Source organism: Ruditapes philippinarum, unplaced genomic scaffold (assembly GCF_026571515.1).
Source record: "Ruditapes philippinarum isolate M1 unplaced genomic scaffold, ASM2657151v2 ctg6434_1_1_1_1, whole genome shotgun sequence".
In the NCBI taxonomy this organism is placed as follows: Eukaryota; Metazoa; Mollusca; class Bivalvia; order Venerida; family Veneridae; genus Ruditapes; species Ruditapes philippinarum.
In genome coordinates this window covers 54,188-126,276 of record NW_026853080.1, presented here as the reverse complement: position 1 = coordinate 126,276, position 72,089 = coordinate 54,188, and the positions used below count along the sequence as shown (strand labels likewise).

Genomic DNA, 72,089 nt, shown 5'->3' with positions numbered 1-72,089 from the left:
TTGTTTGCAATGATATTGACATTTTCATTGGGAACAATTATCAATTTATTGACTATTTATAACAAAACACGACTTTTATCAAGAAATATTGTACTTGCATTTCTTCGTAATATGGAACAGGAAATAATACGTTATTATTTCAACATTCATCTGATTTGAAAGTAAGTTTAATATATGGTTGTCATACATTCGGAGAATGACATGCTTATGTCGTTTAGGTATAACAGCGATTTGTATTCGAATATCTATTTCCCAAACAACTATAAATTTACTTGTTTCGTTTTTGTTATTAAACTACATTATTAAAATAACGTAATTTATTACATTAGATAAACAAATGATCCACGCCGTATGACCACATCTAAATACTGCATAAGCCATTTATAGTGGACGTAGACAGTGACTTGCATCTACACACTCAATCAAACCGAGCCTAAAACATTTTCAATTTTGTCGTTTTGGGCGTTTTTTTAGGAAATTCCCTTTTCTCTGCTTAATATAAACTTAACGCTAAGACATGCCGGAAAATATATGTAATGGATTTACTACGGAATTTATACTTATTTGGGGTTTTCCAGCTATTCTGATAGTACGAACAAATTCCAAGACATATTAGACTATTGTGAACAGTAATGACTGTGGAGCTATAACATTTAGATTATGATATTTCATGGGGATTAGCTTGGAAAGTAAACCTCAAACAAAAACAAAATTATTATTTAATTGTTCAGTTATATGCTAACAATTTTACGGGACATAAAGTACACTTATACGTATTTCCATTGTTAAAATGCAATATTACCGACAACATCTGAAAAGGGATTATTTTCATTTGAAAGAAATATTGTCTGAAGTATAATCAATTAATGTCTCAAAAGCAACATGTCTCAGATTTTTCTGACATACAATTATTGCATTAGATTATTTTTACGAACATTTCCAAATGAAATAATAATCACTATGTCTTTTGCGACTGTAAAATGTTCAAATTTGTCTCGTAAAGATTTTATTAAAGATTGTACAATGTAAAAGTGATATCATACATGCTTCAATAATACGTTTTTAGAAGTTGTTTTACAGTTAACATCATGCATTTGCTTTGTCATTTAATAATTCTAGCACCGTGTCGTCTTTAAATGTGTTTATATTCTAAATTTCCTCTTGTTTCTCATAATTTCTGCGCTATTTGCAGAAAAAGTTAAATACAACGTTGTTAGTTGCGTCAAAAATGCATATTGACGTTATTTCCATACGCTTGTTAATGCAAATACTTTTAATTTCAGAACGTTCATTTGCGAATCACTTAGCACATTTGAGATACTTTTAAGAACGAAATCGATTAACCGAAATGTAATGCAATAGTACAATAAGATTAAAAAATCGAAATGAAATTTCAGCTCAACAGAATATTAACATTAAATCTTAAGAATTACATTTCGCAACACTATCCTTTAATCTTGATTATATTCAAATTATTTTATTATATTCAAATTATTTTACTATATTTAAATTTTATCCTTTCTATTGATTCATTTCATTTAATTCCCTTTGATCTTGTATAAATGTTTGATTGAAGTTGCTTACTCATAGATTGTGTATTTGAAATCAGATACCTGTTTTAAAAATATATCGTCTAGTGAAAGAAAAACGTCATCAAAGACACATTTACAAAACCGCTTTTTAAACAAGAGCATTTCACATTGCAAGTATCATTTCAATGAAATGTGTCAGAAAGACGAGAATAAAAGCTGATATTAGATATAGAATTATTGACTTATGTAGATAAGTTTTCATCCTTTGATGGTCGGCCAAATAATGAAGATGAACTTTTTACCAGGGTAATCTATATTGATCAAAAGGCTTTTTTTCCTGTTAAATTTAATAAAGACTATTTTTCTCCCAAAGAGGATGGCATTGTATCAATACTTGGAATGTAATCCACAGTTTTGATGAAAGGTCAACTTCTGTGTGAGAGACAAAAATAAAGCATTTTTAGGAAGTTAAATCATTAAAGATGTCAATCAATTCCCCTAGATAGTTAAAACTTAAATCAACCCAAATTATTTTCCAAGAATTTCTTGCTCTATCATTCACAGAATGGTATTTAAAAGTACAATTACAAGTCGGTGAAGCATTCTTTTTAATGTCGTGTTTGAAATTGATTCATTTAAACCTTACTCATTTGCGGAAATCACATGTAAATTTCATTGCTCAATGCAATTTAGGAAATTGATAGTATGGTATAAAACCTGCACAAATAAGTCATTTCGAAAGAATGCACCTAAGGTATGTAATGTATCCGTGCTTCAAATTATTTTAATCAGCATGAAACAAATAATATTTCATTCCGATAATCGAAACAAAAAAATAATATTGCATTCCGATAATCGAAACAAAACAATTACAATCATACAACAATAAACAGAAGAAGACATTGAAAGTGACAGACTGTAAACAACAATAAATATTATTAGTTTTCGTAAAATTCGGTTTCATTTGTTTTTTAAATAATAGTGATTGGGTCTTATAAAGGGTTCATTAGACAAAAAGATTTTATTTGCAAAAGACCCCTTCATAACTTTATTTTCTTGCATATTTTCATCTCAAGATAATTATTATGTTTAATCTATTGGACTGGCACATGTTCTTATGTGTAAAAATATCTATACAACGTTTAAGTCGACAAATGCTGGTACGTAGATTTAACCCGTTTCAAAAAAAAATGGAAGAGTGTCTGCTTTGCTAATTCATTATTCAAAATCTATAGTTTATTGCGGAACAATATGAAATTACGCTTACGTCACTTAAATTTCATTTACACATTCTGTACCCAATTATGGCTGTAGCTTGTTTAAACTCCCTATCCTATAGACAATTAATATTATTGAACACGTAGTTAAAGTTCATTTACAAATAATTACCTTCTTGTGTACATACTTAACTTTTTCTGACTGAAAAAAAAGCTTACTGCTTAAAGGGACTCCACTGAGGTCTAAAAGCCTTAAACATAACATTTGAATTTCTGACAGAAATGAGTAAGGGCACTTTAAACAGAAATATATGCAAGTATAGTTAAAAAATATACTTTAAAATAAATTGAAAATCGTATTTACATGCTTTTCTTAGCCCGATTTGAGTGAAATGTGTTTAAACGCTTTTTATTTTGAGTCATTTTTTTTTTACAATTTGAATGATTATTCTGGAAAAACGAAGTGCGCGAACGATCTGAAATTTTGCACAAAGATTAATGGTCTTAACCTACATTAAATGGTATTAAATTTATCTGGAAAATATATTTTCAGTCCTATCATGTCAAAAAACCTCAGTTAAGTCCCTTTAACCGACCATACAAAACAAGATAAACCTGGAAAAATCCTTACTACATTTACAAGGGTGTTTATATTCTATATCTTGTAATGTTTCTCTAAATGTCTATGTTGCTTTTTAGTTGCTCGTTTTTTTCACCTCGTGCAAGTTCGTTAACTTTATGCCTTTTTTCTTTCATATTTTCCTTTAAAAACCTTTGTAAAAATATTTACAAAAGATGTCGTTCGTTATGTCGTGAATCCATATTAAAATTATTTTCAATCGTTTGTTGGTTGAAAAGCTAAACGGTAATCTGGTAATGTATCAAACAGTTAACATATTTTTGATATTTTTATGGACGAAATGGCAACCCGGATTGTAATACAGGTATATTATTACGGTTAAATCAAAACGATATGCCGGCTTATTCACATTAAATTGGATCTATCCATTTATCTTCAAGTTGATTATATTAAAATTTACATTTTGTCTATATTATAATTGATTAATTGTATTTAATTCCCGTTGATCTTTGTTGAATAAGTGTTTGATGAAAGCTACTTATTCGTAGATGGTTTGTTTATCATTAAGACCTGTTAAGATTTATCGTCTAGTGAACCTAGAATGTCATCAAAGACACAGTTACAAAACTGCTTTTTAAACAAGAGAATATCTCATTACAGGTATCGTGTCAGAAAGAAGAATCAATCAAATATAGAATTGTTGATTAATGTAGATATCAGTCCCAGTCCTTTGATGATTGGCCAAATAAGGAAAACGAACCACTTTCAAGAGTGATCTTTATTGATTAAAACATGTAAAAGTTTCTCTTTTTCCCTGTTTAATTAAAATAAAGACATTTTTTCTTTCTAACAAATACGATGGCATCGTATCGATACTTGGAATGTAATCCTTAGTTTTGATGAAAGGTCAACTTCTCTGTGTGTGAGACAAAAATAAAAAATTGTTAGGAAGTTAAATCGTTAAAGTTGTCAATCAATTCCCCTTGAAAGTTAAAACTCAAATCAACCCAAATTATTTTCTAAGAAGTCTAGCTTGTTCATTCATAGAATGTTAATTAAAAGAAAATAACAAGACAGTGACATATTCTTTTAAATATCGGGTTTTAAATTGTTTCATTTAAACGTTATTTATTTTCGGACGTTAAATTTACATGCATTATTTAATGCATGTTTTGACATTGATAATATGGTCGTTAATCTCCACAAATAGGTCATTTTGAAAGTATGCAAATGCAGGTAAGTAACAGAAGAATTTACACGAAAAGAGATCCTTTCAAATGGATTTTACATATTAGTTTTGTATTTGATTATTTGAATTTTGTCCGGGTCATAACTCTAAAACTATAAGAGGTATCATCATGAAACTTTGTAGGTAGACGGATCTCATTGAGTAGGTTTGAAGTGCACAAGAACCGTAACTCTGCCTTGCATAATTTTTGAATAATTTCCCTTTGTTTATTTTTACACTTTATATAATTTCCTTTTGAAATTTGTCCGGGACATAACTCTCAAACTATAAGAGGTATCGTCATGAAACTTTGTAGGTAGATAGATCTCATTGAGTAGGTTTGCAGTGCACAAGAACCGTAACTCTGTCTTGCCTAATTTTGGAGTTATTGCCCTTTGTTCATTTTGACACTTTGAACTTTGTCCGGGACATTACTCTAAAATTATAAGAGATATCAACATGAAACTTTGTAGATAGATAGGTATCATTATGTTAAAGTGCAATGCTAAAGAATCTTAACTCCACCTTGCCTTATTTTGAAGTTATTGCCCTTTGTTTATTTTTACATTTTTTACTTTTGTCCGGGACATAACTCTGAAACAATAAGAGATATCATCAGGAAACTTTATAGATAGATAAATCTCATTGAATAGAATAAAAAAACATAACTCCGCTTTGCCTAATTTTGGAGTTTTTACCCTTTGTTCATTTTTTTATACTTTCCTGTGACCAAAACCTTCTCGGGGAGCATCACCCGGTTCAGCCGGTTCTTGTTCTATATTTGATCATTATCTGGAGATTACGTTTGAACAATTAACAAGCCTACGACATATTTATTTCTGTTTGAGATTTGCTCCTTTTACTGAACATGTGGTATCATATAAAAAATCTTGATAAAAGAGCACAGTCTAAGCTCAGTAAATCTTTATTCCGATGTTACAAGTAAAGTGAAAAACTTTTAATCTATTTATATCCTCTTTGAAAGTAGTTCTTTAAAGTAGTTCTTTGAAAGCGGTTATTTGAAAGTAGTTCCTTAACATTGTTAGATAATGAATCAAAGGTATTTATTTTATCTTAATTAAAACACGTCACCTGATATTATTTGACTTGAATGCATTTTCTTTTTACTTATTTAAGGTGTTCCTTATTCAATTAACGCCAAAATATGCAAAATATGTGAACATTTGTTTTTGTTTGCTTAAATCACTAAAGTTTGTTTTGAAACGCGCAAAAGCAATAATTTCTTTCGGAGAAGGTAAAAGAATATAAAATGCACTAATTAAGGTTTTGTATGATGAATGGAAAAGTATATTATTAATTTGTATATTATTAAGTTCTATAAATTATTATAAATCTATATGCTTCCGTTGTATTAATAAAGGTTTCCATTGCATTGAGTATTGATAAAGGGTTACCCATTGGTGCTTTTATGTGTTACGTAGATATATAAGTATGCAGATATATAATTATAAATTCCATTTCACTTTTGAAATCGAGTGAAACTGATGCAAAACAAAATACCATATGAAGCACAAATAGATTTAATTTTATAAATTATCAGTTACGATCATCAGACAGTATATTTACCAGTGGCGCCTTAAGATTCCTATATGCCAGATATTTTCTTATCTAATCGAGGAAAATATTTGATATCTAGACATGATCTTGGCGTATCTTTTTAATAATAGTAAGTAAAAAAGAATTTCTATACAACATATATGCGAAGATTACAATTGTTTTAGATAAGTGAGTAGGTGCACACTATTGCACCGGTCACTCAGCTCACAAGTAAACTGGTTGAGTGACCATTTAATTTGGTCCGATCAAAAAGCCAGTAATTCAGGCTGGGAAGTCCAGACTTTTTTCTTTATAATATATTGCATTTTCGCATTGGTGCATGAATAATAAATTAAAGCAAGTTCAAGTGGCATTTAAGCCACAATCAACAGCAAATGTATGGAACAACCTTCAGCAATTACGAACACAAGATAGAAAAAAGAATATTGCAAGGATGCTTTTAAGTCTCCAAAATGAAAATAATTGAATAAAAAAAGAACTTTACTACAAATGCATCAAGTGCCAATGTGAGTTTATGTTTAATTTTGAAAGCACAATGGTGGATGTTATTTATCTATTTACTTTTCTACAAATGGTAGTTTGAGGCTTGTGCTTAGGCACAATTTAAATATTATTAAAGCATAGGAGCCCTTTCATAAACAAACTATATAATGTTTGCAAGTCCAAACCACTGCCAATGGCTCACGTTTCGTTTGACTAATTATCTGAAAGCTAAACTGGCAGTTACAACATATTTTCAAGCTTACTATGCCAGAAATTCCAACTAGAGAAGCGACTGAATCAATTCCATTTTCAAGTAAGATGTAAAATATGATATAACCGTTTCAATAGACAGTATCCATGCCAACTGTTCAAACGCATTGTAAGATTCATATATCCATTTTCAATCGAAATTAGTTCTGATCAATCTTTGTAATGGCTTCTTACTTAATACATTATAATTATATCAATGTGTCAATATTATTCCGACTTTTATCACATTGCTGTGGTTTTATTGTAGAAAACGCACATTTACATTTTAAAGGTTTCTTAAGAATTATAGTTTTTAACTAGTTCAAATTGATAACAAATATTAAACACGCTAGCCATACGTTGTAAACAAAATGTTTCCCAAAATATTACTTTTTTTGGTTTTTCGTCTTCTGTACCTATCGTGACAGACTTGTATAATTTTAAGAAAATGGATCTTAGTTATTGTATTGTTTAAACTATTAGATATTTCACTACATAACATTATAAGTGACCTTTCAGATACATTTTTCAAAAGTACACACACATGTCAGATTAAGTAGGTCTTCATTTCCAAAGTCATTGCACTATAACGAAGAAAAGTTACACATTTATTTGTTGTTTTACTACAGAATAATCGGATCGTTGCTTTAATTTCCAAGTCTCCATTTTTTTACTAATATTATTTTTAAATTAAATATCTGGAAAAAGTTTGATCCGTCGGAAGCATTAAAATCAGCAAAATTACATAAATGTCAAATCAATCTTAAAATATATGCATTTTAGTATGACGTTGTCTGTATGCACGCACTTATCATGACAAACATGTATTTATACTTGGTATAATAATAATAACAATAATAATAATAATAATAATAATAATAATAATAATAATAATGATGATGGTGATAATAATAATAGCATAATCAAAATCAACTCTAGTATACCCAAGTCAATTGTAAATTCAGGTTTTGTTATTACATAGATTTTTCCACTATTTTCCAAGAAATATATCTAAAAGTTAATGATTTGTCATTTTTCTTTAACAAATCTGAAACATGTACGCTATATAATAAAGAACGTTGTCTTTTGTTATTACCTAGTGCAAAATGATATAAAAATAATATGAACCACCTTGCAGATTTGGTGTGTCGAAAAAGCAAATTAAATTCCATAACAGAAATGAGAAATTAAACAAAATAAACTCAGGTGCATAAATCATATTATTCTTATTACTTTAAATTTCTTCATGAAGTATTCTGAGAGTTATTACTAATAACCTGATAAATAATTGAATAATTTGTTTTTAAGTGCGAAAGAATCTCATCAATATCATAGTCGCAAATTATACGGTGTTACGTAATAAATGCTGCAGTTTTAAGGCCACCAAGAGTTGTCTGTGATTGCATATTTCCGAATAACAAATGTTAAGTCAAATCATATTTTATGTAGGAAACTGCTATGAATAATACCTCTTTTCTAAAAAAAAAGCAAATAAATACGAGTATTTCTACTTATATTATAACACTTTTATTCTATAACACAGGAATTATCCTCTTCCATTCTGTTATGTCGCTTACCAATCGTGATTCAGACGCATAATTTATGTTATCATGTGTCATACAATTATTGAAACAACGCAACAATTACTCATCAACAGAGGAGGACATAGAAAATGATAAAATCTGACCAAGAAATCTGACTGATCAGAGACATATATATCATTGTCTGCGGACATTATTGGCACCATTAACACACTTTCTTAACTTTCTTTTTATCAGTACGAAAAATAAGATACTATGATTCCTTTTTTATTTTAGCTCTCTAACCCTGACGTTTTCATTTTAAGGTTTTTTAAAAAACAAAAATACACATGATAATTGCAACAGTGACTTTCTGAAAATGAGTTTTGAAAGGTCTATTTTCGTTTTTGTTATCTAATGGTGTCGTAACAACGAAACTTCTCCGGATGTTTTCGATATAAACTATTCATCATGAAAAGTATCTGATTCATAAGATACAACAACACCAATGCACTATTTAAGACATTTTTTCTCAAGACACTGACAGATTAGTCTTCTTTGCTTGACTCATATTTCAATATAACTTTAAAAAAAACAACCGTATAATAAAACAGTACACATCATCAAATGTCTCTATTTAGTGACAAAACTATAAGTGGAAAATATTGAATAAGCTGGGTGTTCACTTAAGATTTGAGACAGACTAGGAAGAAACAACAATAAAACAGGCATGTCCGTTTGCAGCTTTGTACAAACCTCTGAGTGTATTGCTTCGAAGAACAAATACGCAGTGCATATATATCAGTATTTGAACTGAAAAAACGCTTGACAATAATCTCACGTTTCCTTTTGACAATCAGGGTTCTCATATTATGCCAACATGTACAATATTGCTGCATATTCTAATGTGTGAAATTCAATTAAGTGTGAACTGTCGGACAAAATGGGATGGTAATTATTTTTGCCAGATAATAAAAGTTGCATAATGTATAGGCCTTCTTACACGTTAAGTCAAGAGTAAATATATTTATGCAGTGGCTATTATATCTCGGAAAGTCATGCATAAAGCAAAGAAGTCGGTCTATTGTTGGATGGAATTTATTAAGACTTAGCACACAATACTTTAAGATATTATACTGAACATTTGTATGTTTAACGACTTTTCTTGAGATAATATATTTTGAAATGCTAGTAGAAAAATTAACCCGTTTCAAGAGCTTAAAAAACGAGGTATTATTACCAATTTCTGTCTGTTTTGAAAATCATAGCAGTACGTTTAATACTATAGTCAGAATAGTTCGTGGTTTTATTCGTCACTAATCGGTTTTACATTTTTATAACGCAATAATAGGACGGAAAATGTATTATCATATTAACAAGCGGATTCGTTGAACATGTTGAATTTATATCCTCCGACGAGTGCTGGTTATTACTAACACAATAACTGGAAACATAATGCTTTTTATATATTTATCATGGCATAAACAGTTGTTTCTTTATACATGTTAAAAATAAATGGCAGTAACAGAGGCCATAACTCTGTGTAAGATAGTATTATCTGGACATACCAATGAGATGAATGTTGCCTTTTTGTATTGATGGTTCCCATAAAGTTTTGGTGAAGTCAGTTCAGCATTTGCATAGAAATATATAGCAATATTGCTAATGTATGCATATTACATAACTACTCAAGGGTCATACCTCTGTGTTGAAAGGGTCGGACCGAAACAAGGTGACGATATGCGCATGTTATCTTGGTATTGATGGTTCCCATAAAGTTTTATTGAATTCCAGCCAGTAGTTGCAGAGAAGTAGAACCGATTATTCATTTATATGCATACTGCATAACTAATCAAGGGCCATAACTCTGTGTTGAAGGGGCTGACCGGAGCAAGGCGAGGATATTCGCATCTCCTCTTGGTATTTATGGTTCCCATAAAATTTCGTTAAATTCAGCCAGTAGTTGCAGAGAACAAGCGCAGAATCGCAATTCGGATAGACGGATGGACAGACGGATGGCCATCTCCAAATTAATATCCCCTTCCCGAATTCATCGACGAATATCAGTTCACAGAATCCTCGCAACAATTTTAATAAGGCGGTTAGGGATTATTTCGTTCTTATAAAGCATTAAGTGATAACTGTTCTTAATGCCATTTTTATATAAACTTTTCTGATCACGTACCTAATAATTTCTGGAAATAATCTTATCCACAACCTAAAAAAAGTTTCTTTTTCAAAATAGAAAACATTGTGACAAATGGTTGAGGTTCTCAACAAATGAATAATTAAAATTTTAAATGTATAACCAATTGAACAAAAACCAATTCAACCAGGATTTCGAACCATTTTGAAACATCATATTATTACACTTAGTTTTAGATTTAACTCATGTCATTACCAGAAATATTACCAAGCGGTTATCTATAGTAGCATGTGAAGGACAAAACAATGATAACAACAAAGCTTCTACATTCTTAGAAAATGCTTACCATACATTGCATTAAACAGATGCAGTTCGCAAATCCTATGGGTGTCATTACCATCGAACTATATAAGATAATTATATTATATAAACGTTGCTCTAATTTTCGCAAATAGTACACATGTATATAATATCGAACATAACATAGTCATCAACTATAAACAGTTCATGTCTAAAACTATTTTCTAATGAAATGTGTTGATAAAACTTTTAGAAAGTAGAATTATTGATTCCATATTTCTTCGGGCGAGTTTCGAAATAATTCTTATAATATTTTTCCAATGAATGCATAATAAAGTTCTGGAAGAAGGTTGCTGGTTCGAACCAGAGAGGCCATTGTACATTGCAAATCAGTCTCATACAAGAAGAAAATACAACAATTTTTGTCATAACATGTTTATTTTTTTTTTGGCAAATAATTTCCATCATGACTTTGTATAAAACAAATTTAAGAACTTTATATATACACATCATATTTGTTCCGACAACGGTCGCAATAGATGAACGTTTTGTTTAATTTCAGCTGAGAGGAGCGGTTAAATATGAAATATTGCAAAATTAACACAAAATATATGCACCGACAACGTTTACACGTGATATGTATGTCCGATTTTTCACACAAAACTTTTCGGTGTTCTTTGGATCATATCATAGTGATGCAAGAGGACCGACAACGGTTGCATCAAGCAATTGACTAATGTCTATTCGATTAGCAATTGACTATAATTTAAGTACTCCGTCACCCGGCATATAACATTTGTCCCAGTAATGACGAAGTGTTGGGTGATAGTTGATTCCTGAAATGTAAAACAAAGCACAGCAGAAAAAAGGGTTGCGGGTGGTGGGAAATTTTAAAATCTGAAACAAAGTGATCCCTCGGAAGCATTAATCACAACAAAATTACAAGAGAATTGCAGACTCGGTTTTATTGAGTCTTTACATGAGGGATACTGAATAAGTGCAACATCACTCACGCCCCCTAGCACCGGCATGAGCGGTACTCAATTGTCAACACTTAATAGTGCTGGTATCAATGATCCCGAAGGCAAGAAAAATATAACAACACTGATGTGAAGTACGGGGCAACTTTTTACAGCTGCCACACAGCACTTGACACCTGCTGCTGTGAAGTATAAAAATCTGGAAACAAAGTGATCCCTCGAAAGCATTTTTCACAACAAAATTACAAGAGAATTGCAGACTCGGTTTGATTGAGGCTGTACATGAGAGATACTGAATAAGTGCAACAATCATCACGCCCCCTAGCACCGGCAATGAACCTTATTTAAGATTTTTACCAAAAAAAATAAAATATGATCAGCAGCAACCTTTCTTTTAGGGTTCCAAAACGAAAAGGAAGCAGCGGGCTCGCGCAGCTCCTTATATAGTGTATATATAGCTCTCAGACTAAGCATGCGTATTTATACGAAGTTCTACAGATCAATAGATTAAAAAATGGGTCATTCATGAAAAATAAAAGATTTCAATCTTGAATGATTAAACTTTGATTGAATGTCTCTGTTATTTAATACAAAGAAAAATGAACATACCGGAATAGAATGTTCCAGAAAAAATTCAAGTAATTCAGTAGGGCTATGGTTTCGTTTATAGGCAATTCGCTCTTGAAATTCATGAAATATACAGTTTTCTAAATAGGTCTTTTTTTCAATGTTTAAACAATAATTTTTACTAACTACAGATAGCATTGTACAATTTAGATCATTTTTGGAACAAAAATGGCAAATGTAAATTATTGATTTTTCCAGTTTTCCAGTTTTGAAAATTATTACAGAATCGTTTAACAGAAATTAAAGGCATTAGTTTGCTTATTTTTAACCACATTGATAAATATTACACAAAGATCTTCCTGGGACTATCAGCATTACCTACCAATGGATACTTAGTAAGTTTTAATATGACAATTAATTACGTTTATTGCTTCACTATCATAACAACAACATCACCTGTACATTTTAAATGTAACTTTGAAATGTATTCAATACCTGACTATGATCAACTTTAAAGGACAACAGTTGCCGTTTTTAGAAAATAGCATTTGCAATCTAGCTGTTCAAATATTTGTGGAGATGTTAAGCAATTAATACGTATAAAGTATTGCTTCAAGAGCGCTCATAATGCTTATCTAAAGCTTCTAGATGACTTTATCATTACAAATATAGTAACAATATCGTTACTTTTTATAATAATTATAATATTGGTCATACAAGACAATAAATTACTTGCATATTTATCTGACGTCGTCATTTAATCTATTCCTCATATTATATTGAAAATGATAGATAAATAATAAATACCTTGTATTTAAACAAAAGCAAGTTAAAACTCATTCATAAATGTCTTTGTTAAAATAACAGACAACAGTATTAATAATAAAGGCTTTTGTACAAATAACAGACATCAGTTACATACGTATAATTACAATCCATATACATGTACAAGTAATATGCATAATCATACTAAAATACTATACAATATATTACACACACTTAATAAACAATAAACCTTATCTTACAATAAACGTTAAAAACAAACAATATATATAAACTACCAAACATTTTACGTATACTCACAAACAATTAACTTATAAATACAAATAATATAGGTAAACTAACGACAGTATTCACAGCTAAGTGAAACAAACAATATACATATACTAACAAACAACAGACCTCAATAGTTAATAATATATGTATGCTAACAAACAATATACGTATGCTTACAGCCAATATACATATACTAACAAAAATGTGTATTCTTTAGAAAATAGTAACAAACAATACTCGTACGTACGAGTTTGTGCAATTTACGTATACTGACAATATACGTTCATGTTTGAACTGCAGGCAGCATCGCTTTATCATATTTCAAGAAGTCTCCTTATCGGATGTTATTTTAGAAAAGTTAAAACGATAAACTAAGAAGTAGATAAGGGTTATTTTTATAAAGCTAGTAAAATTATCAAAACTTATGACCAGGCTGAATAACTAAACGCGGTAGGCGGTTCAAATGTAACCACATCATGTTGAGCCGCTTGACTGCTACCAACTTTGGTCAGATCCCCACTTGTGAAAAACAAAGTTTTTTATATGAATATAAGGAATATTAACTATATTTACGGAAAATCTTGTTAAAATATTTTCATTTGTTGAGTAAAAGCTCCTTAATTTTCATATACCATAAAAACATAAAACAAAGAAAATATTTCTCTCAAACTGAAATGAAATCGTAATAATACCAGGAATGTAATCCAGGGATTCGACGAATATGTCAATTTCATTCTGTGTGATTCAAGAATATAGTATTGTTAGAAAGTTAAATCGTTCAAGCTGTCATTCATTTCCATTAGAATGCCTTAAAATAAAATCAATCTGACTTATTTCATAAAAAATATAAGAGTAAATCTACAAGACGGTGACCTACTTTTATCAGCGGGAAATCTTTTCATCAAATATTGAACAATAATGTTTGGATTTTAAATTGTCACTTAGATGGTCAGGAAGAATAGATCCTGTAGAGGCATTTACAAAAATAAAGAGTATATACTCTATTAATATGATTACGGAAAATAGTCCACGAAGTACTAGTTTTGACAATTTGACAATTATAGTAGCTATAGAGCCAATGAATGACTTAAAATGGATACTTTAATATATACAATGTATTTAGTTATGATTTATCTAGAATATTTCAATTTATACAGCATATAATTGAAGTATTATTATTTTAACTACTTCACATAATTTTACACATTGTCATTGGTATTTACATTTATTACAGGATGAATATCTTATGGATAAATAATAAACGTGGTCCCGGAAAAAAATTGCCGTTTCTCTTTATCCTTAATATTATTGCCATCCTTTATTTCATTGTATGATTATTGTGAAATCAACTTGTTTGATGGAGTTTTAACATTAGAATTTCGTCCGTTCTATTTTACAACAAACTACACAAAGTTTGTGAAATATGGCTAAGCTTGGTCTAGATGCAGATAACTTAAAAAAGGAGAAAACACAACAACAACTACCCCCTCCCCATAAAAAAGAAAAGACACAAACAAACACACAGAATGAAATAAAAACCAGTATTGATACCGTTCTTTACATAAAGAAATTGTATCAACAATAATATATGGATAAACAAGCATATACTGTGATTCTTACAGATTTTCGAATCGTTGATTGCTGATTCTTACATTTTAAATTTCTACTTCTGACATGCATCTGCCACTGTTATTGCGAACATTAGTTATAGTTATTATTATCAGTTATATCCGTCTGTTTAAAAGTCTGAAATAAAAGATTCGGTATTATTGCTTTAATATCTATGTTTTATCATTATTTGGGAGCTGCACAAGTTACAGCAGTCTTCGTGAAGGGCGATTCCTCGAGAGCAATAACTCCAGTAAGAAGGTCAAAATTGCAGACTTCGATTGCAGCTTTGGTTATGTCTGTTTGTAGTTTGTTACTAGACTTCCTGATTGTAATCGTGCTGTAAAATATAATATAACTGTTTACATCATAATTATCTGTACAGAACGTTGGAAATCTTTGAATAATTTGACACAAAAGAAGGCATTGAAAATGAGCGTCCTGAAAACAACAATTGAAAACGAATAGACACATAAATTATCTGTTTACAGAAATTAATTGCAAACCTTAAACATTTTAATCATATACAGTAACACAAAGTAATTGTTAACGAACGATGTTTAGCCTTTTTGTACTTTTATGAATAAAGGGTGTGTCATGTATCAGTTAAATTGCAAAATATATTTACCTCTATTTAATTAAGTTTCAAGCGATACTTTTATCTTATGATACTAAGTAATGTCATACAAAACCGATTTCCGAAACCAAAAAACAATTTCCTGCTGAAAGATAATCCTAGAACACCTCACTTTTCTGTAACGAACTTTTTTAAGTGAATCGGTCTATAATGGGCATTTTTAACATATATTTTTTACATATATTTCAAATATTCATAGATCAAATAGAAATGCATAATTTGGATATTCAAACAATTTTTTTCTTAAAAGAAAAATATTGATCTTGTTCGAAGTACTTTAGTATTAATATTTATATAATGAATAATAATATTTTGTTTCACAACTCTACAATCACCTATATATAAATATGTAAATATCTGATCATGTATTACGAATATCATCCATAAATAATTATTCCTGGTTTGTTTTCACATATAATTTTAAAATTTATCCTTTCAACATAATTTTAATAGAATTGCATACATTCCGTTATGGAACAATTGACTGCTCATGCATATTCATCATAGCTTAATATTCTTCAAAATCAATAACATCCTGCAGCTGTCGATTTTCTTATAATAATAATAATAATAATAATAATAATAATAATAATAATAATAATAATAATAATAATAATAATGTAATAATGTTGTAGATTTCTTTTTGCTTAACTTTAGAGCGATTATATTGTGATCATACAATATGCTTACGTTTAAAATATAATTAAGAGTCATCAGCACAAAACTGAATTATTAAAAAAAAATGCGTCTCATAATCGTAAAAATCAAGTTTGGATATACATTTAGTTTAATCGTGGAAAGGTGTGTTTTTTTTTGTATATTGAACCTTCGAAATGATTATAAAACACTATTATATCAATTATTTATAAGGATAACAAACTAATTACAAGATCACAAATTAAGAGGCGAGCAGTGGAGTCACGACATGAGGTGTCAGCAACACTACGCATTTTGTCCAGAAAAAATGTTTGCAGATGATATTATCTTAAAACATAGTTTTTAAAACAGATACAATAGTCAAAACAATGGGAACCTTAAAGAGCGTTACAATAGTCAAAACAATGGGAACCTTAAAGAGCGTACAAAACGGCAGAATTAAAACTGTTGCAAGCTTGGTTTATTTGAGCACTGACCCTGGACAGTAATGTATAAATTGAAATACAGTCCAATGCCTCTTACATCGACTTATTCATAATAAGAATTTAAAATTTATTATTAAAATGTCGAAATTGAAAAAAAAACAATGTAAAATAGACAAAAAATCTTGAAAAAGTGATGCCTCGTGAGCATTAAAAACAGCAATGAAAATTGCAGACTCGGTTTGATTGAGTCTGTACATGTGAGATAATGAAAAAGTGCATCATCTCTCACGTCACCAAGCACCGGCTTAAGCGGTACTCAATTCTCAACACTTAAAAGTGCTGGACTCAATGATCCCGAAGGACCAGAAAATATAACAACGCTGAAGTGAAGAACGGGGCTATTTTTTATGACTTCCACATCTTAAAACACTTTTGTATTTTAATTGGCAAACTTAACAGTTTCTAATAAAAGAACATTTGGACATTGCTGCTATAACAAGTTAGTCAAAGGATAGAAAAAAATCGGAATCCTTAAATAATGCACCAAAACGCCAAATTTAAAAATGTTACAGACTCGGTATGCACAACCAACGGACATAATAGATATTCACGTTTGTATGTTTTGTTTCCTATTAGAACCAATTGCAATTTTAGAATGTTTATCCAATATCCGATTATAACATTAATATACAAAAACAGTTTAATAATATGTTGAAGTCTCTTACAAAGTCTGAACTGGATTTGCCTTATAGACTTATGATTTCAATATTTGTCTTCCTCAAAAAAGGATTTTAATGATACTTTTCGTTTATTGAAATAAAAAATAAAGTATTTTAAGATAGACCACTGTCTTGCTATCTAAATTTAACTTTGTTTGAATGGAAAGGAAAGGAGGATTTTCAAATAATTTGGACCGATCTAATTTTAAATTTCTAGTGGAACTGCTTGACAGTTTCAACGGGTTAAGTTCCTAACGATGCTCTCTTTGCTCTATTTCTGTATCACATTAGGAGTGATTGACATTCTTGTCTTATCCGCAGATTAAATTCCTTGGTATCTATACAATACATCGCATTTTGTAGAAAAAATGTTTTTATTTTTAGTTACATGACAAAATAAAACCTTTAATTTGATCTAATACAGATCCTTCTTGCAAGTCCTTCATCAATTATTCATAGATGCGAACTAAAATGTACAATCAAATATTAATAATCTATATGAGGCCACAATTCTATATTTGGGTTTTGCTTTGTTTTCTTTCGTTGTGATACTTTTCTCTTATATATCTTCCATTTCCTTGTTTAAAATAGATGTTTGCCGCCCAAGAACAATTTTGTTATTACATAACAAAAATTATCTTTGGTTATACATCTTCATCCCACTCATATTGCGCAACATTAATACAACGGTAAGGTAAATATTCACGAATTCATGTTGTATGTTTTCCGACAAGTGGGTTCTAATAATTTTTATATGTTGTTTGCTCCACGTTATATTTTAATGCTAATATTGGAAGATTACAAATCATTTTTTAAAGATGAATACTGGTACAGGTATTTGTATTTCATTAACATTAAGAATACAAAGATCAATTTTACAACAGGTGGGATAATAACTTTATTAAATAGAGCTCATTCTTATTTGCAATTTATTTAATTAAAGAAAAAACACCTTTTAAAACATAATTGTACAAAAAGGCTAAACATCATTCGTTAACTATGAATTACTTTTACTGAACCTGATTAAAGGTAAATGTCTTTTCCATTAATGGTTGTATACATATAGTTATTGTATTGTTTTCAGAGATTGTCATTGTGAATGTATTTTTTGTGTCGAATTATCAAAGATGTTCTATGTTCCGTATAGATAATTATGATGTCAACAGTTATATTATAATGTACATCGCAGTTACAATCAGGTAGTCTAGCATCAATTACCGTTTACAAACAACAATCTTCATGTGCACACAATATTGTACATTAACACTGCCAACCCCTTTACTTTAAGCTCGATTTTGAAAAGAAACTTTTGCCACTTACGCTTACAACTTTTGAGTTTGCTCTCTGATCTCTAGATTTAAAGGAGATTCTTATATCTTATTTTTAATACTTATATCTCTCACAAACAGACTTAACCAAACATGCAAATCAAAGTTTTCAACCTTGACCTTCTTACTTTTGCAGTCATTGCTCTAAAGTTATTAACATAACTCGTACATCTGTCATGTGATGAAGCATAGCTGTTATGGTAATAAAGTGGAAGCTATAACAGTTTTACAGGCGGATACTAATGTTAGCAAAAACAAATGAACATACATTTCGAATATAGAAATTGAAAATGTCGAATAAATGATTCTAAATATGTAAGTATCTCCGTATATTCTAATATTATTGTTGATACAATTTGCATTATGTAAGGTGCAGTTTGATTTGTTTTTCTCATATTTTATTTCATTCTGTGTGTGTGTGTGTTGGTGTGCGTGTATTTGTGTGTGCGTGTGTGTGTGTGTGTGTGTGTGTGTGTGTGTGTGCGTGTGTGTGTGTGCGTGTTGGTCAGTGAGTGAGTGAGTGAGATGGTGAGTGTGTTTGTGTGTGTGTTGGTGCGTGCGTGTGTGCGTATGTGTGTGCTAACAGTTTCATCAGTTGCTTTTATGTATTCATTTGAGATTTAAATCATTAAATTCAAATAAAAACCATACTAAATATCGCAACAAGAACAAAGTAGTCATAATGTGAACTGTTATTTAATTTTAAACTGTAAGTCATCAAATACTTTAGAAGTAGCAAAATAAAATGAAATGTATCTTACTATTATTGAGTGACTGTAAAACAGCATGTGCTATTGGAATGCTTTGCATTATACCAATAAAATATATGTTAATTTTTTTTTAACCTTTGTCATCTATTTCTGATAATAAATGAACATTTTGTTTTATTTAAACTACATTTTTTTAAATGTAGATTACAAAGTAGAAATACATTCTTATGTACGCAAAGCATCGACCTCTTACCCCTTCTTGCCATTTATACTGGATTCAATAAAACTATGGAGTACATGTGCATCAGTAATTTGCACAAAGACATTTTACAGAGTAAATATAGATTCGCCATTTAATCTCGGAGAAATATTTTGTCCCATATTTAACCAGTATATCGAAAACTTTCATTGAATAAACATTACTACATTTTAGTTTAGATGATAAACAAAGAGGAATCAAAGGGATAAGAAAGGTCCAAAAATGGGCATCTACTATTCCAAAACACCTGTCCCTTGTTATGTAAATATATTTAACGCCAATGCCATACATGAACTTTATAGTTAGGACAACCGCATAGCAGAAGGGGTCTGAAAATCAATTTGAAAACAAGAAGGCCATGATAGCCCTAGATCGATCACTCAAAAAATGTGACCACTAGAGTGTTAACAAGGATTATCCATATTTGAGCAGTGTGACCTAGTGTTTGACCCTAGGTGACCCATATTCGATCTTGACCTAGAAATCATCAAAAGAAACGTTCAGAACAATCCAGGGTATTAAGATTAAAACAGTAGCCACTAGAGTGTTAACAAGATTTTCTATTTTTAGCTCCTGTGACCTAGTTTTTTTCATCCGAGATGACCCATAGTTGAACTATCCGAGGTATTATCTAGACAAGCATCCTGACCAAGATTGATTATGATTGAGTCAAAAATGTAACCACTACAGTGTTAACAAGGTTTTACTATTTTTAGCTCCTGTGACCTAGTTTTTCATCCGAAATTTTAAATAGGAAAATCTTCTTATTTCTCTAGTGGCAACTGTAATGAACCAAGTATCCAGGAAATTGGTCTTGTTTTGATGATTTTAGGTCTAATTCGAATATGGGTCACCTGGGTAAAAACTAGGTCACACTGCTCAAATTTTTGTGACCTAGTTTTTCATGCAAGATGACCCAAGTTCGAACTTGACCTAGAAATCATTAAAGCAAACTTTTAGACCAATTTACAGGATATTTTGGACTAGAGTGTCAACAAGAATTTTCTATTTTTAGCTCCTGTGACCTAGTTTTTCATCCGAGATGACCCATGTTCAAACTCATCCGAGCAATGACCTACACAAGCATCCTGACCAAGTTTGATGATATGTGAGTCAAAAATGTGACCAGTAGAATGTTAACGAGGTTTTTCATACTTTTGCAGTGTGGCCTAGTTTTTGACCCCAGGTGACCCATATTCTAACTTGACCTATAAATCATATAAGCAAACTTTCAGACCACTTTACAGGTTATTTGGATCAAAACAGTAGCCTATAGAGTGTAAAAAAGATTTGTCTACTTAAGCTCCTGTGACCTAGTTTTTCAGCCAAGATGACCCATGTTCGAACTAATTCAAGCAATTACCTAGACAAGCATCTTGACTCAGTTTGATGACAATTGAGTAAAAAATGTTACCACTAGAGCGTTAATAAGTTTTTTTATTTTTAGCTCCTGCGACCCATTTTTTCATCCGAGATGACTCTTGTTCAAACTCATTTGAGCTATCTCCTAGTCAAGCATCCTGACCAATTTTAATGATGATTGAGTTAAAAATGTGACCGCAAGAGTGTTAACAATGGTTTTCTTTTTTAGCTCTTTTGGCCTTGTTTTTCGTCCGAGATGACCCATGTTCGAATTCATTTGAGCTATTACCTAGGGAAGCATTCTGAGCAAATTTGATGACAATTGAGGCAAAATTGTGATCACTTGAGTGTTAACAAAGTTTTTCTATTTTAACTCCCGTGACCTAGTTTTTCATCCGAGATGACCCATGTTCGAACTCATTCGAGCTATCAACTAGATGAGCATCCTGACAAAGTTTGATGATGATTGAAGCAAAAGTGTGACCGCTTGAGTGTTAACCAACAAGTGTGGAGGGATGACGGACGACAGACGACGGACATTCAACGATCCTAAAGGCTCACCATGAGCTAGCTCAGGCGAGCTTAAAAAAAGTTTAATCTTTAAGCCGCATGCCTTCAGATTCATGCTAATTTTCTAATATTTCAAAACATTTAGATTATATCAAAGTAAAAAAAAGACAGGTGAACAAAAACACATTGCAAGCGGCACTTTTATTCACGTAAATTACAAAGTAAAGGTCAATAGCCCTTACTGTGCTAGTCACGCAGAAATATGGTGCTATGTAAATACTGCAACATCAGTCTTTAATAGCATATAGCAAGTAAATCATTCCTTGAATTTAGAATAATGTTACTTTTCTTAAAATCATTGTACATTTTTCTAGAAAATGATTTTCTTGAAATTTATCGTTTCATATGGAGGCATGCTAGCCTGGAGTTGCCCCCCCCCCCTTACACTATGTTATCCGTAGTAAACTAAGGCAAGGGACCAGACTACAGGCACGCAGCATCATTTCCGGTACATATGAACTCGTGTATTTATTTTGAAACGAGTTACTAACTGTATGGACATTCAAATATTTGACACAGTTATATTTATAAAGTGCAACAATGTAGGTTTTAACAATACCCGATGTAATATGATATATGCTAAAAAATGACTAATTTTAATGTATTCTTAATATAAATAAGTCTTTCTACACTATGCTCTTAGATTTACAAATCCTAACTAATACTTCTTTTATTTTAAGATTTCCTTTAAGGCTTTCAAAGCTAAGAGGAGATCGCACAATCAATATATTAGTACATTGTATTTTTACAAAATCTTGTTTCTCCACACAAAAACCAATTTTACGATAACGTAAATATGTCAGCTTATTTCAAAGAGCTCCAAAATACACCTCAATCTGCCAAGGCCCTACCATGTTCTACATCTATTATTTGAACATTTTTGTCTACAGCAGAAACAAAGCAATACATAATGGAGGCCTAATATGACTTTAAAAAATTGCAATGATGCATGCCGTTGAGCAGTCGTCGGCGGATTATTATGATATGAAGAGGCGGAATCTATACGTTTACATTTAAAGTGGTATAATATGTCATGTTGATGATCCAATGCGATAAGATTGTGTCGATATATAACGGTTACAGATAACCAATATTCATCAAAGATATTTTGTAGGTCGATCCTTAACTATTAACATAATGGTATTGTTTAAACCTTCGCGTTCATGGAATCCATGAAAGGAAACATGTGCAAACTTATTGCAGCTGTCCCATAATACTTTAAGAAATAAGAACCTATGTCAAAGACAATCAACCTGTCATAAGTACAAGGTCCAGCAAGGAATGCTTAATATCTAACATTTTTGGTATACCATATAAACATGACGGACAATGCAAGTAAGTAAAAATACACATTAGATATTACATTTACTTATAACGATATTAACACTATTAATTAATTAATTCATTTGTTATAAAGACATATTAACATATTAAAAAAAAATAAATGTTACGTTAGTTGCGTACATTGGTGGGATACTTTTATTGAGCTATGGGAAATAATGCGCCGTATAGAGGCTGTATATGTACCGGTATAATTCCGCGCCATCACTTATTTCACGGTAATGACATATTTATACGTGACCAGTGTACAAATTGCTCAGAATTGACATATTTTATTCATACACCTATGTAACAAAGTTTTTGTGCAAAAAAATTTAAATCTCTAGATTTGTACGTAAAACAGAAAAATATTTTACAAATTTCTACAAAAAGCAATGATAGTCCATTAAATTGGTAGACGTATATCATTAGAAATTGATTACATTTATTATCGAAAATAATCATAATGATAATTTAATCGCTATACACTTGCATGATTTCCATACACAAGTTCTGAGATCATCCTTTCACTTACATTGAAAAATACGAAAGTGACTTATCAAATATAAAATATACTGTTTAAATTGAAATTTGTACTATTAATGCACTAGGCAGACGTATATTATCAGAAATTGATAATATTTATTTTCAAAAATAATCATTATGATGATTAATTTGCCCTTTATTTGCATAATTTCTATACACAAGTACAGAGATCTTCCTTTCGCTCGTATTAAGAATTATGAAAATGACATATGAAATATTAAATATAATGTTTAAGTTGAATTTGTTTCACTAGTATTGCTCTTAGTAGACGTATATTTTCTGAAAATAAGATCTGCCTTTCGCTCACATTGAAAAATACGAAAGTGACTTATAAAATATTAAATATATCGTTTGATTTAAATTTATATTAACATAACAGTTTTTAGACGTAATGTTTCAGAATTGATAATATTTGTTTAAAAAAAACAATAAGATGATTTAATCGCCATTTATTTGCATAATTTCTATACACAACTACAGAGATATTCCTTTCGCTTATATTGGAAAATACGAAAGTGACTTATAAAATATTGAATTTACCGTTTAATTTGAATCTTTAATAATAAAACAGTTTGAAGACGCATAGTTTCAGAAATGAATACAATATATTTAAAAAAAGCATTATGATGATTTAATATCAATGCATTTCGGAATCCATTATTTCTATATCGAACAGTATAGCTTATTGTCCTTTATCTCGTGATCCACGTGGGACACGATAAAAACCAATACATACCTGTATAGGGTAATTCAATACCTACACAGCTTTGAATAAATGTACATGTTAGACTAAGTGTAAGACAATTTAGATACACGCAGTCATTGTCCACTGTAGTAAAAATGGTTGGTAGAAGCGTCGACAAAAAAGATGAAATACGGGCTTACATCAAAGCTCGCTCAAAACTAGTTTGCTCTTTGAAGTAGTTGATGAATGAACTCAATAATGCTTATGGGCCTTCTTGTGTGTCTTATGAAACAGTTAGGCAATGGAAAAAGAAATTTGAGTCTGGTGTAGAGTGCATCAAAAATGCACCAAAATCAGGTAGGCCAAAATCTGCATCTCGTAACGAAATCGTTTCCAAAATAAAGGATATTATTGAAGGAGATGCCAGATTTACAGTTCATGATATTGCACGAAAGGTAGGCACGCACGATTCACTTATTTTGAAGAAGCATTTGAAAGTCAGAAATATTTCTGCTAGATGGGTGCCACATCTGTTGACCGATGAGCAAAAGTGGCAACGGGTTAAGGTGGCCAAAAACCTGCTTCAAATGTTTTCAAAATATGACCAAAAAACAGTTTGCCAATGTCTTTACAGATGATGAAACTTTTGTCCATTATTTTGAGCACGCCAGAAAAGTTAGCAACACAATCTTGGCCACTAAACACAACAAACGCCCAATAATGATTTCCAAACGATCTTTGAGTGCAAGGTTTTGTATGCAATTGTCTTCTCTTGTGAAGGTGTCGCAATAAAAGTGCAAAAGGGCAAAAGTATCACTATTAAGTACTTCAAAGACGTAGTACTTAAGAAACTAAAAAAGTTTGATAAGAAACGACGTCCTGCCACAGGATATCCGTCTGCTACATTACAATGCCCCCCTCTCATATCTCCGCAATAGTTTCGGCGTTTTTGAAAAAAGAAAAAGTAACCGTTTTGCCTCACCCCCGTATTCTCCAGACCTTGCCCCATGTGATTTCTTTTTGTTTCCAAAATTGAAATCCTTCCCTGCTGGGCTGAAATACACGTCCCGACAGGCACTTATCTGTCATTTATCAGTTCCTTATTAATGTGCCCGAATCATGACGCCTTCAAGAAGTGGATATATCGGCTGAAACTTTGCATTTCTAGCCACGGGGAGTACTTCGAGGGCATGAAATGAACACTTCTGAGCTAACTTGAAATTTGAAGTCTCCAGATAGAAATAAGCAATACATTTCGAACATCCCTCGTACCAGTTCAGAGATCTTACTTTTGTTCACTTTCGTATTTTCAATGCGAGGGAGAGGAAGCGAAAGTGATTTTAAAAGCATTAAATATAACGTTTAAATTGAATTTTATATTAATATTGCAGTTTCTAGACGTATATTATCAAAACTCATTTTTTAATCAATGCGATTTTATCTTCTTTTATTTGCATATACTTTAGTACACAATACACAAGCTCAGACATCTATCTTCCTTTCGCTCAATGTGAGCCTGACGAAAGTGACTTATAGAATATCAAATACAGCGTTGAAATAGAATTTTATGATAATAATATTGCAATTTGTAGACATATATAATAAGCTATAATAAGTATCATTTTAAAAACTTAATGTTTAAGATGATAATTGAAATAAGTTATGTGAACTATAATTGGCAAAAGTATGAATTAAATATACAACGCACGTTAGAGCTCCGATTTAAAGCTCTTAATGTCTAACAGTCATCATCTTTTTCGAGCAGTTTTTAATTTACGATTAGCGGTGGTTACCTAACTTTTAATATTCTGTTTATAAAATAATATGATATATACGTGTGTGTATTATTCATTGTAAAAACACTAGAAACCGTACAGTTTACGTGTAATAAAATATGTTCTGTTCTGTTATGTTTATATATTACATTATAATTGTACTGTTTGATTCGAATCTAAGAGTAAGAGGTCTTGAATATGTTTCTCATTGATTTAATGTGTCTTCAAATTCTTAAACCGAAGAGTCGAGATATGGTCATGTGAATAATTGTATATTTATTTTAAAATGTATGTTAACGAATGAGACAAAAATAAAGTATGAATATATAATGCTTAATTGTTTACATGGAAACACGTCTTGTCATATGATTTTCGCACCCACTTAAATTGACAGTTATCACAACGCTTTAATCCCGCTAAAGTACTATTGTAATCCAATCATCAGTTAATGTATATATTATGTAACTTATGACACATGCTCGTTGTTTATTGGGTGACCAAATTGAATTAACTTTTCTTTTGCACCACCATATAAAACTAGATATCTTGCGCAGATTAAGCGACATTTATTATGTTCAACCAAGTGTAGATGGGCAATGTACATGTTAATTTGAAAATAACGTTTTACTTGCCATCATTGAATTCATTTTGAGGACATTAACAGAATAATGAATGAAAAATTCAAAACAAAGAAATGAAAAGTTTGCCTGTGTCTCCGTGCAAACATAATTAACATTAATTATTTATTATAAAAACTTTAATATCATGAATATTGACTAAATATTTATTATAAAAACAATAATATCATGAATATTGACATTCACTTTCGTCCGATTAAGTCATTTTCGTACTGTTAAGTGTGGGCAAAAGTAAGATATCTGAACAGGTATATAGAAATTATGACAATACATGGATGTTAATTTTTCATAATGATTATTTATTAAAATATATTTTATTCATTTCTGAAAACATGCGTCTTTTAACGCTATATTTGTTATTTTTGAAGTCACTTTCGTATTTTTCAATGTGACCGAAAAGATGATCTCTGAGCATGTGTATAGAAATTATGCAAATCATCTTAATAATTATTTTTGTAAATGAACATTTTCAATTTCTAATGAAATATACGTCCACGGATTGCAATTTTAGTAAAAACATCAATTTAAATGGTATGTTTAATGTTTTATAAGTCACTTTCGTAATTTTCAATGGGAGCGAAAGGAAGATATCTGTACTTGTGTATAGAAATAATGCAAATAAATGGCGATTAAATCATCAAAATGATTTTTTTTTTGAAAATAAATATTATCAATATCTGATAATATACGCCTTCTTAGTGCATTAATGGTACAAATTTCAATTTTAACAGTATATTTAATATTTGATAAGTCATTTTCGTATTTTTCAATGTTAGTGAAAGAAAGATCTCAGAATTTGTGTATAGAAATAATGCAAATAAATAGCGATTAAATCATCATAATGATAATTTCGGATAATTAATATAATCAGTTTATATTAATATACGTCTACAACCTGCAATTTTATTGTGAAAGTATATTAAAACTCTATAATTCATATTTTAAAAGTCATTTTCCTCACTTTCGTCAAAAAAGTCACTTTCGTATTTTAGGCAAACAGTTTTTAATATATATATATATATATACCACAAATGTATATATTTATTATGGGGTTTTATGTTATTAGTCAATATGTTTTCACCTATGGTAAAATCAAATATATAGTTTATATATATAAATTAGTACCCCTTAGTTCTGTTGTATGGAAATGTTCATTATAGGCCTATATAGTGGCGTATATAAAACTGACTGCATGAAATAATGCCACTCAACTCGGTCTTATATATGGGCCCCGTAAGTGAAGATATGTTGTGAATATATATATATATATATATATATATATATATATAGGTTTGTGAAAAATATTTGCATCTACAAAATACCTTTTCAAAAACACTGGATCCAAAGAAGGATACAAGAACGTGGAAAAAAAAAACAATAAATTTGGAGAAATAAACGTTCATACAGTGCTAAAGTATAGATACCATGTACTTTCGGCGTATTATGCCTTCATCAGGGGTGTATTACATGTATATGTGCACACAATCGAGCACAAAATCTCAATACGTGTGTACTGTATAGTATCAAAAATTGAACTCCAAATTTATATATATATATATATATATATATATATATATATATTATATATATATATATATAATATTATATATATATATATATATATATATATATATATATATATATAATATATATATATAAGTATATCTACACTATGCTCTCAGATTTACAAATCCTCATTTATACTACATTTATTTTAAGAATTGCCTTTAAGTCTTTCAAAGCTGACAGGAGATCGCACCATTAATATACATGTATTAGTACATTGTATTTATACAGTATCTTGTCTCCACACAAAAACCAATTTAACGATTACGTGAAAATGTCAGCTTATTTCAAAGAGCACCAAAATACACCCCTCCTTTCCGCCCAGGACCTACCATGTTCTACATCTATTATTTAAACATTTTTTTTCTACAGAAGAAAACAGAGCAATACATTTTGGAGGCCTAATATGACTTTAAAAATGCAAAGACGCATGCTGTTAAACAGCTCCAGCGAGTAATTATAATTTGACGGGGAGGAATCTTTTGAATACGTTTACATTTCATGTGGTATATAATATGTCATGTTTATCCAATGCGATAAGAGTCTATCGATTTATATCGGTTTAAGAAAACAAATAGTCAAAAAAGATATTGTGTAGGTCGATACTTAACAATGAACATTATGGTGTTGTTTAAATCAAATTCAGATTCAAATTGAAAGGGAACATGTACGAACTTATTTCGGCCGTCCCATAATACTTTAAGAAATAAGAACCTATGTCAAAGACAATCACCCTGTCATAAATACAAGGCCCAGCAAGGAATGCTTAATATATAACATTTTTGATATACCTTATAAAGATGATGGCAATGCAAGTAAGTTGAAATACACATTAGATATTACATTTACTTATAACGATATTTACACTATTAATTAATTCATTCATTTTATTATAAAGACATATTAAAAGACTGTTGAATGTTATGTTAGTTGCATTCATTGGTGGGATACTTTTATTGAACTATGGGAATTAATGCGCCGTATGGAGGCCGTAAAAGTTCACATTAAGTAATTTTATAATAGATGATATACATGTACCGGTATTAGGTGTTTTTCGGCGATTTTGTTTTCTATCTAAGGAATGGGGGAAAACAGTAGAAATATTTAGAGGAGTATCAGGAAGTTAGCACTTACAACAAGATCGAAATTCTGTTTTTAGTGAATTTCCAGCTAGCTTTGAACATTGAAGATCAAGATTCAAAGTAAACCAAATCTGAATTTCGAGTCAGGGATGTATGTTAGGCTAACTCAAAGATCGGAATTCAAAAGTAGCAAAAGCCGAATATAGAGCTGGAGTTGAATTTCGAGCTTGGTCGAAGCTAGATTGTCTAAAAACGGCTGAAATTCTCATTCATCTGAAAAACAGAGTTGTGTAAAATACCTAAACTTTTATATTACTTGTGCATAATTTTTTATAACTAAATTTTCTTTACCTATAAAGAGCATGATAAAAATTTCAAATAATTAACATTTTCTTTTCACATTTTGCTTTCAAACTGTGAGCTTTGCTCATTGTGTTAGTTTATCAAATTTCAGTCAGATTCTTTAATGATAAGCCAAAATATTTGAAGAAAATCAAACTTGTACTAAGATATTAAGAAAAATAAACATTTCCAAGGACCAAGTGATAGTTTACATGTTATGTGTTTTACAGTATTTACATGTACCACCATCCTTTTACTGCGTTACTGACACAGTAATGGCTATCTTTGCAGTTTTTGAACTCTTTTTGGCAATTTTCGTAGATTTTAAGTGCCGTTTGCAATGTCTAAATTAATATGTTTGTTCGCTTCACAATACTTTATTTTTAAATACATGAAAACACATGAAATTTTTCATGAACTTGGAGGCGTGCTGCTTTAAGACAGTATAAATATTGTAGGTAAAGTGGCGAAGGGGCTCTCCGTTTCCAATCTCACATAAGTTCAGATGATTTTATGATTAACATACCTGCGTTTCTATGATTTTTATATTTATATTAAAAGTTTTCTGAAATTTCGTCTACTACTCGACATTATTTTATTTCTGTTACATGTCTACCTTTTTCGTTGTTTTCCTTTCTTGTGTTTTTTCCTCCTTTTTTTAGATTATAGGTTACACACGATAATTAAAGAACCCAGCCAATAAACACTTGGCGGATGTTCAACCGCATGCCAATTTGCTATATTTAAAAAAAAAACCTTATAACGGTTGACTATTAATGTGTTCTTAACTCCATTATGTCATTGTTCATAAAATAATTTTTCGAAATTCTATACCTTTACGGTAAACATGATATCAAGATAAGTTTGGAAGATAATAAACTTAGTAAAACTTAACTGACACAGTGAGATATCTTAGAGAGCAAATCGAACTGGTCGAGACATGGTCTTTTTGTCCGAAATCTTTGCCGCATTACGTGCGCTGAAAAGCACAGGCTGTAACAGATTGTAAGAAATAAACAACGAAAATGAAAGTAGAACATAAGTTTTAATAACTTACGATAATGAACAAGTTTTTGTCAACCACTTTATTCCCGACATGATTGCATAACGAATCACTGTCTATAAGCGCCCCCTTATTTGTTTTTCATAAAAAGAAATAAAGAAAGAAAGAAAATAAAAAATGCGTATATGTCTAATGTAAATATATATATTTTATTTTTGTGTGAAGCTAGTTTTAACCTCTTTTTTAGAGAGTGATAAATTAAGTTATTAGTAGAATTTTTACCAAAAGGAATTGATTTAAAACTTCGCAAACTAACATTTTAGGGCATAATAAGAGGTCACTGTCAAAGGTCCATAATTCGAATATGGATTTTCATAATGTTGTTACTTAAAGGATCATCTGCATCACACATGCTCTTGTTTTGCTATCAAGCGGACTGTGTAATAACTAGGGAACACATACATGAAGCTAGAATACAACGCTCTTTTGTAAAAAAACATGAGCCTCGAAAATAAACATTGTTTTTCTTTTTGTGTTGATCTAATATCTTCAAAGCATATTAGTTGCTTAAGTAGCATTAATGAGAAATAAATTGCAATATATGTAGCAAAAGATAACCAAAAAAGTATTTTGATTTACACACTATAATACCAATGTTCTGTAACAAGCAAAAGAAGCAAAAACATGACGCGGATGCATGGCCAATTAGTAACGGTTTGGACATATAATATAAAATATTTTGAAAAATAAAGATAATTGCATTTTAATGATACAGTGAGTTAAACGAAAGAGAAAATGTTTTACTAGAGTCAGAGTCCCTGTATTTTAATACGTATTAATAAACAAAAGTATCCTATCTCCTAGGGTCAAATTTAATTTGGCGAATTTCTTACTATAACTATCAACTAACCTTGACCTTTGGAATCAAGTTTTCATTTATTAATCTAATTCTTCCATAACTTAGATTTATATTTCAGACAGAGGTAAAGTGTCCGGTTGTTGAGTGTTGTCGGCCCTAGGGCTGTAAATGTAAAACAGAAAAAGCTATACACTTGTAAATTCTTCCATCCAGATAAAGGAAATTGCACAAAATTGTAATCAGCCTTTAGAGAGTCCATTCCTGATTCAAAAGCATTCAGCAGCAAATTTTCAAATCAGAATCGGAAATAACCAAAGTTTACCGAATGAAGCTTCACATTGATGTTTTAAATGTGATGAATGCTATCAATGTGTTTGACTATATCTTTGTTACATGTATTTAGTATCTTTTTTATTACAGTTTATCCTTCACAACCAGCTTACGTTGAGCACAACAAAGGAGGTTCGAGTGCTCAACCAGGGTTCGGCCAGACAACGACAGTGGTAAGAACATATAAAACAATTTTAGTTGATGATTTTTTTTTCTTCTCTCCAATCCAAAACAGAATGGGAATGAATTGCCAAATATGTAGCTGAATTAAAGTACATGAGAAATTTGCGCAGTAAGCTTCAATAAATAAAACATTGAACAAAATGATTTTTTATATAAGATGTATGCAATATACTTTTTGTTTTGCGTATTTGAGTTTTCTTTTCCTTGAATATCATGTTATATATTGTTTGTGAGCTTGAAGTAGCTTAAAGTAATCTATTCGAAACATTGACCTTTGACCTACTTGCACGAGATTAAGAAAAATAGTCAGCACGTATTCGTGGATGTTATGGCAGTGATAATTCCGGGATCACAAAGATCTATTAGTGTCACTGTTTTTTTTAAATATATAATGGAAAACAAACATGTAGGGTTGTGTAATTCTTTGACGTGAAAATGGCTTTAAGAAGATCGAGATATGGTTATATGGTAACCATAATTCCGGTTGTTCAAAAATAATGAGATGGTAGGAAGCAAGGCGATTAATTTAAAAGATGCTTAGTTAAAAACGCGGAAAAACACTTAGATCATGATTTTCATTTATACAGATATTTTTTTTTAATTTTAGGTTATGACACAGCCAGGATATGCTGGCCAAGTGGTAGCAATGCCAAGACCTCCGGATTACATATGTGGTTCAATCTTTGCCTGTCTCTGTTGTTTTTGGCCGACAGGATTGCTTGCTATATTCTATGCATACCGGGTGAGTAAAGATACATAAAGTTATCCATTATTATCATTATCATAAAAATCTTCATTATTAACATCATCAACATGTAAATGGAACATTACTTTGTTAAATATCAGAGTTTTTTCTCTAAAACAAGCACACTTGTCCATCTCTGATCTTGTGATATATGTATCTTATATAATTTTCTAAACGTTCTTACAATGAGTATTTCTACTGGAAGGATATTACGTAATTGCGCACCTGCAAAATGCTCCCAATCGGACTATTTTCGTTGTAACCATCCCGTCGACTCGACAGTAAAATATGTTTTTATTCTAGAAAATCGTAAGAATATCAAAACATAATGTATTGCAACAAAGATTGACATAAGTCCTTGATATAATTTCAAAAAATGTTTGAGGTTTTACTGCCTAGCCCTGAAAACGGGATAATCTTTCGTTTATTATCTAATTGCAGGCCAGGAAATTGGCAGCTGAAGGAGATATGGTTGGTGCCACAAGTATGGCTAACTATGCCAGAAACCTGATGATCACAAGCATTGTAATTGGTGTTATTTGGGTCGTCTTCGTTATTGTCTTCAGACTGACTGTATAAGCAGATTACTAATTTACAATAGCTATTAAGTGAACAGGATCTAATTCCAAAAGTAGCTTTAGAATACTTGTAATCTCCCCTACTCCAGTCTAATGAAAATCAAAGAAGTAAACAAACTAACAAACTAAACGCTTTTGAAATACAATATATGACGCTTGAAATGGCAAAGTCTTCCGAACCTTTACGAATCAATGTTTATCGGAAGATTTTATTCACAAATTGACATTTACAATGCAAACTTACTTTATTAGACATTTCAGAAAATATCATTTCCAGGCATGACTCTTATTTATGTGCGTAGATCTATGCATTTAGAAAGTTATAATCTAAAGCTTTTGTGATATAAAAAAAATCATTGTTTTATTATAAATGTTATATATATTTGAGTCAAATATGTGGTATACAATTTGGCTACATTGATATAAGATTATGTGTGTTTTTGTTTATATGTCCGTATTCTATAGAACAGACTGTATGATTCATGTTGACGAACTTATTTTAAGGTAGACCACTGCTAATGGGCACTACATTGTAAAAGGAACTATAAAATTGCCACCATTGGACAGTTACAAGTATATGCCTTAAATGTCACCTGTTTGCAAAATTCAAATTAAATTTAACCGTGTGGTTTATGAGTTATGGACAATTTTCTGAACTAAAACTTTGTTATTAGAAAATGAGGTATTTCCAAATAATCTATAATATCATCAGTATTATGAAAAATGTTTTCCTATTCCTCGTTGTTAAGAAACAAATAACTCGTGTCACAAATTACACAATTTGGCATAAGTTAGCAAATAACTACCTACAATAACTAAATAATTAATATTAAGCACTTTTTTAAAATAAGGGATCTAAGAGATACATAATTAAATTTATAAAAAAAAGAAAGAAAAAAAGTTGCCCTTCCTGGGGTTGAACCCATGCCCCTTATTTTCAATGCACTAGCCTATTTGAATACTCTTCATAGTTTAGGTAATGCATTAGCAGTGGTCTACCTTAACAAATGCATTCGTTGAATTATCAAAAGACGTTATGCTGTTAGCAGATATGTTGACGTGAGATTAAGTGTGTGTGTGTGTGCGCGCGCTGGTATGTGCGTGTGTGCGCGCTGGTATGTGCGTGTTCGTGTTCGTGTGTGTGTGGGCACGCGCGCTTGTATGTGCGTGTGCGTGTCTATGTATAATAAAATATAACGTATTTATGCATGTTCTCTTGTGTTTTGAGAAAATGATGTACATATAAATTATTTTATTAGTTGCTTTTATGTAGTCATTTGAGATTTAAACCATTAAATTCAATTAAATACCATACTTAATATCGCGACAAGAACAAAGTAGTCATAAGGTGGAATGTTATTCAATTTTAAACTGTACGTCATCCAATACTTAAAATAAGCAAATTAAATGAATGTATCGTGCCATATTGAGTAATTGTAAAACAGCATTTGCAATTGGAATGCTTTACATAATACAAAGAAAATATATGTTAAAATGTGTTAACCATTGTCATCTATTTTCTGATAATAAATGAACATTTTGTTTTATTTTATCTACATTTTTCAAATATAGATTACAAAGCAGAGATACATTTTCATGTTCGCAAAGAATCGACACCTAACCCCTCCTTGTCATTAATACCGGATTCCATAAAACTGTGAATTATGTGTAGAACAGTAATTTGCACAAACTATTTTACTGAGTAAATATTGATTCGCCATTTAATCTGGGACAAATATTTTTTATCCCAAATTTAACAAGTTAATCAAAAATTTCTGTTGAAAACATTATTACATTTTAGTTTAGATGATAAACAAAGGGGAATCAAATGAGGAATAAGAAATGTTCTTAAAAGAGCATCTTACATTCAGAAACACCCGTCCCTTGTTATGTCAACAGATTTAATGCAAATGCCATACATGTACTTTACAGTTAAGACAACCGCATAGTAGAAGGGGTCTGAAAAAGTATATAAAAACATTGTTTTATCTTAGAGCCGCATGCCTCCAGATTCATGCTTATTTTGTAATATATTTCAAATCTTTTAGATATTATTTTATTAAAATATTGACAAGTGAACAAAGACAGTAATAAGCACATTACAAGCGGCACTTTTAATTCACGTAAATTACAAAGCAAACAATAGCCCTTACTGTGCTAGTCACGCAGAAATATGGTGCTATGTAAGTACTGCAACATCAGTCTTTTATAGCATATAACACGTAAATTATTCCTTGAATTGAGAGTAATGTTACTTTTCTTAAAGTCATGGTATATTTTTCTAGAAGTTGAATTTCTTTAAATTTGTCGTGTCATTTGGAGGCATGCTAGTCTGGAGTTCCCTCCCCTTACACTACGTTATCAGTATTCAACTAAGGCAGGGAACCAGACTACAGGCACGCGACATCATTTTCGGTACATATAAACTCGTGTGTTTATTTAGAAACAAGTAATTAACTGCATGGACATTCAAATATTTGACACAGTTATATTTATAAAGAGCCTCAATGTAGGGTTTAACAATACCCGATGTAATATGATATATGCTAAACATTGACTAAATTAAATGTATTCTTATTAATTTCTTAATATACATAAGTCTATCTTCATGATCTTGGAGATCATGCCATCAATATATTAGTACATTGTATTTATACAAAATCTTGTCTCCACACAAAAACCAATTTTACGATAACGTAAAATGTTAGCTTATTTTAAAGAGCTCGAAAACATACCTTACTTTCCGCCAAGGCCCTACCATGTTCTACATCTATTATTTGAACATTTTTTTATACAGATGAAGAACAAAATGAAATACATTTAGAGGCTTAATATGACTTTAAATAATTGCAATGACGCATGCCGTTGACAGTCGCCAGCGAGTAATTATAATATGACGGGGCGGAATCTTTTGTATACGTTTACTTTAAAGGTGGTACAATATGTCCGATAATTGTGTCGATTTATATCGGTTACAGAATACCAATATTCATAAAAGATATTTTGTAGGTCGATACTTAACTATTAACAATATGGTATAATTGTTTAAATCAAATTCTTTGAAACCTTCGCGTTCATGGAATTCATGAAAGGGAACATGTACGAACTTATTTCGGCCGTCAAATAATACTTTAAGAAATAAGAACCTATGTTAAAGACATTCACCCTGTCATAAGTACAAGGCCTAGCAAGGAATGCTTAATATCTAACAGTTTTGGAATACCTTATAAACATGACGGACAATGCAAGTAAGTAAAAATACACATTAGATATTACATTTACTTATAACGATAATTACGCTATTAATTTATTACTTTATTTATTATGAATACATATTAAAATACTATTAAATGTTATGTTAGTTGCGTTCATTGGTGGGACACTTTTATTGAGCTATGGGAATTAATGCGTCGTATGGAGGCCGTAAAAATTCGCCTTAAAGTAATTTTATCATAGATGATATACATGTACCGGTATAATGACACATTTTCATGTGACCAGTGTTAAAATTGGTCAGAATTGACATGTTTTATTCATACACATGTGCAACAAATTTTCTGTGCAAAAATATTTTAAATCTGTAGATGTTTACGTAAAACAGAGCAACATTTTACAAATTTCTACAAAAAGAAATAGTAGTCCATTAAATTTGTAGACGTATAGTATTAGAAATTGATTATATTTATTATCGAAAATAATCATTATGATAATTTAATCGCTATTCACTTGCATAATTTCTATACACAAGTTCTGAGACATTCCTTTCACTAACATTGAAAAATACGAACGTGACTTATCATATTAAATATACTGTTTAAATTGAAATTTTTACTATTAATGCACTACGCAGACGTAAATTAATTAGAAATTGATACTATTTATTTTCAAAAATAATCATTATGATGCAATCGCCATTTATTTTCATTATTTCTATACACAAGTGCAGATATCTTCCTTTCGCTCACATTGAAAAAATACGAAAGTGACTTCAAAAATATCAAATGTAACATTTAATTTGAATTTATATTAATATAACAGTTTGTAGACGTATTGTTTCAGAAACTGGTAATATTTATTTTAAGAAATAATCAATGAGATGATTAAATCGCTATTCACTTGCATAATTTCTATACACAAGTTCTGAGACATTCCTTTCACTAACATTGAAAAATATCAATTTGACTTATCAAATATCAAAAATACTGTTTAAGTTGAAATATTTTACTAATATTGTTCTTAGTAGACGTAAATTATCAGAAATTGATAATATTCATTTTCAAAAATAATCATTATGAAGATTTAATCGCCATTTATTTGCATAATTTCTACACTCAACTACAGAGATCTGCCTTTCGCTCACATTGAAAAATACGAAACTGACTTACAAAATATTAAATATACCGTTTAATTTGAATTTGAAACAGTTTGTAGACGCATAGTTTCAGAAATGAATACAATATATTTAAAATATCATTATGATGATTTAATATCCATGAAGTTTCATCATTTCTAGATCTTACTTTCGCTCACTTTCGAGTTTTCAATATTAAAGAGGCAAAAGTGATTTTAGAAACATTAAATATAGCGTCTAAATTGAATTTTATATTAATATTCCAGTTTGTAGACGTATATTATCAAATCTAGTTTTTTAAATCAATATGATTTTATCTTCATTTATTTGCATATAATTTATTAATATCTATACACAAGCTCAGACATCGATCTTCCTTTCGCTCAATGTGAGCCTGGCGAAAGTTACTTACAGAATATCAAATATAGCGTTGAAATAGAATTTTATAATATTAATATTGAAGTTTGTAGACGTATATAATATGCTATAGTTACTATCATTTTTAAAAGATGACAATTGAAATAAATTATGTAGACTATAATTAGCAAAAACATGAATTAAATATACAACGCGCGTTAGGGCTCCGATTTACAGTTCTCAATTTCTTACATCATCTTTAACGATTAGCGGTGGTACCTCACTTTTAATATTCTGTTTATATATAACATTGTAATTGTACTGTTTGATTCTAATCTAAGTGTAAGAGGTCTTGAATATGTTTCTCATTGATTTAATGTGTCTTCAAATTCTTAAACGGAATGTTCGTGTGAGTAATTGTATATATTTTTAAAAATATATGTTGACATGGATTCAATTTACGGATTATTATGCGATACACTTATTACTGAAATGAATAATACCATCCCGAAATACAGCCACACAAAACGTTCAGGCAAACGCTTTAAAAATAAAAAGCCCTTTTGGGACGAAACACTGTCACAACTGTGGAAAGATATGTCAGATAAAGAGAGAAAGTTTTAAAGTGTAAAGACAATAGGCCAGTGCGTAACGCGTTACGAACGGAATATATAAACGCAAGGACTGTTTTTGATAAAAAACAAAGACAATCGGAGCGAAGATACCGTGATTCAATAACACTTGAAATTGAGGATTTATCATCGAAAAGTCCTAACGATTTTTGGGGGAAAATCCGAACGTTAGGACCAAGACAAAATAAATCAATTCCCTTGGAGATTATAGAAAACGGACAAATAATTACAGATGAAAATCGCGTACTTGAGACATGGAAACGTGATTTTGAGAAACTTTATAATGGCGAAGTTGATGAAAATTTTGATGAAGAATTTTACAATCTGAAAAAAAGTGAAAAACAGGCAATTGAGTCCGACATGCTTGACCAATTATACGTGCAAAATTCATACTTGAACAATGATATCACATTAGAGGAATTGTCAGCTATTGTCATGAAGGCTAAATCAAAATCATCATCCGGATATGATAAAATACCATACGATGTTTTAAAATTTCCCAATGTCATATCAGTACTTCGGGAACTTTTTCAACTGGTATTGGATACAAGTTTAATACCAACACCGTGGAGAAAATCTATTATATGCCCTATTTTGAAAGACGCTACTACAGATGCAAGATTACCTATGAACTATCGAGGGGTTAGTTTACTTTCATGCATCAGTAAACTGTATAGTGCCTTTATTAACAAAAGGATAACTACGTATTTAAACCAGCACGATATGCTCGCGGACGAGCAAAATGGATTCCGCAAAGATCGCTCGTGCGAGGATCACATTTTCACTTTAGACAGTATCACAAGAAACAATACATCCGTTATGGCAGCATTCATTGATCTAAAAAAGTGTTTTGATTTCATTGACAGAGACATGATGCTCTACAAACTACTATCAAACAAGATTGACGGCAAAATATACAACTCGATAAAAAATATATACAGTAGTTCTACTTCATGTGTACGCATTAATAACAGGCTCACAGACTGGTTCATTTGCCCGAAAGGAGTGAAGCAGGGGTGTAATTTGTCGCCGACACTTTTTGCCATCTTCGTAAATGACCTTGTTCAGGAAATTAATGACCTTCACCTTGGAATTAAAATGAATGAAACATCATCAATCTCAATGCTACTTTATGCGGATGATATTGTTCTCATCAGTAACAACTCCGAAAATCTACACCATGCATAACTGGTGCAAGCGGTGGAGGGTGTTGATTAACTGTGAAAAGTCAAAGGTTATGCATTTCCGGAAAGGACGAACAAAGCAATGTGATCACATATTTAAAATAGGTGATAATTCTTTAGAGACAGTAGACAGATATAAATACTTAGGTGTTAACCTCCACGATAAACATGACTTTACATATAACTGTGAAGCTTTATCAAAGAGTGCTGGTCGTGCTCTTGGTGGAATTATATCAAAGATACATTATTTCAAAAACTGTGGATTTAAAACATTTCAGAAACTATACAATTCCTGCGTGATACCCATTTTGGACTATTGTGCTTCTGTTTGGGGTTATAGAAACTTTCAATCGGCAGATAACACACAAAACCGGGCCATTCGCTATTTCTTGGGAGTTCATAGATTTACTCCAAAACTTGCGCTTACAGGTGAAACAGGTTGGATACCGTGTAATTACAGACGTTGGTTGTGCATGATCCGTTATTGGAATAGACTTGTGAAGTTACATAATAATAGGATTACGAAACAGGCATTCAACTGTGACTATGAGAAAAGTGATACAATAAATAATTGGTGCAGTGAAGTGAAGAATATAATGACGAAATTAGACCTCAGTGATCATTTTGAAAATAAATTGGCCATCAATATGGACTGTGCCAATTCAAAAATGATTCAATATTGCGCAGACATATGGACTACTGATTGTGAAAACGTACCAAAACTGAGAACTTACACATTATCTAAGACATCCTTCACATGTGAAAATTATTTATTATTAAATTTAAAAAGAAATGAACGCTCATTATACGCGCAGTTTAGATGTGGTATCCTACCATTAAGAATAGAAACCGGTAGATATAGCGGAGAATTGCCTAATCAAAGACTTTGTAATTTGTGCCAAACAGATCAAATTGAGGACGAAGCTCATTTCCTTGTTGTGTGTCCCATTTACAATGATATAAGAACTGTTGTTTTTGGAAATGTTATTTCAAACAATTTATTTAATACAATGGCAGACAATGAAAAACTAGTTTACATCGTAAACAACCATCAAAATAAAGTTATTAAATTTATTGTACAAGCATATCTGTTAAGGAGATATTTATTGTATAATAGATCATGATTAATTAAAATTGAACTGTCCGTAAATGCATAACATGTATTGATATGAATTTACTATCATGTTAATAACATGTTAAAAACTATAACACATGCTCAGAATATGATCTTTTGTTAAGGTGACTTATAGGTCCTATGGGCCGGGTGTTCATCTTTGTGTATTTATGTGTATGTATATACGTAAAACACATGTCACTATAATTTACTTACTTACTTACTTTAAGAAGCCTTATATTACTTTAAAAAAATGCAATGACGCATGACGTTGAAAGTCGCCAGCGGGTAATTATAGTATGACGGCGCGGAGTCCTTTGAATACGTTTACCTTTAAGGTGGTATAATATGTCATGTTGATCCAATGTTTTAAGATTATGTCGATTTATATCCATTACATAATACCATTATTCAAAAAAGATATTTTGTAGGTCGACCCTTAACTATTTACATTATGGTATAATTGTTTTAATCAAATTCTTTGAAACCTTCGCGTTCACGGAATCCATGAAAGGGAACATGTACGTACGTCGGCCATCCCATTACATCTAAGAAATAAGAATTTGTGCCAAAGACATTAACCCTGTCAGAAGTACAAGGCCCAGCTAGGAATGCTTATATCTAACATTTTTGGTATACCTTATAAACATGGCGGACAATGCAAATAAGTAAAACTACACAACAGATATTACTTATAACGATATGTACACTATTCATTTATTATAAAGACATATTAAGATACTATTAAATGTTATGTTAGTTGCGTTCATTGGCCTGATGGGATCCTTTTTATTGAGCTATAAGAATTAATTAAAATGCGTCGTATGGAGGCCTTACAGTAACTTAATCATAAATGATATACATGTACCGATATTAGGTGTTTTTCGGCAATTTTGTTTCTATTTAAGGAATGTGGAAAAAAAAACGTAGCAATCTTTATATCTTTTATCAGGAAGTAATCACTTACATCTAGACCGAGATTCAGTTTTTTGTGAAATTCGAGCTAGCTTTGAACTTCGATCAATCTCAAAGATCGAAATTCAAAATAAACCAAAGCTGAATTTCTAGCCAGGGTTGTATTTCAAGCTAACTTGAAGATCGAAATTCAAAGTAAGCTGAAGCCGAATTTCGAGCTGGAGTTGAACTTTCGAGCTTGCTCGAGAGTCAACTTCAGCTCGGAATTCGGCCTTTGCATATACTGAATTTCGATCTTCGAGCTAGCTTAAAATTCGACTCAAGCTCCAAATTCACCCTTTGCAAATTTTGAATATTGATCTTCGAGCTACGAAATTCAACTCTAGTTCGTAATTTTGCCGTTTCAAATTTTGAATTTCGTATGGTTATCTCGTGCCAACAAGATACTATGTCGTGGCCACGAGTTACTAAGTCGTGGTCACGAGAAATTTATGTCGTTTAAACGAGATACTATGTCTTGGCAACGACCTACCAAGCTGTGGCTACGAGATAATAAATTCGTGGTCAAGAGATCATGATTATGTCGTGGCCACGAGACACTATGTCGTGGACACGAGGTAATTAAGCCGAAGGAATAAGATACTATTTTGTGGCCACGAGATAGTTAAGTCGTGGTAACGTGAAATATTGTCCCGGCCATGAGTTACTAAGTCGTGGGCGCGAGATAATTAAGTCATGGGGACGATATACCATGTCGTGGCCACGAGTTACTAAGTCGTGGGCAAGAGATAATTCAGTCTAGGGAACGAGATACTATGTCTTGGTCACGAGTTACTTAGTCGTTGGAACGAGAAAATTCAGTCCTGCGCACGAGATGAATAACCAATCAGATTACACTATTTATATGAATTTTCCTAATTAACAAGGCGTGTGCTATAGTATAAGGTTGCCCCTACTTCACCTGACAGTAATAGTGACATGATTGCAAATAAAAGTAATTGTTGTTAAATAAAATGGTAGTAACATTGCATTGTACCATGAATTCAAGAAACTATTGAATTTGTTCATCCAGACATATTTCACCCCGACCCACTCCTATAAATGGTCGCTCTAGTGCTAACAACAAATGTTAATTTGTGATATTTGGAAAATCCCCTTCCATCAGTACTTTCAAGTTCTTTGATTATTATAGAAATTCACCCTCTGTCAACTCCAAGTGAGCAATCTGGTGTATTACAACCACCGAGGACAGACAATCTATACCAAGAGAACTCTAAACAGGGTAACGCCCAGCAGCAACCAACAGCAGTGGTAAGGTCTTATAACATAATTGACATTTCTTCAATCTTATACAGTACCGCACGATCTAGTAAGATGGTTTGAATCATGGCGACCAGTATAAAAGTTGTTTTGTCGGTCGAAAAACATGATAATATCCTTGCACTAAGATAATGATCGCATTTATATTTCTTACTTCTCTTTTAAACTTTAAGGTTGTGACTCAGCCAGAAAATGCTGATCAAGCAGCAGCAAGACGCCCTCCAAATTATCTTCCCTGCGCAATCTTAGCTTCCTGTTTTTGTTTTTTGTGTGGACTATATGCTATACAGGACGCAGTACAGGTGAGTGATTGACGATATTTGAAATTTGACATTAATACTGATGACTATTATAATAAGATCATTAGCTTCTTGAATGCCCAATAAGCCTCTGAAATGCTATCATATTTATTTCTCAATTTTTTAAATTAGTTTGGGTATTTTGTTACAGGTTTCAAAACAGATATTCATTTGCCATTTAGGTGAACTATATTTGCTTCTTTTGCTCCTTTAATATTTTATACATGTATAGCTATAGTGAATGAGTATTGGAATGGAATATGAGTATGGAAGTTAAAAAAATACAGTGTTTACATTTTCCTACATGTACAAAAACACATTATTTCATATTCAGATTGAAAAAAACACAACAAAAACAAGAAACAAATTAAAACGTTCGTGATCTCCCTTATTTTGTCTGGTTAGAAGTTTCATCGGTGTCTATCGGCTTTTTAACATCGGCTTTGTCGTTATGGTGCGATTTAATTAACCTACACATTCCAAAGCGGTGTTAAAAAGCCGATAAACACCGCTCAACTACATTTAAACATTAATAACTATATGTTTGACATTTGTAAAGAAATTGATTAATATGGATATCTGCTGCATAATATGCCTTTAATGATATGATAATATTTTTCATCTTAATTGTTGCCGTATGTTGTCAACGTAATAACTATAAAATTTCGTATTACCAACAAAAACAAAACAAAAAGACATCACATTTTAAATTGTATCATATTTGTAAAAAATATTAAATAATCTAAACCATACTTTATTATGTAATTAATATATTATAACGATGATTTTCATCATTACCATCGCCATACAGTTTACGCATTTCTTTGGTTAGTTGCAATGTTTTTTATGAAACAAGCATGCATGTTAATTAACCTTTTCCCTCATTTCAGCGTGTTTTGACGGCTCCCCCCCGTATTGAGGCCTCAATGGGGGGTTTGCTCCCATCGCCAAGAAAATTTTGGACATGTGACAGGCTAAAAATGTCCCCAGGTCGATCTTAGGTTAACTAGTAACCGACGATGAAAAGCCTTTTATTCTTTCTCAATTCATTGAGAAGTTGCAGCACTTTAAAATCAGTTTTGATGGAAAAACAAACAATGCAAAATAGTGATTTTTGGCAAATTTGAGACGTCCCCCCGTTGCCGTGGTAACATGAAATTTACGATTGAGCATGTAGTTACAGAGGGTATGGTCTAGTTAACATTTGTGTCAAGTTTCATCAATATTGAAGCATTTTTCATAGTTTCATAGCAGTTTGAACTTGTTACAGGAGGATTTTCGATGAAAACGGCCTTTTTCGTAATATGCTCATGGGGTAAAAGGTTAATATCTGATCTTATATCTATAAGTGAATAGTTCTACTGAAAATATTTAAATTTCTTCCCGTTATGTTTTATCTTTTATTTATTTACTCCTTTATTTAAGGCCAACAATTTAGCAGCTCAAGGAGATATGAAGGCTGCCAGATCCAAGGCCAACTGGGCAAGAATCGAGATTATCTTCAGCTTTGTGTTTGGAGTTGCTGTAATCATCGCTATTATTGTCGTTCAATCCATTTATTTATAATAAAATAGTATTATCGTTTATATTGATAGAATTTTAAGTATCTGGGGTTATTTTTGTTATTAAGAGAAATATAATTTTTACTTTAGTGTCCGGCTTTATTTGTCATCCAATTAAAACGCTGTATTTCTTTAAAATAATGTGTGTTAATGTTCATAGAAGAACAAAAGACGAACGGATACTGTATCATTTTCCGTTCATCGTTGCCTTCTGTTTTCTAAAGTACTGCGTAACAGAAGTAATTTCTATAAAATTGCGCATAAGCTGTCCTATGCCGCTTTTGAATATTGGTTAAGTTAAAATGATGTCAAAAGGTCAACCTACATTCATTTTAGCGGTAAGCTGCTTTAGTAATAACAACTTCTGGAGAGACTGGTCTTTTTGAGCGAAAACAGCCAAATTACTAACACTGATTTGCTGCCGCGCAGAACAAATTAGTTCTAAAAATGTTACAAACAATTACCAATGATCCGAAGATTTTTCATGTGCTGGGCCATTATATCATGATATAATTTTATGTGATTTTGATTACTCGAATGAGATTGTGAGAATAAACATTTAAAAAAAATATTAACATAAACTTGTTTAAGTACGCCCGATGTTACTTCGCTGAATTCCGTGAACAATCCAAACTCCTCGCAGCGGTTACTTCCCTTTATCAGTACAGTCTACGCCGAAGAATTAAGTGGAGATCACTGCGTGGAGATTGTGAACAATTGTTTTTAGCGGTTTCGTGTGATTAGATCGTACAACGTGCAAGTGTTATTTAATTTTGTTTTAGGTTTAACTTATACAAATAAATATACGTTACTTATTACTATGTATGTTAGTTATTTTACAAATGTTTTTTTTTTAGTATTTGTCGTGAAGAAGTGAGAATTGAGAGTTTATTAGTATCGCGCATGAATATATCTGCATACATTATTTTTGCAAGAGAAGACAGAGGTTTTCAACAAGCATGCAATTGTCCACGAATAAGTAGTGCTTTTACTTTTTCAGTATAATATCAATTGCATTTTTTATTATAAGGTTAAGATTATGCAATGCTGTTATAGCGGTATGCCTGAACGACCACTGCCTTGTACGAGACCTACTTTCGCTTGGTTTGTTGACAAGAAGGATAAAGGATGTTTTGATATTTTTTACATATCAGTATAATCACATGCATATTAGTTTGCATTTTACTGTTTGATACATGGTTAGTCTGTGGCTGGTAAATGAATTTCACGCAGGCCTTTTTTCAGTTGCTGTTAGTTGTAAGTCTGTAAATTTATTTTTGGACTGCCGTCTTTTCCATATTATATAGCCCAATAGACTACATTTCAAACCTTATTCAGTATTCAGAGATGGGTTGATTTGCAACATACTGAATTTCTCATGGTATAAATACAAATTTGATATTAAATTACAGAATTGTACATGGATTGAAATTGTGTTAAATTTACATGGAATTTGATATACACTGAATAATACATGGAATCTGAATTGCACTGCATTTCACATGGAATATATTGAATCCCACATGGAATTTGAATTGTACTGAATTTCTCATGGAATATGAAGAACACTGAATTTCACCTGGAATTTGAATGGCACTGAATTCCGCATAGCATTTGAATTGTACTGAATTTCTCATGGCATTTGAATAACCGATAAACTGTTTCTGAACTAGCAGGCGACAGGCTATTCTTATCAGTTGAGTTTCAAGTAAAGTTAACCTCAGTATAAATTGTATGTTAATTGGTGTGACAGGCGGTAGGTTTAACAGATAATTTAAGTACCTTCGGTGTCAAAAGGGGGAGAATAGTCTGACTACCTATGCTTTACAATTCTCGGGCTAACCGCATACAACACTTTCAGTGCTTTGATTGTTTTTATGAATAAAGGCTACATATCTACAAGCAGTTCAGATTTTAATTTATGTCTTGGCGAAAAAGATACTGCATTTGTAAAAAATATATATATATATGTCAATTAGTACCTCTTTATTCAGTCACTTTTTTCACTAGAGGAGAAAATGAAAGTAGACGTTATGTTTTGTTTTTTTTTTGGAAAATACATCGCGTGGGTTCGTGTTAACACTTGAAATTTAGTTTAAACATGAATAAGTATCAATTGTTCAATCATCTTTCCCAACTTTAATACAATAGTCCATGCATGACGTAAATCATGTATACATATAAGGTCAAATTTAAACCCACCAATCATCTAGCGGACTGGTAGAGACGAAATAAAGTGAATATTTATTAAGCCAAATAAAGCTTGCAACTTAGTATGTTAGTATTCATGTGTAGCTTTTTACAGATATCAGAAACTTATCTAATTTCTGTAGAACAGCACAGATGAAAATATACATGGGGTTCTTTATTGTTAAAATTTAACAAATAAAAACTAAAATATATATTGTACTCGTGAAAATCGTGCACTGTTGTAATAAAGACAAAAAGTACATTTGAAAAGCGAGCACTGAAAGTTAGAGATTTACAAAAGAATTAGAAACAAGCTTTCATTCCTTCTTAGAAAGTCGAGAGGTATAGTTACCAAAAGTCCCTGCATTGCAGATATAATCATATTTTAATGTTAAATTACGACACGGCCGCCTTGCTGTAAGTGTCAATTTAAATGCTACAGAATTTATTAAAAATAATCATTATAAATTGTAGATCACTACCTTTAACCTAATCCGGGATCGATCCCCGCACGGTGCATGTGATTTGTATGTGATTCATCATGAAATCCTTTCAACGCTCATTCGCACGGTAACTCTGAACTGGTTTGTACAGAAGGTGTCAGTTCCTTTGGAAATGAAGACAACTTGCGCTGGTTTACTGCTTGTCAACCAGCCCAGAAACGATGCGGTAGCTGTACTGTGCTCTGAAAATTAATGCGGCTTACTGCTGAGATCCGGATTGAAAACTACCAAAATAACATTTCTGGCACAATAATATATTGACTTAAGCGTTCCCGCCCTGCCACAGTACAAAGTATTAAACAAGTTACTTGCGTGTCATGCCGCTTCCCCTTTAACTTTTCAATTTTCACAACTGCACAAATCTTATTAAACATTCATCAAGGTAGCAATTTATGCGGCCCTTAAAAAATCAAGTTATGCAGTGCATAGATGCGGCGTTAAATACCTCGCTTGTACCTATATCTATGTCTTAGGGTTCCTCTTCCCTCACAAAGGAGCAACTGTTTCGATCTGTAATGGCACGGAGAAAAAAAAAACAAAAAAAACAACAAAAAACACATTGAATAGTACATTTAAAAAAAGTAGCACAACTACATGTTCGTGAAGTTGGAATAAAGATCGCCATACTGAAATAAGATGTGGAATGGTCTAAGTATGTGCTACCGATTCATTTCCGGCGGTTTTCATGTTTGTATTATCCTTTGTTTTCTTTAGGCTTCTAGGCTTCTAGGCTGCCAGGCTGCTAGGCTGCTAGACTGCTAACTTCATAAATTCCGAAGTGTCAAAATAAAATAAAAACAAAGTTCAATATTCAAGAAAATAAAGATCGCGATAATGAAATAAGACGGAATGGTCTAAGTACATGAAGTATGTGCTACCGATTCATTTCCGACGGTTTTCATGTTTGTACTATCCTGGTAGGCTGCTAGCTTTACAAATTTCGAAGCGTCAAAATGAAAAAAAATATGTTAAGATAAAGTTCAACATCTTAAAAAGAAAAGATCACGGTATTGTAAAAGATGTGGAATGATCCAAAGAAGTGCTACTAATTATAATGTATTTCCGACTGTTTTCATGTTTGTACTACTCTTAGTTTTCTTTAGGCTGCTATGCTGTCAGGCTGCTAGACTGATAGGCTGCAAGGCTGCCAGGCTGCTAGGCTGCCAAATTCAGGCTGCTAGGCTGCCAACTTCACGAACATGCACAACTACTTCGTGTTGCAAACCAATGAAAGTATATTCAATATGAAAATAATACAAAATGCAACACGCATGTCATTTCAATAATTAAATTAATACAGTATGAGTAATTAACAACAAACAAAATTACCTATAATGACTCGGAAACTTATAATTTAAAAACAAATTGAATGGTAGAATGAAAAACGCAACACAACTTCTTCGCGGAACAAACCAGTGAAAGTATATTTAATGTGCGCATGCGTGCATTTCAACCCATGTGAGTAAATGTTTAAAGGCCTGTCCAAAAGAAATTAATTGTTAAGAATTACAGAATGACATTGAGCGCATCATGTTGTAATGAGTTAATAGGATGAATGAAAATGAGAAAAAATATTGGAAAATAAACAGGGCGGTTACAATGTATATGATATATGACATATACACATATAATATAACGATTTGACAAAGGTACAGGGGATAAGTTACGACACAATAGATAAGATATACTAACAAACAATACAAAATACATGTCGGTATAGCACATGCTTTGAATGTTGTAAACGGAAGTTTAATAGAACTGATTAAAAAGAAAGATACTATGTCATTACATCCTCGTAAAACATTTAAACAGTTCAGTCAGCAAAAATTGAGATCACGCAACACTAGAGTGTCGCGTGATAGATCGTGGATAAATAGTACAAAAGAATAAATATAGGAAAGTATAGCCATTTGTTATAATTTATGACAGGAAAATAATTGTTGTAGTAATATACAAAAAAAAATAGCTGTCGTATATTTTCATTTGTTATTGAAAGTACAACGTAAAAGCATACATCCAAACATTGTTGATTTTATAATGGCATCAAATAGTGTATCATCGTCTTATAAAATGCTCGGCGTGTAAAGAACAAGATAAAAATACAGGTGCTGTCAAATATTGTGTTGATTGTCAGGACTACTACTGTTCTGAATGTTTGAAACTGCACGTAACACTTCCTGCTTTGAAGAAACACACATTAATGGATACAGATGAGGATAAAATTTGTCAGCTTAAAATGATACCAACTGAAAAATGTGAAAGACATCATTACAAAACTAAAAGAGCAGGATTTTTTTTATTTCGTCGTTTTTAGCGATAAAATTATTTTCAACCTTCTGTTTTCTAATGATTCCAAACAATCTGTGACATAAAAAAATTATTCACATATATCAATTTTAAAGACATTTTACTTACAAATCAGCGTTATTGCAATTTGTATTGTCCTAATTTCTGCTTTCGATTTGAAAGCAGTAATTAGATGATAATTTGGTGAAAATCTGCGGCCTGAAAAAAGTATCGGGAGTATTTCGGCTCCTTTAATCTATCATTAATGGGTATTTCGGCTTTCTTATATCTATTATCGGGTATTCCGTGGGTATTCCGGTATTTCGGTAGTGTTTCGGTATTTCGGTAAGTCGTGATACCGTATTTATTATGTTTCAAGACATATATTCTGATAACAAAATAACAATAAACTGTTCACATAATGTATTGATTTCAGCCAATTGACAAAAACCACATCCAAGATTTCTGAAACCTTAAACCCATAAAAATAGATATAAAATAGAATTGTTTTTAAATATTTGGATTGGGGCAAGCAAATTACTTCTATAACTTTTAAAACTCTTCCATAGCAATCAAAATATGTTTTCCACATTACTTTTTTGACAAAAATGTGTTTTACAAAATGTTATAAAACTTTTCCCGAAACAAAAATGTACAGCATAGCTGTTACCTGTCTTACTTATCTCTTGGAAAACAGCAGATTTTGTAAAATATGATTATTTAATATGTGTTTTTCTAAAAAGAGGCTGTCTTAATAAATATACAGTCATTTAAATGAAATCTTCAAATATTGTTTTATAATATTTGTCATGTTCACATTCTCAAAAATTTCATTCCTAAACTTCCAAAATCTAACAGGAAAATTATTGAAATATATTACAAGAATAACTTTTTCATCACAAGAAACTACTTGAATTCATTGCATCCTCTCAGTCAAATATTGAGATAATATTTAAATAATTTCACTTCCAAAATATCAGAACATAATTACATAACAGCTGATATATAGAGGATATTGAATGAGTGTTCAATGTTCAATACTGAATTTAGTACTGGCGAGCAAAATATTATTTCATTCAACGAATTGAATCAATGCAGTAACGAATATACATAAATATAATATTCTATGTATCACATGCACAAAATAAAGACTGTTTAAAGTAAAAAATAATAATTCTCCATTGATGCGCCTTTATTGTAACTCTAACATTTAGGGCGTCTTTACTCTATGTTTGTATAACGAAAATGACATCAGATCTAAATATATGCACAGTCGTACAATACCATTTTTATGAAGTCACATCATTGGCACTAGTATAATATAAATTTGCATACATCATACATACGGTGTTTTAGGAACCAAACGTGGCCACTATCATTACGAGCATGAAAAAAAGTCATTTCATATAATTTTCAATTTTGGATCAAAACAAAATTATTTTAAAATTCTTATTTTCTCTAGTTTTTCCAGATAAGATCTATTAAACATGTATCAATCGCTTTTCTGGCATTTAAAAGTATATTAAATTGTAGATGTGAACACTTAAGTTAAATTGCACACACATCGTTATTGTATTAACCAATTTGTTCAGTTGAAGACATTTTGCTTGGTGATGGGTACTCGAAATAGGGACAAAAATACAGAGCAAAGAATGTATCACAATTTTAATATAATAGTTCACGCGTGATATATAAGATAATATATTAGATTGTGAAATGTCATCAATTCTTCAAAATATCCGGTCACTCAATGAACCATATCTTAATAGACTTAATATTCTGACACGACCCTTATTTTTTTCCTTAGATTTTTCCTTATTGAACATAGAAGGACCGAAAGTGTGTGTAATTAGACATTCTAACACTCCTCTATGGAGGCTATTCATTGCCAAAAATCCAGCCTTGTTGATCTGAGTTGATCTGTTTGTTCACGGACACAATACAATTGTATTTCTTTGTATGTAAACTCCAATGTTGCATTCTTAGATTGAGTTTGCCGATTTAACATTGTAAACATGTATTTCAACAAAATACATTTTGTTAAACGACAAAACATTAACTGTTTTTTCTGATAGTAGCAATACCAATTGTTCATCATAACATGCGGAATACTCATTGTTCGTGTATACGCCGACAAAACAGAAGTTACTTTCTCAGCTTTACATTGTCAAACCATCATGATTCGGATCAGCATAATCCAGCTTTACACGTTTTTCAATAGGAGATAAAATAAGCTCCGCCCATTTTCCCACCCACTACATCATCGTAAATAAACTATTTATCCGCTCATTTTCGGTATTTACCGTCAGCGACAAGAAGGCAACAAGAACACGCACCAGCTTAGTTTCCGTTTGCCACACCTTTTAGATGTTTAGTTATTCATCAAACATAATTCACTTGCATAATTGCCATTCTATGCCTTTATTCAATCCACACCAGCTTTAAATGATTATAGGCATATAAGTTTTGAAACGTTGTAGATATCACATTTCCTAGAAAAAATAGAGAAAAAAACTCACCTCACGAGGTTACTTACTGTCTGAGGTTAAATATTTTTCAAGGAAGTAATAACTATTGATAAGACTATATTCAACGACAAATAAATTTTACTGAGGGCATTCCAATTTGAATAGGTATAAGTAACATTGACAGTTATGCTGCTACCTTACCACTTTCAAATTTACAAGTCAACATCTGTTAGAGATTTCGATAAGACTAAATACTAATACAGTCCAAATTTTGGCTGTTGTCTTTCCTAGTAGTAGCATTTACTAGTAACCTTAATTCTAGCGTATAACTTGACAATAAAAAACTTTTAACAATAGTAAAATTAAAACCAATGTTGTATGTACCCTTTCGTACATAACTTTTTATTTTTACAATACTGTATAGATATATTTTCCCATTTTTACCATTTTTTTCAATAATAATATCGAGTCCAAAGGTATGTATGTTGATTATCAATTTATGTATACCTTTTTATTTAATCATCACTTACAAAACTTAATAAATATTCTGTGAAGTACTCCATGTACATAAAAATAGTTCTCTGCTTTTGGTCAGAGAGACAGCAAGTCTAGGTAACAGCTATTGACGGCATGTGTACGCAGATTTTAGAGTTGTCATTGATTCAGTACAATGCATAAAAGAAGACCGTAACCTATGTCAGCTTACATAATATTTAATAATAAAAGGCTAATTCACATCCTATGACTAATTGAGGTAAACAGAGATTCTAGGATATACGTCAACATTTAAATGGGACAAATTCACAAGTTTTTGGATATACAACAGAATTATCGATAGAAACCTTTGAATAATTCCATAGCTATACACATGGTAAAACATTTGGGTTTTTCTACAACCCAATATAGTCCTTTAAAGAAAGAAGGCACAGGCTTACTGTTCAGTTATCTTTATTCGTGTTTCCAAAAGTGACTTCCATGTATCGCATCCTAGTACTATTTACTATATGTAAAAGATATGCGTACGAGTACTACCGTGTAACGTTTGAAGGCACACAAACCCTATCGTTCACATCAATAAATAGTGGTGTGTGTCATTATATATGGGAAACATTCCCTATTGTTAATTCACCAACTTAAGTGTTTGCATATTATTATGCTCATTATCAGTATAAACGTTGTTACATTGTTACATTATATCTTAATCAATTTTGCATTACTTGAATATCCTGTACTAGAATACGTTTAAACAAAATCAGAGGATGTTCAAAGTCAACTGTAATGCAGTTGATGTATGTGAAATTTATAACAGTTTCTAAATAATTTGAAATATTTTTGTACCAGCAAGAGTTACCACTCTTTATATTCTTCTTTCGTGAAAATTGGCTCCGCCTATTAATTATCGTCTATTTCCGTGATAATTCCATATATGGAAGTTGCAAAATCGTTTACAAATGTTTATCGCGTTAGAATGTAAAAGGAAAGTGTGGTGTTGTAAACCTGAGTGTGTCAAGTTGATGCAGTTACATTCTTAACTTCATGATGCACAGCATTGAACGTATTGTGTACGTTCTATCGTTTACATTTCTACAAGTCACATATTTAAAGTTATACATTTATAAATACAGTTTGAAATTTATCTAAGTTGCATGTTTACAGCTTCCATTTTATCAAATCGAGATAATCAAAATGCTTAATACCAGTGCAGTATGTAACTCTCGGATCGACAATTAGATTTTTACTTATCTGTTTAGTAGAACCGAAGTATGCATTGTCAAGTGTCAAAGGTTGGATTTTTGGCAAGGACAAGCCTCCATAGATACAATATAATGGGTACACTAACGCTTGAATGTCCAACGGTAATATAATACCTTACACAATATGTTCGTTCATTATTTATTTATGTGTCAGGGCATTTTGAATAGTATAATATTCACAATAACGTCAGCGATCCGACAAAAAAGACAAGTGACAGCCTGAGCGGACACTATTATGTTTTTTTGTCGGATCGTTAAAAATTAGCGGCATGTTACTTGAAGGACTTTTTCGTTTACAAAACCGCGCCAATAGTTTCAGTAATCAAAACATTTTGTAATTGAAACAATGATTTGTAGCTTTAACCATTTGCGGTATATTATAAGAAATAGGACACAGTATTTCGAACCTCGTAGCATTATAGTGATCTCCCAGTAAGCCACATATATTGGACGGACTTCCGCCTTCGGTTTCGGTCCGCGCTGATTTATCTGTCACTACAATGCTATAAGGCATTAAGTGCTATGTGCTTTTTCTGAAGTATAGAGGTATATAAAACTTGCCAGTAGTGTCGAACGAGGAACGAAGATAGGGATACTTTATGCATAGTTTTTTTCTCTTTTTTTTCTGTCTTTCTTTTTATCACAATTATAATCTGTTCGTCTACTATGCCCACTTTTATGCATGGAAAATGTGATTTTATTTCTCAAAATAAAAATAAACTAGAACTATCATTTAATGTGATTAATACCCCCACAAGACTGCTTCGGAAATGAGGAAGTTACAAGTAACAGAATACCTTGTAAAATAATTGAAATAGAGTTATGGTTGTGGGCAATTAAAGCTAGTTGTGGTTCTTGTATGTTGCATTTCCTTTTAATGTAATGTGTTTGACCATTGATGAAGTTTTATTGAATTACTCTGTAATAATTCCAGAAAGAGTTACGCTTCTTGAGCACTGCACTTCCTCTCATTGCACGTCACCAATGTATGAAATTGCATTGAATTCTTAACATTAGTTTTTAAGTTATGCACTGGACAAGGAAAAGAACAAAGGGCAATAACTTTGTAATTAATGAAAATGGAGTTATGGTTCTTGTGCACTGCAATTCATCTCCCCGCCCTTGACCATTGTATGAAGTTTCATCGAATTCCAACCAATAATTTTCAAGATATGCACTGGACAATAAAAAGTAACAAAGGGCAACAACTCTTAAATGTGTCAAGAAAGATTTATTATTTCTGTGCACTGCGCTTTCTCTGAATATACTTGACCATTGAATGAAATTGTATTGAATTCCAACTAGTAGTTTTCAAGTTATGCTCTGGACAAGAAAAAAGCAATGGAAAGGAAACAAAGGGCAATAACTCTAAAATTACTGTGGACAGGGTTATGGTTCTTATGTACTGCACTTCCTCTTATTATGCTTGACCATTCTATGAAGTTGTTTTGAATTCCAACCAGTACTTTACAAGTTATGTTCCGGACAAGGAAAAGTATCAAAGGGCAATAACTCTGTAATTTGTCAAAATGATGTTATTTTCTTTTGCACTGCACTTCCTTTTAATGTGCTTGACGATTGTATGAAGTTGTATTGAATTCCAGCTATTAGTTTTGGAGTTATGCTCCGGACAAGAAAAAAGTAACAAAGGGCAATAATTCTGTAATTAGTGAGGATGGAGTTATGGTTCTTGTGCACTGCTTTTCCTCTCAATGTCCTTGATCATTGTATGAAGTTGTAATGAATTCCAACCATAAGTCTTCAAGTTATGCTCTGGACAATAAAAAGCAATGGAAGAGTAACAAAGGACAATAACTCTGTAATTACTACTTTAGATAGAGTTATGGTTCTTGTGCACTGCACATCCTCTTAATGTGCTTGACGATTGTATGAAGTTGTTTTGAATTCCAACCAGTAGTTTTCAAGTCATGCTCCGGAAAAGGAAAAGTAACAAAAGGCAATAACTCTGTAATAAGTGAAGATAGAGATATGGTTACTGTACACTGCACTTCCTCTCAATGTGCTTGACCATTGCAAAAAGTTATATTGAATTCTTACCATTAGTCTTCAAGTTATAGTCCGGACAAAAGAAAGCAATGGAAATGCAACAAAGGGCAATAACTCTGTTATTACTTTAGATAGAGTTATGGTTCTTGTGCATTGCACTTCCCCTTATTGTGCTTGACCATTGTATGAAGTTGTTTTAGATTCCAACCAGTAGTTTTTAAGTTATGCTCCGGACAAGGAAAAGTAACAAAGGGCTATACTATAATTCTATACTTAGTGAAGATAGAGTGATGGTTCTTGTGCACTGCACTTCCTCTCATTGTGCTTGACCATTGTATGAAGTTGTATTGAATTCCCACCATTAGTCTTCAAGTTATGATCCGGACAACGAAAATGTAACGGACGGCTGGACCGACCGACCGACCGACCAACCGATCGACCGACCACCGAGTGACTCCTATACCCCCCCCCCCCAACTTCTTTTCGGGGGTATAAAAATATAATCGACATGTTTTTATTCACATCAATTCACACCCATATAATTCTTGAAATTTTATCAAAATTATGAAATGAAAATTTTGGATTTCCCCGTTGGCCTATTTAGGTTTACAAATACGTACTTACGTAATTCGGCCGTCCCATTACAGGTTGCGAAATATTCACCTTTATCTTAAAGGCACTATCTAAAACCTTGTCAGTATAGGTGAAATCCTAATCGTTAAAATTTGGATATACATTATAATTATGACGGACAAGACGAGTAAAAACAAAATAAAATCATTTTAGATAAAACTTACATCGATATTTACAATGTATGTGATTAAAAATATATAATTAATTTAAAAGTTAGTTGCGTTCATTGGTGGAGGGGCGTAGCACATGAACCTGACGTTTTTCATGTGAAAATGAAAATGTTAAGATTTGTTTTTTCTTTAGGAGGATAGATCGTTTTAATCTTAAGTCTATCAAATTATTTATCATATTCGCAACAAAAAAATGAAACATTTTTTGCGGGCATTTTTAGTTTATGAAATAATCTTGAGTAAACGCTTTTTAATTGTGCGGTACATGTAAACCTACCTGCACAATTTCTTAGCTTATCATTATTTTTTTTTTAAAGATGTGCATTCTAATTAGACACATTTTTTACGTACATGAACTGAAAAAAATGAGCCATGAAAAAAATAATATTCATTATGTTGATAATTATTTCTGACAAGATTTTGATTTTTCTAATGTTATAATTAAATAAATTATTAAGCCACGATTAATTGCCTTTCAATTCAAACATGAGAATCGTTTTAGTAATAATAATAATAATAATAATAATAATAATAATAATAATAATAATAATAATAATAATAATAATAATAATAATAATAATAATAATAAATTATGATGAAGATGGTATTTCTCAATTTATCAGTCGTAATTTAACAAAATTTTGCAGAAAAATTCAAATTTCTTTTTTTTGTTTAAAATCAAGAAACTTTTTTTCCCTTTTTTATGGCTTCTTATTTATTCATTTTGGGTAATTTTCTTTATTTCTTCTTAATTTTATTTATTTATTTATTTGTTTATTTATTCATTTATTTATTTATTTATTTATTGTGTGCGTAGGAATTCAAAATCATTTGATTCAGAATAGAATTGTAATCATGTTGATTTGTTTAATAGACCCTTCTTAATATTACCTCATACATATACATAGATTTCTCAGAACGAGGCTAACAGGACAAGCTCTAGTATCTGCTCTATGTAAACATAATCACGAATATATGGCCGAATATATGGCCGACAGATTTAGAGATCTTAATATAGTACTGACAGTACTATATATACTTGTTGAGAGTTATATTTAACATTACAAAAATCTCTACTGGAGATAAATTAATCAACAACAAGGTTTATTTTACGCTATATACAGTGAATGATATACATGTATTCAAGACCTGAAAAGTGAATTAATGTTTATGATAATTCCAAGTAATTTCTAATATTCTGTGTCAAGTATAAATATCAGGTTAACTCTTTGCAACTTATACAGACATTATCTGTGTTATCAGTATTTTATTGCTTACCTAAACACATGTTGGTCAAGAATGTATAAAGCAATTAACTGATAATAGATGTAAACAGTTGGATGCTGAATTCTGTACCATACTTCCCCTAAATTTAGCCATTGAAATAAAAAAAAACAATAAGTTTTATTCACTTTGTATTTGAAAATCAAAAATTCTGGATGACTGTCTAGTAACTGGTTAACTTTACAGACAGCCTTACCAAATCAAAATAACAATTTTGTTTAGACATGACACCACACCCCCGTCGTATACATTTCAATGGATTTTCAGTATCTTAACACATGATGTTGTTTACAGCAATGGAAAAATACATTTCATGCTAAGTAACGGATGTAAAACTTATATATTATCAACTGTTTTAATTAATTACAGTATTAAATACTTAGTATATAACGAAATACAATCATTTAATTGCAAATATCAGTCAAATCTTAAGACGAAGCTGAAGTACCATTAGGTTATTGCACTTGTCCAGTTGGTGCGACTTGATAATGTGGTCATATTGTTGGAAGCCTGTACTAGCTGATATATAACAAATCAATGGGGTACACGGCACTTCCAGAGGATGTTGCCTGGACTAACCAACCCCAGACATTTCATTTACATAACGGACTGAACATTTGCAAAAAACATGTGCAGGACCTTGCAGTCGGAGGGTATTAGGAAAGACAGCATCTAGCTTCAGCACTTCTTTTAACATTCAAAGAAATATTCACTCAACAGTATATAATGCAATAAGAGGACAAAATATTAAATGTTATTACAAAGTTGACATATTCCCTGCAGCTGTACCATATATGTAACAAAGCAAAATGTTAGAAACAAAGTAATGTTAAAAACAAAGTAATGCGATGATTTCTTTTTTTTATAATTTCATTCGAATTAAGATACAAAAGATTAAACAAATGGTCCTTTAAAATATGCTTAAAATACATTTTGTCAGCTTGCAACATCTATCTCTTTCTATCAGTCAAGCTGTTTGTTTTGCTTGCTTCATAATAAAAGCTCTTAATGTTTTTTTGCTGATGTCTTAAACATTGAAAACTGTAATGAATATACATATGTTGAAAATTCTGTATAAACAAGATATGCAACTGTTATCATTTAAAAGTTTGTTTGTAACAAAAGTTCAATATCACTGTTTTTTTCTTCTTCCTCAGTTTTCTGTAATTCTTCCTTGAACTGTTTGATAGTTTTTTCATATATTCTGCAACTGCCATGAAGAGGTATTACAATTAAAGGCGATTCAAATACCAGTTGTCAATTTGTGTTCATTACTGTTACCAATGGAATTCCTGAAAAATATATACATTTTATTATGAAGTGGTAACAAGAATTATGACATTTCTGGAATATATCAATTTATATTTTAATTGCATTTTATAATGTTGTTTTTTACTGTAGCTGAACTTTATTTATGTGTAAAAATGAAAATTAAGTCTTGTGATGTACCTTTCATCTGGCAAAATCTTCTTTAGTGATCATCTTACTGGTCTGTTCATTACTACTCCAGTTGAACCAAGAGGGCACATCTATTCTCTTCAGACATATATGAATTTGTGTCCATGATCGTTAATTTTATAGTGTGAAATGCTTCAAAACAAGCAATATTGTCTTGTCATATATTGATCTGAAATGGTATACAAAATAACTGTTATTGCTTTTTAGTATAAAAACGGTATTGATTTAGATTAATCATAAGTGTGATATTTAAATGCAATTTATGAACAAAACAATTTACAATGTTAATAATTAAATGAAACATTTAAAACAATGAGAAAATCAGATTGATTAATGTAAGTAGTAATACATCTAAAGTTGCTTAGTATAAAAAAGAATAGAACAATGAAATTTTACCTCGAAATGTTCTCATTCATCCCATCATTTTCACAATCCCTTCCTTTATTAACGCACATCCTTACGTATTTTATGAAAATTTACCGTATAATCATATTTAGAATTGGAATAAAAGAATGGAACACAACAATAAAAATTATATTTTCGCCGGTAAGTTTAACACACTTGGGCTTATCAGGTCAGACATTATTTGTTTACATTCATGCCCTGTTAGCCTCTCTCTGGTAATGGAATGTAAAGCATGTATATAATTTGAGAAAGGCCTAATAGACCCTTCTTAATATTACCTCATACATATTCATAGATTTCTCAGAACGAGGCTAACAGGGCAAGCTCTAGTATCTGCTCTATGTAAACATAATCACGAATATATGGCCGAATATATGGCCGACAGATTTAGAGATCTTAATATAGTACTGACAGTACTATATATACTTGTTGAGTGTTATATTTAACATTACAAAAATCTTTACTGGAGATAAATTAATCAACAACAAGGTTTATTTTACGCTATATACAGTGAATGATATACATGTATCCAAGACCTGAAAAGTGAATTAATGTTTATAATAATTCAAAGTAATTACTAATATTCTGTGTCAAGTATCAATATCAGGTTAACTCTTTGCAACTTATACAGACATTATCTGTGTTATCAGTATTTTATTGCTTACCTAAACACATGTTGGTCAAGAATGTATAAAGCAAATAACTGATAATAGATGTAAACAGTTGGATGCTGAATTCTGTACCATACTTCCCATAAATTTAGCAATTGAAATAAAAAAACCCAATAAGTTTAATTCATTTTGTATTTGAAAATCAAAAATTCTGAATGACTGTCTAGTAACTGGTTAACTTTACAGGCAGCTTTACCAAATCAAAATAACAATTTTGTTTAGACATGACACTACACCCCCATCGTATACATTTCAATGGATTTTCAGTATCTTAACACATGATGTTGTTTACAGCAATGGAAAAATACATTTCATGCTAAGTAACGGATGTAAAACTTATATATCATCAAGGTTTATATAACCCGATACGTTATATTGCTGAGACCAGATCACATGAAAGAAAAACTAAATTTAAAATTAAAATAATTTAAAAGAATAGAAATAACTTAATTAGCGTGCAGCAGTCATGTTTGGTATAAATGTAAAAAAAATGTCCTTTTCCGTCAATCTTCGGATAATGACGTCAAAATAAATAGAACGGAAGCGGTATTCAGCGTTAACGGTACACGTAAACTAATTCAAAGAAGAAAGTGTTGGCTTAGTTTATTTCTTTATATAGTGTAAAAGTTGAATTATATTATGAAATAAGTAAATTTATAAATATGTATATTAGGTATTAAAACATATTATCATTTATATATAACTGGTGATTCTATTTTTAGAAACTAAAAGTACATAGCGTATACTTGTTGCGACTATTTCAATATTATTATCATTATTATTATTATAAAACCATTATTACAAACTTTTATTTTGACACTCATCGCAATTGGTTACATGCTACATGTTTCATGAATAAACTTATAGTTAATAAAATCACATTGATATTTTAGTCAATTTTATGACACACGTGCTTTAAACACTCATATCGTATTTGGTTACATACTACATGTTTCATGAATAAACTTAAAGTTAATTAAATCACATTGATATTTTAGTCAATTATATGACACACGTGCTTTAAACACTCATTTCGCATTTGGTTACATGCTACATGTTTCATGAATAAACTTATAGTTAATAAAATCACATTGATATTTTAGTCAATTTTATGACACACGTGCTTTAAACACTCATTTCGCATTTGGTTACATGCTACATGTTTCATGAATAAACTTACAGTTAATAAAATCACATTGATATTTTAGTCAGTTCGCATTTGGTAACATGCTACTTGTTTGAAGTTATTGATAGTTTAGTCAACTATATGACACACGTGCTTTAAACACTCATATTGCGTGTATAAAGCAACGGCCATTGTATTTAAGAATTGGGGCCCTGATTAATAAATTCTTGTTGATGTAGTGTGATTGGGCAAATTTTCATTGCGAAATATTATCTGGCGGAACAATTTGCTACACTAGTCTTGCGGTGACTTGAAATCGTTTAACATTTAATTAAAACTTGTGGATTTAAACATTTGAAAATCAACAAACATGTCAGGTGGGATTTGAGTATATTAAAAATTTATTTATTTTTTATACATAAAAGTAAATGTTGACGTTTATTAGTTCGCATTGAAATAAATATGGAGCCGTTTTTTTTCTATATTTATTCATTAAATAACGCATATGATGGTCAATGTAGTATCAATATTTCTAGAATGAAGCGTAGTAGATCATAGATCGTAGATCAATCAGCGTAAAAGAGCAAGAAATAATTGATTTTTAAGTGAACTGGTCTATAATGTAAGGTATGCCACACATTGCGTAATGGTTTCGATAGTATTTAGAATAAAACATTACAACAAACCACGAAATAATTATACATGGACGTTGTTGGCAATTGATTCGATATTACAGATATACATGTACATGAATTTATGAAGCAGATTATTAAATGTTCTAGAGCAAGATGTTATTATTCGCCAGATAAATCACTTGGAACTTTATCAAACTATTTTTTACCAGTAATGGTTCGGTACGGCCAATAACCCCCAAAAATGTTCAACGAATTTATGTCCTTTGCTAGACGCTCTGCACAGAGGCAGTAAAGTTGTATTTAACAACTCGTGCCACGTTGCTTCTTTATGTTTTACTTCAACATTTGCAATTTTTGGTTAAATTGAATGTTCGTAAATTTCCATCCATGTAGCTTTATAACCACTCCTCAAACGGCTTGCCGCGCGAGTGCAGGAACCCCGCTCTGTCTGTGCCAACAGGGGCGAATAAGCTAATAGATTAGAACAATTAAAGCAATAATTTGGCGTTGAGTACATTCGATATTATTAATATCTGCAGTACATCAAACAGATTATTGCGTACCTACATTGTTATTTAAATATTTTGGCAATAATGTTACACAAGGTATGCTATAGATCTCTGTCAAGCAACTAAGTCGTGAGCACGAAATCAGGTAATGCGCACGAGATACTATGTCGTGGCAACTAGTTACTAAGTCCTGCGCACGAGATAATTAAGTAGTATGTCGTTCCCATGACTAATTAATCTCGTTCTCACGATCTAGTAGCTCGTGGCCACGACAAAGTATCTCGTGCCCACGACGTTATTATCTCGTGCGCACGACTTAGTAACTCGTGGCCACGACATAGTATATGGTGCCCACGACTTGATTATCTCATGCGCACGACTTAATTATCTCGTGCATACGCCTAAGTAGCTCGTGGTCATGACATAGTATCTCTTGCACTTGAGATAAATAAAAACACACGCATGTCACCTCTGTGCCACCGTAGACATTAATCGACATTAAGTCGCGTGTACAACAAAATATTAGTATTATACATGTTTACTCGGCCAACTTCTATTATAACTCGAAAAGTGCTTATTATGGCTTTTAATTGCTCTGGGTCACTGACGCCATTAGTCGAAAGACACGGATGGGAACGTAATTTCCCGGAGATATATGAGATGAATTTAATGATATTATATTTAAGCAAGCCGTGTTAAATTAGGGAGATAAAAAGAGATAAATACTTGAGTTGTAGTTACATTTAGGTCACCATGATTGTTCATATGAAGTGTTGTTATCTTGACATATGACCCTTGATAAGAGTCCAATGCGTTACAAGAATTTAATAGAAGTTCTATTCCGCTGAACTGAGGAAATGGGTTGTAAAATGAAACCATATTTTTTCGCAATTATTTTACAACTGTCATTTAACAGCAAATTTATGGATATACATTGTGCATTTAATAATATTAATGTAAAATATCATGGCAGATAACAAAGTGTTTTTAATAGCTAGAAATAGAATACAAAGAAATGACCACTACTGTCAATTTTGTTCTTTAGGCGACTTAGGAGACGAATTTCATTTTATTCTTAAATGCCCATGTTAAACAAGTATTCGTAGCAAACCCAGTATCAGTTTTTAAATCTAAGTAATAGTTAACATGTGTTTTGCAATATTTACCACCATATTTTTACTGCGTTACTGACGCAGTAATGGCTATCTTTGCAGTTTTTGTACTCTTTTTGGCTAGTTTGGTAGATTTTAAGTGCAATTTGCAATGTCTAAATTAATATGTTTGTTTGCTTCATAATACTTTTCTTTTAAATACATTTTCATGAACCTGGAGACATGCTGCTTTAAGACAGTATAAATACTGTGTGTAAAGGCGTGTAGGGGCTCTCCGTTTCCAATCTCACATAAGTTCAGATGATATTATGTTTTACAATTACGTGCGTTTCTGTGGTTTTATATTGATATAAATATTTTGTGAAATTTTATCTACTACCCGACACTATTTGATTTCTGTAATGGCGCCATTACAATGCTGCATATCTACCGTGTTTCGTTTCGTTTTTTTTTTAATTATAGGTCACATACCCGGTAGTTAAATAATCCAGTCATTAAACGCTTGGCGGATGTTCAACCGCATGCCAATTTGCTATATTTTAAAAATACCTTATAACGGTTGGTTATTATGTATTCGTAACTCCATTGTCATAGTTCATAAAATAATTTTTCGAAATTCTATACCTTTACTGTAAACATGATATCAAGATTAGTCTTGAAGATAATAAATTTTGAAGTTTGAGGTAAACAAAATTGTCGAGGCGCATATAATTCGGTATGTTGAAGAGTACTACATGTTGTTAAAGGACATGCAAAAAATAAAATAAAATAAAAATAAAAAAAGATTCACTGACTCAGGGAGTTATCTAAGAGAGCAAATCGAACTGGTCTTTGTCCGACATTTTTGGCGCATGCGCATTACGTGCGTTTAAAAAAAAAGTGAAATAAATAATTTTACGATAATGAACAAGTATTTTTTAATAAAAATAATAATAAGTAAACAACACACAAAAACACTATTTTTAATAAAGGTATTTGATTTTATAAAAAAAATAAGAAAGAAAAAACAACAGTAAAAGATGAAAATATGTCTAATATAAATAAATATAAATAAATATAATTATTATATATATTTTATTTTTGTGTGAAGTTAGTTAGTAAGTTTATTTATTTATTTACATATTTTATTCTCTATTTATTTTTACAAAAAGAAATGTTATGAACATTCAGGCGAAACTCCTAAAGTGTTTGAAGTAAAAATTGTCGCTATCAACATAATGTGTTTATTGTAAACTGTCAATAGTTTGATAGATAGAATTTCAGAATACTATTAAAAAAATTTATGTTTTAGATAAAATATGTATCATTGTTTCTTTTTTCTTGGGGTAGTTATTTCTAGAATAACAATAAAAAACGAGATATAAATAGATAATAATAATGATTCGAAAGATGAAATAATAATAACAATAATAATAATAATAATAATAATAATAATAATAATAATAATATAATAACACATATATAATTTTACTGATTAGGCGGTTAAGGTCATTTACATGTATCTTAAGAATGTCACCATCTTGTTTTTATACTCCATAAGTGACATAAAGCTCGCTTTATAGATTAATTAAATACTTTTAATATTTTTCCTTAAAATGTAATCGAATCACGTATATTGTTTTCATACACAACATCAAAAACAACCAAAACGCCTACGCATGTGCATAGAACATGCGCAAAAGAATCTTGTATAATTGGGACTTTCACAGCCGATTTATCATAGTCAATATGCTCCATTGTATTTAAAATACTGCACTCCTATTGGACAAAAAATAATTTTAAACAGTAATTACTCTTATTGTATGTCGGTGACATAATTCGACCTGAATAACACGTGTCGTCTTTATTTAGATAAGATTGCTATTTTAAAATTGATGTAGATTTTAGTTAGTTCTTTAGAGTTTCGTTACGTTGCAAGATGACTTTCAATTTGTTCAGTTTCTAGATAACTTTCACTTTGTTAAGTTTCCAGATAACTTTCATTTTGTTACGTTTCCAGATAACTCATTTTTGTTACGTTTCCAGTCCAGATAACTTTCACTTTGTTACGTTGTAAGATAACTTTCACTTTTTACGTTGTAAGATGACTTTCATTTTATTCAGTTTCCAGATAACTTTCATTTTGTTCAGTTTCCAGATAGCTTTCACTGTGTTAAGTTTTCAGATAACTTTCACTTTGTTAAGTTTTCAGATAACTTTCACTTTGTTCATTTTTCAGATAACTTTCACTTTATTACGATTTCAGATAACTTTCACTTTGATAAGTTTTCAGATAACTTTCACTTTGTAACGTTACCTGATAACTTTCACTTTGTAACGTTACCTGATAATTTTCACTTTGTTCATTTTCTAGATAACTTTCATTTTGTAACGTTACCAGATTACTTTCACTTTGTAACGTTACCAGATAACTTTCACTTTGTTACATTTCCAGATAACTTTCACTTTGTTTTTTTTCCAGATAACTTTCACTATATTACGTTTCCAGATAACTTTCACTTCGTTTCACTATACATCATTTACTGAGACTTTTGTATACGTTTTCTGGTAACTTGCACTTTAGTTTTCGTGAACAGTATTGATTATTAAAATTTCATGATAACATTTACTTTTGTTTCTCATTAATGTCAAGTTTTTGGATTACTTCACAATATGGTTTTCAGTAAACATTGATTCTTAATCATGTTTTAAACTTTGTTATTGCGAACAATTTCTGTAAAGGTTTTTGGATAATTTTAAGTGTCGTTATTCTTGTTCACTGTCAATTTGAGTTGAATTAGTAATATATTTTAAGAGATTGACTATTTTAATGTTTATAGACCAATAATTGATATTTAAAAAATGTATAGGATAAAATGTAAAAACTACCTAAAGTATACACTTAAACTCTACCGATACAGTCTGAAGGATGCATATATAAAAAGAAATCTCTGTTGGTCACGCAAATTGCATACAGTAGTCAAATATAGAATTAAACACATTTATGGAAAATGTAAGGTTCTTTTGACTTTTGCCTGTGCACCTACAATTTACTCTTTGAGGGGCATAATGTCATTTTAAATTTCCGGAAAACTATAGTTTTAGTTTCTGTTAACATTTGTTGTGGACAGTTTCGCATCATTTTCGTTTTTACTTTTGTGACCGAGTTTTCTTTCCTTTTCGGGTTGAGATTTAGAAGTTCTTAAGGATGACTATTGAAATAAGAGGCTTTCTTTAAGATTCTTTGTTCGCGAGTAAAGTAAAAAGCTTAGTGCTTCTGTTTCTGGGACTTTTGCTATCGAGTATGGATAGCAAGTATGTCATAAGTCATTTCCTGAAAAGTTTAGTTTTCAAGCACAGTTGTAATAGTGGTGATAATTTTAGAGCCGAAAGTAGATCCGCTCTACAAGATCAAAAAGCATCTAAATATACAGCAAATTGAGTCGACAGCTCAAAGAATATATAAAGTAATTGTACTTACCCAGGCGACGGCGTCACACGTTGGTTAATTTTTTACGTGCAAATTAGTATCTCCAAAACTACTGAATGGAATTTATTGAAACTTCGCACACTTACATTTAAGGGCATTATAGAAGGCCATTGTCAAAGGTCCATAACTCGAACATGGATTTTGACAACTTTGTAACTTAAAAATATCATCTACATCACAGAGGCTCTTGCTTCGCTATCAATAACTAGGGAACAATTACATGAAGCTAGAATACAGTGCTCTTTTGTAAAAACCACGAACCTCGGAAAAAATCATTGTTTTACTTCTTAGGTGATCTGATTTCTTCAAAGCACGTTAGTTGCCTAAAAAGCTTTGAATAAGAAATAAATTTCGATACAAGTTGCAAATTGTAACCAAAATGGTATTATGATTTCTATAGAAATCCTAAAGCTCTATAACAGCCATGTTCTATAACTGTTACACGCAAAAGAAGCAAAAACATGACGCGGATGCATGACCACTGAGTAACGGTTTGGACATGTAAAATAAAATATTTTGAAAAATAAATATACTTGCATTTTAATGATACAGTGAGTTAAACGAAATAGAAAATTTTTATTAGGGCCAGAGTCCCTGTATTTCACGATAAAGTTTTTTCCGACATCTTTATTTAAGAAACAAGAGCCTGCTATGAAAACATACATCCTCCTAGGGTAAACTTTAATTTGGTAAATTTCTTGATATATCTATCAACTAACCTTAAATTTTGGAACAAAATCTTCATTTAATAATTCAATTCTATCGTAACTTAGATTGATTTTTCATTTCAGAGGTACTAGTGTCTAGTTGTTGAGTGTTTCTGTCTTTCATTGTCGCCCCTAGGGCTTTAAATGTAAAACAGAAACATTCTATACACTTGCAATTCTTCCAGACTACAAAAATTGTAATCAGCCGTTAAAGAGTCCATTCCCGATTCAAAAGCATTCAGCAGCAAATTTTCAAATCAGAATCGGGAATTACCGAAGTGTACCGAACGAAGCTACACATTGATGTTTTAAATGTGATGAATGCTATTAATGTGTTTGACTATATCTTCGTTACATGTATTAATATCTTTTTAATAAACAGGTTACCCTCCACCACCAGCTTACCAAGAGCAAAACAAAGGAGTTTCGAGTGCATACCCACCCCCAGGGACAGGCTATCCTTCCCAAGGGTACGTTCAACCAGGGTACGGCCAGACCGGGTATACCCACCAATCAACAACGGCAGTAGTAAGGACATATAACACAATTTCTGTTGACGTTATTTTTCTCCAATCCAAAACAGAATGGGACTTAATTGCCATATATGTAGCTGAATTAAAGTATATGAGAAAATTGCGCAATAAGCTGCAATGAATAAAACATTAAAAACATAAAAACAATTTTATGTAAAATTGTACGCCATATACTTTTACGTATTTGATTTCTTTTCTTGAATATCATGTTATATATTACTTGTGTGCTTAAAGTAGCTTACAGTAAACTATTCGAAACATTGTCCTTTGACCTACTTGCACGATATTAAAAACAATTAGTCAGCACAGATTGGTGGATGTTATGGCAATGGTAATTAAGTGTTAAGAAAGATCTATTAGTGCCGCTGCTTTTTGAATATGTAACGGGAAACAAACGTGCTAGGGTTGTGTTATTCTCTGACGCGAAAATGGCTTTAAGAAGATCGGAAGATCATCTTAATTAAGGAGATGGTTAGATGGTTACACGAATTCCAGTTGTACAAAAATATTTAGATGGTTGGAAGCTTGGCAACTAATTTAAAAGATGTCTAGTCGAAAAACGTGGAAATACACTTAGATTATGACTTTAATATTGATGTTATGCTTTTAAATTTCAGGTTGTGACACAGCCAGGATATGCTGGCCAAGTGGTAGCAATGCCAAGACCTCCAGATTACATGGTCGGCTCAATCTTTGCTTGTCTCTGTTGTTTTTGGCCGACAGGATTGTGTGCTATATACTATGCATTCCAGGTGAGTGACACATAAAGTTGGTTATTCATGTATATCATTTACCATCACTATTCATAAAAAATCATCATCATCAACATGATCATCATTATGTAAACAATGCATTACTTTGTTTAATGTGAGAGGTTTTTCTAAAACAAGCAAATTGTCCATTTCTGATCTTGTAATATATGTATCTTATATTTCTTAACGTTCATAAATTGAGTATTTCCACTGGAAGGATACTATGTAATCGCGCACCTGCAAAATGCCCCCAATCGGACTTTTTTCTTTGTAACCATCCCGTCGACTCGAAGGTAAAAATATGTTTTTATTCTAGGAAATTGTTAGAAAATTTAAAAAATAATGAGCGCAAAAAAGATTGGTTTAAAGGTTTTTTTAATTTTTTAAAAAAAAGGTTTGAAAATTTACAGCCCAGTCCTGAAAAAAGGGATAAAATTGTTTTTTCCCCAATTCCCCACTGGACTCAAAAAAAATTTTATCCTTATGCAGGTGCGCTGACGTAAAAACCTACATTGTGAATGGATAAAATGACTCCCGTTGTCATTTACTAAAGTCTTTATCTTCTTTATTTCCTTTTCCCGCAGCAATGGGACTGAAAAGGGTTGGTTGGGGCCCCAAATATGGCAAAAAGGCGAAATGAGGGTCACGCATTGTTGATTGCGTTTTTGGATCGGCCCTTTATTGTCCCCAAGCGTTGTATACCAGTATTTAGCAACAAAAAGCTATTAGGGAATCATATTAATGAGTCGCTTGAAAGGGAGATAAAAGTAGCCTTTAAATACTTGTAATCGCCCCTACTCCAGTGTAATGAAAATCAAAGAAGTAAACGAATCTTATCATTTTATTTATCATCTAGACGCTTTTGAAATACATATACGACGCTGGAAATTCCAAAGTCTTCCGAATCGTTGCAAATCAATTTTTAAATGCAAACTTACTTTATTGGACATATCTGGAAATATCATTTCCGGGCTTGACTTTTATTTGTGTGCGTAGATCTATGTATTTTTGAAGAAATTTATAATCTAAAGCTATTGTGATATAAAAATTTTTTTTTTATAGTTTTATCATAAATGTTTCATATATTTGAGTCAAATATGTGGTATAAAATTTGGCTACATTGATATATTATTATGTGTGTTTTTGTTTATATGTTCTATAAAACATATTGTATGAAACATGTTTACGAACTAATTTTACGGTAGACCACTGCTAATGATCACTACATTGTAAAAGGAACTATAAAATTGACAACATATGACAGTTACATGTATATGCCTTAAATGTCACTTGTATGCAAAATTTAAATTAAATTAAGGGTGTGGTTTATGAGTTATGGACATTTTTCTTAACTGAAACTTTGCTATAAGAAAGGCTTTTTTCAGAAATGAGGAAACTCCAAATAATCTATAATATCATCATTATGAAAATGTTTTCCTATTCCTCGTTGTTAAGAAACAAATAACTATCAGGTAACAAATTACACAATTTGGCATTGTTTAGCAAATAACTACCTACAATAATTATATAATTAATATCAAGCACTTTTTTTACATAAGGGATCTGAGAGATACATCAATAATGTTATAAAAAAGAAAGAAAAAAGTTGCCCTTCCTTGGGTTGAACCCAATGCACTTGCCTATTTGAATACTTTTCATAGTGGAGGTAATGCATTAGCAGTTGTCTACCTTATCAAATGCGTTCGGTGAATTATGTTTGTCGAAAGACACGATGCTGTTAGTGCATATGATGACGTGAAATTAAGTGTGTGTGTGTGTGTACGTGCGCGCGCGTGCGCGTGTGCGCGCGCGTGCGCGTGTATGTGCGTGTGGGCGTGTGCGATAAAAGTATGACGTATTTATGCATGTCATGTGTTTTGAGAAAATGTCGTACACAGTTTCATCAGTTGCTTTTATGTATTCGCTTGAGATTTAAATCATTAAATTCAAATAAAAACCATACTTAATATCGCAACAAGAACAAAGTAGTCATAATGTGAACTGTTATTTAATTTTAAACTGTAAGTCATCAAAAACTTTAGAACTAGCAAATTAAATTGAAATGTATCTTACTATTATTGAGTAACTGTAAAAAAGCATGTGCTATTGAAATGCTTTGCATTTTACTAAGAAAATATATGTTAAATTGTTTTAACCTTTGTCATCTATTTCTGATAATAAATGAACATTTTGTTTTATTTCATCTACATTTTTTAAATATAGATTACAAAGTAGAGATACATTATCATGTACGCAAAGCATCGACCCCTAACCCCTCCTTGCCATTAATACTGGATTCAATAAAACTGAGGAGTACATG

At 31.2% G+C, this 72,089-nt stretch overlaps 3 protein-coding genes across 6 annotated transcripts; all 3 read left to right on the top strand.

Moving 5' to 3' along the window:
• Nucleotides 1-22,910: 22,910 nt before the first annotated feature.
• Nucleotides 22,911-34,570, top strand: LOC132733185 (proline-rich transmembrane protein 1-like). The gene is made up of 4 exons (XM_060719787.1): nucleotides 22,911-23,046; nucleotides 31,948-32,030; nucleotides 32,648-32,782; nucleotides 33,227-34,570. Exons 1-4 carry the CDS (start codon nucleotides 23,031-23,033, stop codon nucleotides 33,362-33,364), a joined length of 372 nt encoding a protein of 123 aa, XP_060575770.1. The 5' UTR covers nucleotides 22,911-23,030; the 3' UTR covers nucleotides 33,365-34,570.
• Nucleotides 34,571-35,092: 522 nt separating this feature from the next.
• On the top strand, nucleotides 35,093-45,917 carry LOC132733212 (uncharacterized). 3 transcript variants are annotated; one of them, XM_060719816.1, is made up of 4 exons: nucleotides 35,093-36,611; nucleotides 43,109-43,227; nucleotides 43,410-43,538; nucleotides 44,961-45,917. In XM_060719816.1, exons 1-4 carry the CDS (start codon nucleotides 36,596-36,598, stop codon nucleotides 45,099-45,101), a joined length of 405 nt encoding a protein of 134 aa, XP_060575799.1. In that variant the 5' UTR covers nucleotides 35,093-36,595; the 3' UTR covers nucleotides 45,102-45,917. The 3 variants fall into 3 exon arrangements, with proteins under 3 accessions (XP_060575799.1, XP_060575811.1, XP_060575805.1); XM_060719828.1 differs by lacking the exon at nucleotides 44,961-45,917 and adding an exon at nucleotides 44,426-44,924; XM_060719822.1 differs by lacking the exon at nucleotides 35,093-36,611 and adding an exon at nucleotides 41,635-41,666 and having other exon boundaries at nucleotides 43,110-43,227.
• Nucleotides 45,918-57,001: 11,084 nt separating this feature from the next.
• LOC132733194 (proline-rich transmembrane protein 1-like) lies at nucleotides 57,002-69,799 on the top strand. 2 transcript variants are annotated; one of them, XM_060719798.1, is made up of 3 exons: nucleotides 57,002-57,065; nucleotides 68,867-69,012; nucleotides 69,635-69,799. In XM_060719798.1, exons 1-3 carry the CDS (start codon nucleotides 57,050-57,052, stop codon nucleotides 69,782-69,784), a joined length of 312 nt encoding a protein of 103 aa, XP_060575781.1. In that variant the 5' UTR covers nucleotides 57,002-57,049; the 3' UTR covers nucleotides 69,785-69,799. The 2 variants fall into 2 exon arrangements, with proteins under 2 accessions (XP_060575781.1, XP_060575788.1); XM_060719805.1 differs by lacking the exon at nucleotides 57,002-57,065 and adding an exon at nucleotides 62,273-62,429.
• The last annotated feature ends 2,290 nt before the right edge of the window (nucleotides 69,800-72,089 follow it).

What these genes read in the sequence shown, in the direction of transcription:
- LOC132733185 (XM_060719787.1), top strand. An exon ending in TCGGCCAGACAACGACAGTG is followed by an intron (nt 32,031 to 32,647) that starts GTAAGAACATAT and finishes TTTTAATTTTAG; the next exon opens with GTTATGACACAGCCAGGATA. An exon ending in CTATATTCTATGCATACCGG is followed by an intron (nt 32,783 to 33,226) that starts GTGAGTAAAGAT and finishes ATCTAATTGCAG; the next exon opens with GCCAGGAAATTGGCAGCTGA.
- LOC132733212 (XM_060719816.1), top strand. An exon ending in AGCAGCAACCAACAGCAGTG is followed by an intron (nt 43,228 to 43,409) that starts GTAAGGTCTTAT and finishes TTAAACTTTAAG; the next exon opens with GTTGTGACTCAGCCAGAAAA. An exon ending in CTATACAGGACGCAGTACAG is followed by an intron (nt 43,539 to 44,960) that starts GTGAGTGATTGA and finishes CCTTTATTTAAG; the next exon opens with GCCAACAATTTAGCAGCTCA.
- LOC132733194 (XM_060719798.1), top strand. An exon ending in ACCAATCAACAACGGCAGTA is followed by an intron (nt 69,013 to 69,634) that starts GTAAGGACATAT and finishes TTTAAATTTCAG; the next exon opens with GTTGTGACACAGCCAGGATA.